Source organism: Phacochoerus africanus, chromosome 10, assembly GCF_016906955.1.
Source record: "Phacochoerus africanus isolate WHEZ1 chromosome 10, ROS_Pafr_v1, whole genome shotgun sequence".
Lineage (NCBI taxonomy): Eukaryota > Metazoa > Chordata > Mammalia > Artiodactyla > Suidae > Phacochoerus > Phacochoerus africanus.
In genome coordinates this window covers 24,740,841-24,812,929 of record NC_062553.1, presented here as the reverse complement: position 1 = coordinate 24,812,929, position 72,089 = coordinate 24,740,841, and positions in this window count along the sequence as shown.

Here is a 72,089-nt window from a genome sequence, read left to right as displayed (position 1 = left end):
TGATCATTTCTGCTGTACAACAAAGTGATTCAGTTACACATATACACACATCCATTCTTTTTCAGATTCGAACCCACTCCTCTGCGGTGACCTGAGCCACTGCAGTCGGATTCATAACTCACTGTGTCACAGTGGGAACTCCTCCTCCTTACTTTTTGAATGTTACATTGTAAGAAACGGAACTGTACTGGAATAATTTGTTTCATCTCTGAAATATTATGTTGAGTCTAGGGTAGCAAATTTTAAGAATGAACACCAATTGTTGACTTTAAAAAAAATTATTATAGTTGTTTTACAGTGTTCTATCAATTTCTGCTGTGTAGCAAAGTGACCCAGTTATCAATATATATATTCTTTTTCTCACATTATCCTCCATCATGTTCCACCACAAGTGATTAGATATAGCTAATTATTCATATACAATGACAAAATGAACTATTTATAATAGTTCAGTTATTTAGAAAATCTATTTGTGCTATGTGATTTCATAGAGAAAAATAGAAACAATTTTTGAATAAAATGCATGAACAATCTGACAGACAAGGAGGTTTTGGTACATATGCCATAGGACTTGACTAACAACTCATGCTGTCCAACTTTGAACAGATGGTTCTTGTGATAATGACATTCCTCTTATAGATATGAACACTGAGAGATTGAGTGACAGTGTATTCAGTGGTGACAAAGAAGGGGATTCATGCATTGAAAGTATTTTGTGTTAATGTGATTTTATGATCATGTGGAAGTTTACTGTGCAATTTTAGCATTCATTATAATATAAAGTACAAGCTATATAAAAATAAAATAACTTATATGATTTTAAGCGGCAGTTAAAAGATCCTGAGAGGATTTGGGGATGGGAAAATGAGATACTTACACAAAAAATTGTCTTTGAAAGTTTTAAAGCGTAATGGTAAAAGAAACAGCTGTGAATAAACTACAGTTTGTGAAGTTGAACGTTTGCAATTGCTGTAGGTTAAATGTTTTTCCCACCAAAATTCATAGTTGAAGCCTGGTCCATAAAGTGATGATATTCGGATGTGGGGCCTTTGGCTTTTTAAGTCATGAGGGCAGGATCCTCATGAACAGGAGTAGTGCCCTGTAAAATAGATCCCAGAGAGCTCCCTTGCCCACTTCCCCAAAGTGAGGTTATAGTGAGAAGATGGTTAGCAGACAAATTGATCTTGGACTTTCCAGCCTCCAGAACCATAAGAAAAAAATTCGTTTTTGTAAGCCACCTAGTATTCTGTTTTAGGAGTCTGAGTGAATTAAGGCACTATAGATGAAGCATGTACTCCTTCCCTACTAGAAATATACTTGATCTTAATTTCAGTACTTTCTTAATTATTCTTCCAACTTGGACTTTGTATGTACTTTGTACCATTCTTAGACCAGTCAGAAAAGGCCCTTGCCCTGGACACAACACTTAGAAAGTGCTACATTGTCACAGTTATATAAACAACACATTCTTTAACAAAGAATAAACCTTTTTTTTTTTCCCTCTCAGAACCCAGTGATGTCACAATAGAACCCATAACTCTATAAATATCTACTCTCCTACCTAGTCCTGTTCAAGTCTCCTGGAGGACCCTCCTCCACATCTCTTGTCTTAAATCCTAGGGGGGGAAAACACTGTACCTATTCTGATTGTCATGTGCCTCCACTTAAACAGAGGACAGACATGACCTCTGAGGTGAAGAGCTCTTGAATGATTGAAACACTTAGGTAAAGGAAAACACAATTTAATTAACGTGTCAGATAGCATAAATAGCATATATTCTTCTTGAAGGAAGTGTCATTTTCCAGAGTGCTGAACATTTTTTTTTCCTCTTTGAGTCAACTGGTTCAGTGATACATAGGAATTAATGTTGCATTCACATGAGATTTACTGCTTACAATATTAAACAGTTCTTTTTTTTGTAATGTTTTGCTTTTTTTTTTAATTTCTTTTGTAGATGGATTAATGAATAGATAGGTAGATAGATAAATAGAATTGTAGTTTCCTCAGTCCCCACGCCACCATTGCAAAGCATTGAAATAGAGGGCATTTTTACAAATTTATTCAAGCAAAAGTACGTTTTCAGAGAGAGAGAGAAAGGGAGTGCCCGCTCACAGGTAAAAAGAGGGCCTACCTCACTTTACAATTGTTTTTAATATACCCATGCTGGATGCCTTATTTGCATAGGGGACAGGTTATGTAGAGGTGGGGTGAGGAATGTGGGAAGGGTGCTTTCCTAGTAGGGAGTGAGCCATCCAGCTTGCTCATGGTGGAGAAGGGGTATTACAATGAGATATGACCAGAGGCTTTTAGGGTTTAATCTCCTTGAAGGGGACTTAAGCCTATACCATGATCTCATAGAGAAGTTGTGAAGATTCCATGCATATTATTTATTTGAAAAATATTTGGTACAGTGCTTAGCCAATAAGTGGCTGCTCACTATGTAGACACTATTATTACTTTTTAAGGTATTCAGTATTTTAAGTGCTTGTTTTGCAACACATTCAAGGGAACGATGGTATCCAAATACCAAAGGACCCCTTTGTAACTAATATCAGAACATAAAATCAGAGAATAGCATTGCATCATGGTACAAAGCATGTCTCAGTGCTTGTCATGGTATCATTGAATATGCTGATTTCAGTAAATATGCATTGGGTTTCAGGGGTTACTGTGGGATGATTGCTATGAGCTAAGTATGTGTGAGGAACTGAAGACAAGTGACAGCAGAGTTGAATTCTGCTGTCACTATGAATTCTGAAGACCTTCCCAGAAGTAAAGGCAACTTGCAACTTTTTCTTCCATGTACTCCAGTTGTCTATAGTCTCTTTCAGATTGGCAATATCAACTCCATATCTGGACAGCTCACGTTTAACCAGTGATTTGCTCTCTCTCCTGAGGAGCTGCCATTCTCTCTGACTCAGTGCTTGTTGGCCTTGTTGAAGGTATCTTTGAATTTGCTTTTGCCATACAAAAGTAAACCCTGTGGGGAGTGCTGCTGTGCTTTGCTCAGTGAGAAGTGAGAAGTTAGCAGGGTACTTTTTGTATCCCAAAATAAACAGCATGGTCTTAAAACAAGGCTACTAAACCATGCTATCTGAGTTTTTACTTCCAGAGAGATAAAGACAGGCACCTATTTATACACTGCATGGGTAGTACCTTATCCTGAGTAGGCCTTTTGCTTTATGGAATTGAAGATGATTTGAAGTAGATGGTGCCTGGTCTTGCTCTTTCTTTTGTTGGCCAGTGAGAGATGCCTGTGGTTAATTATACATAGCATGTGGTGAGATAACAGATCTTCTCGGTTTACTCTCTCTATGTATTAAGTATAACATTACTCAATTCAATTTCAAGATTTAATTTCAGAACTTTTGCTACTATCTTATTAATTAGAAAATGAAAAGACATATCATTGTCGTTGAGAACATTTCCTTTCTCCAACAAAATAATAATCTTTTGCTGATTTATACTTTCTTTTAAAGAAAGTACTTTTGATAGCTTTCAATAATAAATTATTAAACTTTTCCTAAACCATCCTGAACTTTCACTTTGAGGACCCCAGCAGTTTGGGGCACATTAATTATTGCAGGGAATCTCTTGTGTCTTATGAGATTTCGGCATCATTCTGTCGCTTGCTTTATGTTACTCACTAGATCCCAGTAGTCATCCAACTGCCTGGATGAGCTGAGACAACCAAATATGTCTCCAGACATGCCGCATTATCTCCTGTTGAGAATCACTGTGCTAAGATCTTACCCGTATTTTAAACTCTTACTCAATCATGAATTGAGGTGGTGTTTTTCAGAGGCCATATGATTTGTCATTTCACAAAGGATTATTTTGTTCATGGGAAAATGTCTTAATTTTGCTTTCTTTTAAAAAAATTAATGTAGCAAAAAACGTAAAATTTTGTCATTTTAACTAATGTAAGTGTACAATCATTGGCATTAGTAACTTTCAGAAAATTGTGCAATCATCACCACTGTCTATGCCTAAAAATTTTTGTCACCTCAAGTAGAAAGATTAGTCAGTACTTCCCATTCTTTCTTCCCTTCAGCCCCTGGTAAATTCTATCTCCTGCCTCTCTCTAGTAATTATATATAAATGGAATCAGATAATATGTGTCTTTCGGATCCAGTTTATTTCATTTGGCATAAAAACTTCAAGGTTCATCCATGTTTAGCATGTATCAGAACTACATTCTTCTTTATGGCTGAGAAATACTCCATTTTATGTATTAACATTTTGTTTATTCATTCATCTGTTCAGGAACAATTTTTTCTACCTTTACTATTATATGTAATTCTACAATGAACATTACTATGCAAGTATCTTTTTGAGTCCCTATTTTCAATTCCTTTGAATGTATACTTAGGAATGATATTGCTAGGTGCTATGACAGTTTTATGTTTAACTTTTTGATGTATTGCAAATAGTTTTTCCATGATGTAAGTAATCTTCATTTTCTGGCAGTGTCCTTTGATGCACTATCTAAAAATTTGATGAAGCTTAATAATCATTTTTTTTCCGTTGTTTCTTATATTGTGGTGTCATATTTAAAAATCCGCTGCCAAATCTAGGGTTAAGATTTACCTTTATTTTCTTCTAAGAGTTTTGTTGTTTTAGCTCTTATATGTACGTCTTTGACCCATTTTTAGTTAATTTTTGTACCTAAAGATGTTCTCAAAGGTAGGTTCTTGTCTCATCACAGAAATAATTCAGAGACAAGATAGAGAGGTCAAGAAAGTAAAGTGAGGGTTTATTTAAGTGATAGCATGCTCTCAAGGAGAGAGTGAATTAGGCTGAGTTGAGTATATGCACTGTTTCTTTGGCAAGCAGGTTATGGGGAGTGTAGAAATGAAGGCAGAATATTCATTAGGGAAGGAGGAGTTTTGGGGTCTTATTCCCTGATTTTCATCCCAACTCCACCTTTCCAAGGGGAGGAAGAATTTGTGTCTTTATTTAATCTTGATTGGAAGTGTCATGGTGTCAGTGCATGATGGGCACTTCTTATCTTGAAAGGCTAATTTTATTGCAATGAGGGTATTATAAATAAAAGTTTGCATTTGGATATGCTGAAGACTCCTCCCTTTTCCCGTATTTCTTTGTCTGCCTGTAGGACACATCATCCCAAAATATGTGGTTTCCTGTCAGTCTGGAGATTCCTGCTTTTCTTCCTTTGCTCAAGGACCCCCATTGTTTACAAGATTTATAAGGTGGTTTCCTGCCCTCCTGCCCATACCTCCCTCTCTGTGATCTATCTAGCTACCCACCTGCTTTAACAAAGTGATGTAGCGTTCAACTTCATTTTTTTTCCTTTGACTAGATCACCCTGGTGTTTTTAACTCTCAGAAGTTGTCCACACTAAGCCTCCAGCAATTTACCAGTTGCTGTTCATGGTGTCCTACCCCAGCCCTGGTTCCTAAAGCATTTTTTGCCCCTGAGTCTCTTCTCTTCTAAGTCAAGTCTCCAATATACCTCTGTCTCTCTAATGTTGGAAGGAACAGTTTGTCCTGTATTCTTACCTCTCTCGTGGACTCAAGAAGAGTTGATTTTCCAGTCTGTTAAGCCTTTTACCTGTAGTTAGAACAGAGTGACAACTTCTAAACCCCTCACTTAGGTAAAAGGCTCTGCTTGTTTTTTGCTATAGTGGAGGTGAAAACAAAAAGTTGCCTACTCAACTATTTTGCTCTTTCCCTCATTTTGAAAGCTACTTTTACAGACATGACTTCTGTGTTGTTAGTCCCTTCCCCACCCATTTACTCAGTAATTAAAAATGTTTTCCTTATGTAGTCTAGCTACTTCATTTTCCTGATGATAACACTCTTCTTATTCTTATAATGGTTCTCTTTTAAGTAATGAATAGCTCCCACTTCAATTCCCATTTTCTTTTAACTATTTTGTATTATTTATGACTTTCATCGGGATAAATAATGGGTTCCTGTACAATTTTCTTTTTATTTATTGAGCAGGAGATTTGATGGCATACTCAATCAATTTGGGCATATTTGTTTTGATTTTCATTTTGATGCTGATTTTTCCAAATATAATTAATTAATAAATCAATTATTTTCTGATTCAAGAAATCCACTTATGCCTTAGACTGTTTGATGGTGTCTCGCAAGTCATTAAAACTTGTTTACATTTTTTTCAGTTTTTCTTTCTTAGTGCTACGGTTTGGATAATGATATTTTAAATGTGCCTACTTCTTTTTCCATTGGGTTTTAAATAAAAAAACAAAAATATTAAGAAAACAAGGAGATCCTGCTGAATAGCATTGAGAACTTTGTCTAGATACTCATGTTGCAACAGAAGAAAGGGTGGGGGAAAAAATGTAATTGTAATGTGTACATGTAAGGATAACCTGACCCCCTTGCTGTACAGTGGGAAAATAAAAAAAAAATTATGAAAAAAAAAAAGAAAGAAAACATACATGGGGAGTTCCCGTAGTGGCGCAGTGGTTAACGAATCCAACTAGGAACCATGAGGTTGCGGGTTCAGTCCCTGCCCTTGCTCAGTGGGTTGACGATCTGGCGTTGCCGTGAGCTGTGGTGTAGGTTGCAGACGTGGCTTGGATCCCTTGTTGCTGTGGCTCTGGCGTAGGCCGGCGGCTACAGCTCTGATTAGACCCCTAGCCTGGGAACCTCCATATGCCGCGGGAGCGGCCCTAGAAAAGGCAAAAAGCCAAAAAAAAAAAAGGAAACATACATGGATGGTTTTGTATAGAACAAATTCATTTGCTTAAAAGCTATGTTACTATAGTTGACTATGATAATGTCACTGCATATTTATCTAATTTCATCTAAAAGTGTCATTCAGATAAAAGAAAGTAAGTATAATGACAAATTTTGGCAAACAAAAAAAATGTACAAAAGGTTTTCTTGATAGTTAATTGGTTTTAACTGGTAACCAAAAAAAGAAAAAGTACTATCACTGTTCCTTGAGGCTTGACTGCTAGTGGTTGACCCACTGCTACAACTTGCTGGTGAGATTCACTTGATGGACTGATCATCATAACATTTTGGCCCTGAATGGAATATGCTAGAACACAAAGGAAAACCGAAATAATTAAAGTATACTTTTCAAAGAAATGCTATATTTAAAACATTAATTTGACTAAATTAAATTCAGTTGTTTCCAATACCTTTTTTAAAAATTCAGATTTTGAGTTAATTATAGGATTTTTGTTTAATTCTCATAGTTTTACCATATCTTCTAAAACTTTTCATTCTTTCACATTTTCTTCTCCAGATTTGTTACATATGTATCACAATAATTTTTAAGAACTTGCCTATCTATTACAATGTCCTGGACTAGTTTTTGTTCCATTCACACTGACTGATTTTTTTTCTTTGTACTGTAAATTCATTTTTTAAACATGCCTTTTTAAAACTTTAGACTGTGTTTTCAAATACTCCTTCCTCAGTGTTGTCTTTCCCACTGGTACTTGAATATATGTTTGTTGATTTATTTTGTTTTTTAATTGTAGCAATATTTATTCCATAGGATTTTTTTTTCTTATGTGTTTATTGCTGAAACCATGGCTCATAGAACCTAACTAGACAAAAAGAAGACACCAATATGTCTTTGCTCAATAAATGAATTTATTTATTCATGAATAACTTTTATACAGTTTTAAAATGGATTGTTCCCATAAATACTTACCTCAGTCAATTTTTACTTGTGTCTGCAAATAAAGTCAAAGCTATAGAACCTTCCATTTTAAAACTCCTTCAATGCTTACTGAGATAGCTTAATTTAGAAAATTTAAGAAGGAATACTAAAATGAATAATTGTCAACAACTTCTAAATGTTTTCTAAGCCAAATAACTGAGTAGGAGTCCTCAGGGACCACCTTCATTAAAATTACTTAAAGAGAGAATGAGTGTCAAATAGATCATTAAAGATTCTCATGGGGAGCTAAGATGAAGTAATTTTTATGTCTTTGTACTTCATGGTCCTTAGAGACCAAAGAGTGTGCATATAAACTATATTAGTATCTGATAAATATTACTAATGATTATAAGTGAAATTCATATGTGTACCATGCATATAAAGAAAATATTTAGCAAAAAAATTAAAAATATATTTTCAATAAGCTATTTTAAAGGAAAATAAAGGTAAGAAATGGGAAAGTTTGAGAGAAGATTTTCTCTTTTTTTAACAGTCAATAAATTAATGTGGTGGTTAATTTTTTGTAGAGTAGGGAGTTACTTTTTTTCTTTCTTGGAAAAGAAAAGAATTATCAACAATAACTAACAAATCGGAGTAGATACATTTTTATATGATAATGTGAAAATTCATTTCAAACAAAAAGACAATAATCCAGTGCAACGAAACCATTGTAAATAATTTGCAGTGATTTGCAAATGTATTTTAAATTATAGAAACTTCCTAGAGTAAAATTATTTTTTTTAAATTTAGTTATATACCTCTAATTAATTACTAATCTGCTCTACCCGAATATGTATTTCTGTACATTCATTAGCCATTTTGTCTTGTTTTGTTTTGTTGTTGTTTATTATTGTGCCCATGGCATGTAGGAGTTTCCAGGCCAGGAATTGAACCCATGCCACAGTAGTGACCTGAACCACTGCACTGACAATGCCAGATCCTTAACCTGCTGCACCACAAGGGAACTCCTCAATTTGGGTTTTGAAGTCTTCTGAACCTTTGACTCAGTCCTAAAACTACATTACCCAGCTTTAGTAATACTGAATAATTTCCCTCAGTTGCTACAGCTGCTAAGAGCATTTCTTCGCCTTTTCACAAACTTTAACAAACTTTACCATTAAATGCATGATTTTTTAAAAAAGTGATGGCTAATGTATTTGAAGTTTTGTATATTTATTGAAATATGAAAAGATTTCAAAATTGATATTGATATCCAGCTTAAAATAATATATACAACTTTAATTTATTTAATTCTTACTTCAAAGTGAATTTTTATAGAGCAATCTGTTATGTATTTTGGTATATATTATTTAGATTATTTAATTTCCTCTAGAAAGAGACTTGTTTTTAAGCAACATACAAGATTATTTTTTTATTACTAAAATATGGATATCATTCCTTTTTAAAGTTTACTACTTAAAAGAGATTTATTAATATGTATTTTTCATTAATATACCATAGATATGTATATACATGCACACACACACACCCATGCCATATATATGTGTGTATATATAAGTGTCTATATATGTGTGTATCTGTCTGTCTGTGTATACATACTCAACACTTAACAGTATATGATACAAAACTGTCATTGAACTGGAAAATGTAGAAATTATAAAATAACAAATTAATGGAAATAACCTAACCCATGAATACATTGTCCCATCTGATTGGACCAGGAAATGTTTCCATATATTGTCTATAAAAGACTCTTAAAATGTTGTAATGAAAAAAATCTATTAAGGACTGGATTTCATGTTTTTTCCCAATAAATTCAATATAATTAATTCGCTATAATTCAGTACTATTTAAATTGAGGATGGAGACTTTTGCAATTCTGTGAACTGTTTGTAACCAGTTCATTAAGAGGACTATATATAAAGTGAGAGTAGACATTTAAAAACATTTGTAGCCATATAATATATATAATTTATGACATAACAATTCTGATTTCTAGGCATACACTCCAGAGATGTATACAAGAATTTTCACAGCAGCAATATTGTTCTAACTACAAACTGAGACCAGTTTAAGTATGCATTGGCCAATGAATAAATAAATTTTGGTATATTCATATTATTGAATTTCATCGCACAGTGAAAAATAAATGAAATGAAGTAAAGCAATGCAATTAACATGCATAAATTTCAGAAACATAGTCGTGAATGAAAAAGCAAGTAAGTGAAAATATCAACAGTATGATTCTAATCATATAAAGTTTGAAAACAGGAAACTGAATAATACTATGATTAATGACATGTATTTGTTAATATTTTTAAATATTCCTTTGCCTCAATTACATAATGGGAAAGCTAACACCTAACTTTTGGAGGAGTTATAAAGCTTAGTAAGATGATTTTCTTTAAAGCATTTACCATAATTCCTGCCACAAAGTATTATATTTTGACAAATTACATTAAGCATTTATAATACTGTGTTGACATTTACTTTTCAAATAATGAATATTTTTCATATGTTCATGTTTGTTTTATAAGAAAATAAGAGCCGGAGTTCCCGTCGTGGCACAGTGGTTAACGAATCCGACTAGGAACCATGAGGTTGCGGGTTCAATCCCTGGCCTTGCTCAGTGGGTTGACGATCCGGAGTTGCCTTGAGCTGTGGTGTAGGGTGCAGATGTGGCTCGGATCCTGCGTTGCTGTGGCTCTGGCGTAGGCCGGTGGCTACAGCTCTGATTTGACCCCTAGCCTGGGAACCTCCATATGCCGTGGGAGCGGCCCAAGAAATGGTAAAAAGACAAAAAAAAAAAAAAGAAAGAAAAGAAAAAAGAAAATAAGAGCCAATTCAAGTATGTCAAATAAATTCACTTCCAATCAAACATATTGGAATTATTCAGAGAGTTTTAGAAATTGATCCTTGGTTTCTATTTTGTCTGACAATGAAATATCTGTTCAGTACTAAAAAAATAGAGAACTATGCCTATAATAGTTTATTTAAATGAATTTCCTGAAACCCTCACAAAGCTTACAAGTGGTTTATGTAGAATACAACCCATCCTCATATTGCAACACTGTGATATTCACAGATTTTAGTTACCATAGTTTAGTTAAGATACACCAGTCCACCAATAACATGGTTCATATTGAATTTACCATTGGTATATTATTTGCTAGCAATTATGTGGGGTATAAACTTTACTGTATCAGTTTACAAATGAATCACTAACTACATAAATAATAGATGTGCATCGTGACCAGTAACAAATCATGTCTCTTCTTTCAAAGTCTCGAAGGATTTTTCCCTGTGCAGCCACTCTTCAGTTTATGCAGATAAAGAGCGTGTAGTTTTGCTGGTTTCATGTGTAACAAGGTAAATCCATTATAAAATGGATAATTCAGGTGATGGTTGACAAAGTTGAAAGTGTGGCAAATAAGTGGAAAAAAAATGATAACATGGAAGAGAAATTAGAACTAAAACATAAATGGAATTACAGAGAAAATACCTGGCCTTGGAAACATTGACAGAGAGGGCTTTCTAGAGACTCTGAAGGACTAGTGAAAGTAAACTTACAATATAAATGAGGAAAATGATTTTAACAAAAAAGATGAAGATGCATTAAGAAAAGTGACACCAGGAGTTCCCATCGTGGATCAGCAGTTAATGAACCGGACTAGCATCCATGAGGACATGGGTTCACTCCCTGGCCTTGCTCAGTGGGTTAAGGATCTGGCCTTGCCTTGAGCTGTGGTGTAGGTCGCAGATGTGGCAAGGATCCCACGTTGCTGTGGCTGTGGTATAGGCCTGTGGCTATAGCTCCAATTTGACCCCTAGCCTGGAAACCTCCATATGCCGTGAATGTGGCCCTAAAAAGACAAAAGACCCCCCCCTCAAAAAAAAAGAGAGAGAGAGAGAGAAAAGTCACAACAGCAAAACATTTCACATTAAAGTAACTGTCAGAGATAATTCACAACATTGGAAGTGCGAAGGATTATAATGTGGGTATCCAACTCAAGCTTAGAAAGTTATAAGACAATCTTCTAAGTCATTGAAAAAATAGTCACTTAATGTTAAAAGCTGTGTGAGTAGAAAAAAGCAATCACTGCTTAAGCAATCCTTAACATGTATTTTTCAAAGAAATAGAATACTTTAATGTTTTAAATAACAATATAAGATAAATGTTTTTCTATTTTTAACATCCCTTTACATTTATAACAGATATTAAAAGATATTTTAACATTTTTATGGATTATGAAATAATTTTCTATACTGATTAATTAGATCATTTTCCATAATTTTAGTTTCAGTCATTTTATCAGTCCCACACTATTGTACAAAACAGCTGCATATGGATTAACCCTAAAGATTATCCTTAGCCCCAAACTTCTGCTTGTTTCTTCTTCTGTAAATTTTATTAAATATATTTTTAGTTGATTATGACAACATCACATGCTTAGATACACTGCTTTATCTTCAAATATCAAATAATACAACGCCTGTATTTCCAGATTTCTGATTTTTTTTCTTATGTTCCAGTGCATTTATTTTGCTCTAGTCATTGATTCTACTGTGATGCCAATTCTAAGACAGTTTATATAGTCTTCTGGTATAATTCGTATAGCTTAAGTAATGTTCACAAATGTTCAATTAGTTTCTGCAAAATCATATACTTATTAAAAATATTAGAGAGTTGCTTACAAATCCCTTAGAACATTCAAATAATAAAGAGAATTTAAAATAGTCTGAAAATTTATAAAATCCAAACATAAATTGCAAAGTTGCAGAAAAAAATGAACATATGTTTAAAGCATATTGCACTTATCTAACTGTGCATTTGTTAACCTAAATTGTTTTAAGAGAGGATGGTGCATTTTGTAAAAAATATGGCTAGAAATTTTGTATGGACACGTCAGACAAAAATAAAGCACAACTCAAGACTTCAAATAGTCAAATATTCATTGTAGTAAGACTAAGAATTGTCCTAACATTCCATATGATTTTAGCTTCCCTATTGGGAAACAATGTTTTATAGCAAAAAACTAATAAGTTCTATTTTAGATGATTATTTTACTCTTCTTTCCACTGGTAATGTGTTCTTTTAAAAAATATATAACAGCCGTATTTGAGCTATAATTAACATACTGTATAATTCACCTATTTAAAGTTTACCATCATTTTTTAAGACGGAATTTCTTTAAGAATTACAACCATCATCCCAATAAATTTTCATCACTCCATATACAAAACACCCCCCCCACCTTAGCAACCACTTCCCATTTACCACCAATTCCTCAAGCCATAGCAATCACTAGTCTACTTTCTATCTTTCTGAATTTTCCTATTCTATATATCAAAAGGAACTGGAAAATGGAAAAGTAGACAATGTGTGGTACTTTGTGGGTGATTTATTTCACTTAGAATGATGTTTCAGGTTCATCAATATTGTAGCATGTGTCAATACTTTATTCCTTTATATTGATGGATAACATGCCATGTTATGGATTTACCACATATTTATTTATCCTTAATTTATCAGTTGATAGATATGTAGGTGGTTTCCACTTTGGAGCTATTATGGATAATGTCATAAACATTCGTGTAGAAGTTATTGTGTGGATTTATGTTTCCACTACTCTTCAGTGTATACCTAGGATGAAATTGCTGGGACATATGGAAACCATATTTTCAAATTTTGGAGGAAATACTACACTATTTTCCAAAGGAGAGCCACTGTTTTATTTGTAGCAGCATATGAGAGTTCTGATTTCTCCCTATCCTCACAAACATTTGTGAATAGATGGGGTTTAACATTTTTTAATTATAGCTATCCTTGTGGGTGTGAAGCAGGACCTCATTTTATTCATAACTTCCATTCCATTCTTCCATTCCATTATTGACTAACAATGTGTATATATGTGTGTGTGTGTGTATATATATATATATATATTTTTTTTTTTTTCCCATTTTAGGGCCGCACCTGCAGCATATGGAAGTTCCCAGGCTAGAGGTCAAATCGGAGCTGCATCTGCTGGCCTACGCCGCAGCCACAGCAACACTGGATCCATGACACATCCATGACCTTTGCCACAGCTTGTGGCAACACCCAATCCTTAACCCACTGAGTAAGGCCAGGGATCCATCCAGCATCCTCATGGATACTAGTTGGATTCTTAAACTGCTGAACCACAACAGGAACTCTGATACTATATTTCTTCCTGAGTAACTTTTGGCAGCTTGTATCTTTCTAGGAATTTGACCATTTCATACGCTACATAATTTTATAACATAAAAGTATTCATAGTACTCCCTTAAAATACCCTTTACCTCTTAAGATTGTTATTTGTGTTATTATTATTATTTGTTTGTCTTTTGCCTTTTTAGGGCCACTCCCGCGGCACATGGAGGTTCCCCGGCTAGGGGTCTAATGGGAGCTGTAGCTGCCGGCCTACGCCACAGCCACGCCAGATCCAAGCTGTGTCTGTGACCTACACCACAGCTCACAGCAACACCGGATCCTTAACCCACTGAGCAAGGCCAGGGATCAAACCCACAACCTCGTGGTTCCTAGTTGGATTCATTTCTGCTGTGCCACGACGGGAACTCCACCCCTTAAGATATTATTAACAATGGATTCTCTTTCATTCTTGATTTTGGCAGTTTGAATCGTTTATATTTTTCTTGTTGATACTTGAATATTTGATGGAGCAGTCAATTACCTTGTCCGATTTTAGGGACTGGCATTGGTGAGACAGACTTTACTTGTAGGTGGGCATGAGAGTGACAGGTGGTCAGGGTGTGACAGTTTCAGTTCCAGGGAAGGCCTGGCTTCATAGTCTTCATGCCACTCCCTTAGCTGAGCTCCACCTTGGGGAAGATTGCAGGGATCCTCAAAGAACAAAGATTTCGAGGGCGTCTACTAAATGTTCTTCAGTAGTGAAGGATGCTGGAGGCCACGTAATTTCCTTTTCTCCACAGAGGATAATGTAGCTCACGTATCCCTGTAGTGATGTCATCTGACTTGTGGGTACCCTGCTGTGGTGGCAGCACAAACGTCTGATGTGCAGTTTCCTATAGAATAGCCATGGAGCCCATGTCTGGACTGTCAATGTTGCTGCAATGAAATATAGCTCCCAGGTCTGGGGCACTGGCTAGCCATCAGAGGCAGGAGCTCCAGGACTGAAATCAAGGAGCACATGAAGCAGCCACAGGGACGGTGGCTAGCCTGGAATATGTTAAGAGTGGCTTTGGAGCTGGGATCTGTAGTGCAAATGTAGGTCCAGATCAGCCATGACTCTTGGTTCTAGGGTATGTGTGGGGTTGTAAGAGGCTACTAACCTTTGTCCTGGTCTAGTTCAGCAGCATCTCTTTGGTGGCGGGTGGGGGTGAGGGTGGGAAGGTTCAGGAGTACAGCAATATTTCCCTCTCTGGAGGGTATGTAGTGGTGATGGTTATTACGGTTACCACAATGGCAAAACTGCTGGTTTCCCCTGTAAAGCAGGCGACGGGGGTCCATGCTGACAAACACTACTAGGTCCACCACTCTGAAAGCTGAGGGAAGACTGCTGCTCTCATGGCAGCTGTTGAGGTCTCCAATACCAAAGCCATCCAGAGTCCTCTGAAGAACAGGCAACGGGGGACCTTGAGGGTACCTGTTATGTGCCGGAAACTGATAGCCCTCATCCCTCTTATGTGTAACCCCTTCTCTAGACACCTCTGCTAAGCAGATCTCAGTGATATTTTATGTTTCGTTTTGTTTTTCCGCTGTATCGCTGTAGGTTCTTAAACTCTCGAGCCTTTCAGGGGCTGTTTTCCTTCATGGATACCTATCTAATTGGTTTTCGTCGGGGGACAAAGTCTGGTATCTCCTACTCCATCACCTTGCTAACATCACTCCTCTAAACATATTTTAAATAGTCCCTTCTGAAGTCGTTGTTGAAGCTGATATCTTGGCCTTTTTATGGGAAAGTTCCTGTTTCCTACTTTTGTTCCCCATGTGTGGATTATGCTTTCCTGTTTCTGTGTGCCATAATTTTTTTTTGCTTAAGATTACATGTTTTAGATAATAGAGCAACTTTTGTATAATGATTTCCTCTCGTCGTGTTGTTATTGTTGTTAAACAGTGTTGTTGAATGACTTGGCTGAATATCTCAGTGACGTCTGCTTCTCCATAGCATGAAGGCTCCAACATTGCTCCTCAGATGGCATATCCTTGCTGTGTGTGCTGGGATGACAGTGGTTTGGGTAGAGCACTCTTTGACCCATTGCACCTTTTCTTGTCTCTGTTAAACTCTTTGCCTATGTTGGTATCAGGCCTAGCTAAAATGGTTTATTAACTTCTGGAGGATTGCTCTATTGTCTTTGACAGTTTCATGAAGTGCAGTATTCTACCATCTGATTCAGGTAGATTCAGGCCCTTTTGCAGGGGCAGTTTTTTGAGGTCAACCTTTAAGTTTTGTTCTCATCCCATGAGTATTCCTCTTAGTTATCTATTTCTAGTTCTCTCTGGTAAATTAGCCAGTTTATGGTTTAATTTGTTGCTCTCAAGGTACCAGCCAAATCGCTACTGTTTTGAAGAGTGCTGTAGTCTTGAACTTTCTCACACTCAATTCCAAATAAAGTCAGTTCTTTTGGGGAAAATTTTGAGTACCCAGTAGTTATGGCCGACTACTGTTACTGGTCAAAATCCAGCATACTTCTCTGGAACAGCAGGCAAAGACAGTTAGTGCAGGTAGTTGTTTGAGACTACCAAATTGACAGGAGTTGATGACAACTATTTGCATTTTACATACCATACATAATATCCCATTGACATGAAACATGCATCTTATTGGGGGATGGAAGCAGGATACAAAAAGTGTATAAATATAGGAGTTCCCATCGTGGCGCAGTGGTTAACGAATCCGACTAGGAACCATGAGGTTGTGGGTTCGGTCCCTGCCCTTGCTCAGTGGGTTAACGATCCGGCATTGCCGTGAACTGTGGTGTGGGTTGCAGACGCGGCTCGGATCCCACGTTGCTGTGCCTCTGGCGTAGGCCGGTGGCTACAGCTCCGATTGGACCCCTAGCCTGGGAACCTCCATATGCCGCGGGAGTGGCCCAAGAAATAGCAACAACAACAACAACAAAAAAGACAAAAGACAAAAAAAAAAGTGTATAAATATGTATGCTATGATATTTTAAATTCTGTAGGATTTTATGTGGAGAGGTACTGTGAAGGAAAATAAAATGTGACTAAATATCAGTTTGTGATTGGCCTGGGGTAGTGATAGTTGTGTTTTAGACATGGTACAGGGGAGATTTCCTGAGAAGATGATATTGGAGCAAAAGTGTACGTAAACTATGTGAAGAGGTGAGGAGATATGTGCTCTCGATGAAAAAAGCAGATGCAAAAATATTGAGCAGAAAAATTGATGAGTTTAGATTTTTCTAAGAACAGCAAAACATTGTCATTTGAAAAGAGTGAATGAGGAGAGGTTGTTTAGACCCAGAACTACCAGTGATGCTAAGAAGTCTAGGTGTCATATTCAATGTCATGAAGAAGCCATTGAAAGGTTCTAAGCAAGGCCTTGACGCTATTTGATTTATAAAGATGATGGAATAGACATATTTAGATTAGTAAATATCTCTTTGAATTTCAAGACGGATATAGCATTGATAAAATACAGTCTTAAGGGGTAAAGGTAAGTAACAAAACAACACTTGCATTGTGAAAGGTAATTGACGCAGCCACCATGGAGAACAGAATGGAGGTTCCTCAAAAAATCAAAAATATAACTACTATATGACCTAGCAATTCCACTTCTGGGTATTTTTCTGAAAAAAAGAAAAATACTAATTCACAAATATATATATATATATATATATATATATACACACACACATATATATATACCCCTGTGTTCACTGTACCATTATTTACAATAGCCAAGATATGGGATCAACCTAAGTGTCCATCAATAGATGAGACAAATATTTGGTATACACAACACATACACAATGGTATGTTAGTCATAAAAAAGAATGAAATCTTGCCATTTGTGACAACATGGGTGGACCTAGAAATATTCTAAGTGAGATAAGTCAGACAGAGAATGACAAATAACATGATTTCAGTTATGTGCGAAATCCCAACATATAAATAAATAAAGGAAAAAATACACAAGACAGAACAGGGTCACAGATACAGAGAGCAAACAGGTGTTTGCCAGAGGGGAGAGAATTTAGGGGGGGTGAGTGAAATCAGTAGGAAAATTAAGTACAAACTTCTAATTATAAAAGAAATGTCATGGGGATTAAAGGCACAGCATGAGGAATACAGTCAATTCTGTCGTACTACCTTTGTGTGATAACAGATGGTAACTAGACATGTCACAGTATTCGTTTTATAATGTATAGAAATATTGAGTCACTATATTGTGCACCTGGAACTAACATAGTGTTTAGGTCGATTATACTTCTGTTAAAAAAGATAGACAGTAGGGGGAAAGGCATCAACATGCTAAGGGTGGTTATCTCAGGAGGATGGGGATTAGGACTGATTGGTACATTTTACTTTATACTTTTATGTATTTCTCATTTTCTGCAATGAACATGTATTGCTCATAAAATTAGAACGAAAACAACAAATGTTATTTTAAAATGGGGGAAAAAAAAGCTTGTGTGTACATAGATCATGGTCAGAAAAATTAAGTAAACCTAGCTAGCAAACCCTTGAAGAAATCACCATTCAAAGTAGAGAATGCCGTATTGGCTTTTTCCTAGCTTTTCTGCTAGAAGACTTTTTGCTTTTTTTTTTTTTTGCTTTTTAGGGCTGCACCCATGGCATATGAAGCTTCCCAGGCTAGGGGTCTAATTGGAGCTGTAGCTTCTGGCCTATGCCACTGCGACAGCAATGCAGGATCCAAGCCTCATCTGTGATCTATAACACAGCTCATGGCAATGCTGGATCTTTAACCCACTGAGCGAGGCCAGGGATCAAACCTGCAAACTTAATTTCTGCCACTCAGCTGTTGTTTGGGTCTTTATTTGTTGCAATTACTCTTTCTGTGACAATACACAGAAAGATTACCGGCTCTTTTCCCCAATATCTTTTCTTACTACCCTCCATGCCACCCCTGTTCTAATTTCCTACTGTAAAAATCTCCTCAGTTTCTTAAGAAAGACATGTGGCCATGTCGTGAATATAAACAGTGATGGATTTAAATCACCACCCACTTTAAAAAAGTCACTTCTTTAATTTTAATGCCACATATATTGTATTTCAGAAGTTTAAATACAAATTTTCAGGGCAGAATATTTCAGAGGTCATAGTATAAAAATACAAAGAGATAAACAAACTAAAACACAGCTGTAGGGCCTGATATTTAAACAAAATTATCACACTCCTAACATGGAAGTTCAGTGTCAGTATTATTCTGTGGTTGAGTTTCGATGCTGTTTAATAAATAGGCTTTTGTTCCAGTCAGCCAATATTAAAATATTGAAACCAATTAATGTATACCATATATGAAATAAGTATATTTATTTTTTACCTTATCAGTTTACCCATTAAAGATGTTGAAAGACAAAATATAAAATCCTCAGAATGGAACCAGTATTTCAAAAGCATAGCTTTCTATTAATTATGACAGCTCACCCTTCCTTAATATCTAGCACATCCCCAAATCAACATATTAAAGTAATAAAATGAAATTTTAAGAAATAAGCTACATTAGTCAAAAATGTATATTGAGCCAAACAGTCCCTGGAAAGCAGAGGTTTGGCAAATTTTGAAAATACATTAATTCCCTCAAGCTGTGGGCAATAAATTAACTACTGCATAGAAACATATTGGCCTGAGTATGCTAGCATATGCTCCAGAAATGCCTAATTTACCTTCAGAAAGAAGTTTTTAGTGTCTCAGGTTAATTATGTATTTTTTCAATGTAAAATTAGAAATTTTAAAAAATATGAAAAAATAAGTATGATTACTTCCATTTTATAAAAGTTCAGAGAAGTTAAGGGATTTACCCAGAGAAACAACATGAATAAAAATCCACCTCTCTTTCTCATACTTACTGTAGTATATTATTTCTAATGTGATTGCTTAATTTTAACAAATTGTATAATTAAATGAAAAGGCAGACCATTGTGTGTAGATATGGATTTTTCCCATAAAAATATGTATAGGCCATTATACACAAAATATATCTTGAAATTTTAAGGAATTAATGAACTTCCAAAAACACACAAAGGGCCCCTATGTTCTCTGGATAGGATTTGAGTAAGGCTAACAGAGATCTAAGAGCTGAATTGCAGAGCCTCTCAAGCTATTCTCTGGCTTTAACTCACCACGTTACACAGAAGGATGGCATAACAAATAACACCTTTAAATTTGTTATTGAATTGAGCAGATGATATTTATGTTTGTATAGTGCCCAATATTGAAGGTGCTGTGCATGTCTTAACTCATCTAATGTCCTCAACAATCTATAAAATAGATTGTTTCTATAACCCCAAAGTGGAGGAAATTGAGTCTCAGAGAGGTGATGTAACCAACTGTGTTACATAGCTAGGAAAGTAAAGGCTGGATGTGAAGCCAGCTAGTCTGCTGCCAGTCTTTGCTTTGAGTCATTATCTTGATAGGAATGATATGGGGCATAATTTTCACTTCTTAAGAACGCAATTGCTCTCATTTTGGGGGAACAATAATTTCATGAAATTATTTTCATACTTAGAAAGGTTGATAGAAAAATATTACGCATGTAAAATCTAAATTATGGATTATCAATATACTTTGTAGACACAAGATCTTTATAATTGTTTCAAATTAATTGATGAATCTTCTATGTTTTTTCTTGTTTATGATTATTTTAAAGAGGCAATACTTTTTCCTTTATAAAAGTTGGTTTGCAAAAAAAAGGAGTTCCTGTCATGGCATAGCAGACACAAATCCGACTAGGAACGGTGAGGTTGCGGGTTTGAACCCTGGCCTCTCTTAGTGGGTTCAGAATCTGGCATTGCCGTGAGCTGTAGTGTAGGTCGCAGGTGTGGCTTGAATCTGATGTTGCTGTGGCAGTGGTATAGGCTGGCAGCTGTAGCTCCGATTGGACCCCTAGCCTGGGAACCCCCATATGCTGTGGGTGCAGCCCTTAAAAAAAAAAAAAAGTGGTTTGCATGGTTTCAGAAGAATATATAAGTCTAAGACGGAGACTTCTAAAGTTCTGAGGACATTGGAGAGAACTTAAAACATGAGAGAAAAATACTGCCTTTCCAGTCACCAGAAATGTGGTAGGTAAGGGAAATAGGGGGAGACTTACCCTGTTATTTGAAAAGGTGGCCTCATATATCCTGGGTACTTTCTGCTTTCCTGGAAATTGCCGGTCTCTACCTCCCTGCCTTATTAATATTCTGAAATCATATATTATATCATGAGTTAGAAGCTATAGGCTGTGTATCTAGCATTCAAATATTATTATTCCACAGGATTAGTGTGATTGTGAAACATCCATCTTACTACATAATTTTATATCCAGAATTTAATGGCTCACATTTGACAAATGAGACATATGTTTTGATCTTTCGACAGTAACTCTTATAAACTGTCCTACCACATAGCAGTTACAGTGGCCCTATTATTTTGAAATGAGTTACCCATAGTTGTTTGTACAGGGTTGAAGTACCTTTGAACATTTTCATTACATGGTTGTTTATCATTTTTGTGGTAAGAATATATATATAAAATGAAATTTACCGTCTTAACCATTTTAGTTGTGTAGTTCAATGGTATTAAGTGCCCACATGTTGTGTGTTCATCACCACCATCAATCATCATAAATATTCTTATCTTGTAAAACTGAAATCGTACTAATTATACAATAAAATTCATTTCCCTCTCCTACCAGCCAATGGCAACCATTCCATTTTCTGTGTGTGTAATTTTGACTACTATATATGCTTATATATAGTGTATATATATGGTATATATTATATAGTATAGTATATATATATATAAGTACATACTTATATACTTATATATATACTATATATACTTATATACTACTATATATACTTATATATACTTATATACTTCATATAAATGGAATGATAAAGTATTTTGCTCGTTATGACTGGCTTATTTTACTTACCACGCTATCCTCAAGGTCCATGTTATAGCGTATGTGACAATTCCCTTCCCTTTATAAGCTGAATGATATACCATTGTATGTATAAAGCACATTTTACTTATTCTTTCCTTCAACAGTGGACACTGGGTTCCTTCCATATTTTGGCTATTGCAATAATGCTGCTCAGATGTATTGTATAAATATTTGAGACTCTGCTTTTAGTTATTTTGGGTATATACTCAGGAGTGACATTGCTGTGTTGTATGGTAATTCTATCTTTAGTTTCTTTAGGAACTGTCGTACTGTTTTCCACATGGTTTTATCATTTAATAATCCCACCAGTAGTGCCCAAATGTTGCAGTGTCTCCACATGTTTATCAAAATTTGTTATTTTTTTAATACTAGCCATCTAATGGGTGTGATATAGTTTTCAGTGTGTTAATTTGCATTTGCCTCATGATTAGTGATGTTGAGCATCTTTTCATAAGTTTATCGGCCATTTGCATATCTTTTTAAAATCTTTTATTTAAGTGTATATTTTTTTCTACTCTACAGCATAGTGACTCAGTTACACTTACATGTATACATTATTTTTTCTCATATTACTTGTTCCATCATAAGTGGCTTGAGAGTTCTCAGTGCTACACAGCAGCATTCCATTGCTAATCCATCCTGAAGGAAACATTCTACATCTGTTTACCCCAAGCTCCTGGACCCTCCCACTCCCTCCCTTCCCTCTTGGCAACATAAATCTATTCTCCAAGTCCATGATTTCCTTTTCTGTGGAAAGTTTCCTTTGTGCCGTATATTATATTCCAGATATAAGTGATATCATATGGTATTTGTCTTTCTGACTTATTTACTCAGTATGAGATCTCTAGTTCCATCCATGTTGCTGCAAATGGCATTATTTTGTTCTTTTTTATGGCTGAGTAGTATTCCATTGTGTATATATATCACATCTTCCTAATCCAATCATCATATTTTGTTCTTTTTTATGGCTGAGCAGTATTCCATTGTGTATATATACCACATCTTCCTAATCCAATCATCTGTCAGTAGACATTTGGGTTGATTCCATGTCTTGGCTATTGTGAATAGTGCTGCAATAAACATGCTGGTGCATGTGTCTTTTTTAAGGGGAGTTTTGTCTGGATATATGCCAAAGAGTGGAATTGCTGGGTCATATGGTAGTTCTATGCATTGTTTTCTAAGGTACCTCCATTCTGTTCTCCATAGTGGTTGTAACAGCTTACATTCTCACCAGCAGTGCAGGAGGGTTCCCTTTTCTCCACACCCCCTCCAGCACTTGTTATTTGTGGACTTCTTAATGATGGCCATTCTGATTGGTGTGAGGTGGTATCTCATGGTAGTTTTGATTTGCATTTCTCTAATAATCAGGGATGTTGAGCATTTTTTCATGTGCTTGTTGGCCGTCTCTATATCTTTCTTGGAGAAATGTCTATTCAGGTCTTTTGCCCATTTTTCAATTGGGTTGTTGGCTTTTTTGCTGTTGACATTTGTGTATCTTCATTATGGAATTGTCTATTCAAGTCCTTTGCCCAATTTTGAATTGAGGTTTTTTTTTTGAGTTGTTTGTTTTTATTTGTTGAGTTTTAGTAGTTCTCTATGTATTAAGTTATTAATATTTTATTAGATATATAATTTGCAAATTTTTTTCTCATTCAGTAATTTGTCTTTTTACTGTTTTATTGTCTTTTGTCTTTTGAAAAATTTGTTTTTCATTTTCATGAAGTTTAAATCATCTGTTTTTTTTTCTTTTGTTACCTGCACATTTGTGTCATACCCAGAAATCATTGCCAAACTCAATGCTGTAAAAATTTTGCCCATGTTTTCTCCTAAGAGTTTTATAATTGCAGGTCTTATGTTTAAGTCTGATCCACTTTAAGTTGATTTCTGTACATGATGTTAGTAAGGGCCTAAATTCATTCTTTTTTATCTGAAACCCAGTTTTCCCAGCACCGTTTTGGTCCAAATCTGTCTTTATGCCAGTACCATGATGTTTATATTATTGAGGTTTTGTAGTAAGTTTAAAATGAGGTAGTAACAGCCTCTGGGCTTTTTCTTTTTTTTTTTTTTTGTCTTTTGTCTTTTTTTTGTTGTTGTTGTTGTTGCTATTTCTTGGGCCGCTCCCACGGCATATGGAGGTTCCCAGGCTAGGGGTTGAATCGGAGCTGTAGCCACCGGCCTACGCCAGAGCCACAGCAACGCGGGATCCGAGCCGAGTCTGCGACCTACACCACAGCTAACAGCAACGCCAGATCGTTAACCCAGTGAGCAAGGGCAGGGACCGAACCTGCAACCTCATGGTTCCTAGTCGGATTCGTTAACCACTGCGCCACGACGGGAACTCCGCTTTTTCTTTTTTTATCAAGAGTTTTTTTTCTTTTGTCTATTGGAGTTTCCCTGCGATTCCATATGAAATGTATGGTAGGTTTTTCATTTTTGTAAAAAGGTTGGGATTTTAATAATTATTGCCTTGAATCTGGATTTCTTTGGGTAGCACTGATATGTTAACACTATTAAATTTTCCAATAAATGAATTTGGATGTGTTTCTATTTGTCTTTAATTTTTTAGTAAAGTTTTATAGTTTTTTTCTTCCAGTATAATCAATATATAATTGACATAAAGCACTGTATAAGTTTAAGGTGTAGAGCATAATGCTTTACCTTAAATACATCTTGAAATGATTATCATAAGTTTAGTGAAAACCCATCATCCCATATAGATACAAAATAAAAGAAAAAGAAAAAATAATTTTCCTTATGATGATAACTTAGGATTTACTCTTTTAACAACTTCCACATGCAATGTACAGCATTAATTATAAAGTGTTAAGAAGTGTTAATTATATTAATCATGTGATACATTATATCCTTAGTACTTATTTACCATTTATCTTGTAACTGGAAGTTTGTACTTTTTGACCACCTTCATTCACTTCCTCCTCCCCCATTCCCCACCTCTGGTTATCTAATCTCTTTTTTTTTATGAGCTTGTTGTTTTTTGAAGTATAATTTACATATAACATTATGTTAGTTCCTGGTGCACAACATAGTGATTCAATATTTCAACACATTACAAAATGATCACCACTGTAAATATAGTTACCACCTGTCATCATTCAAAGTTATTACAATATTATTTACTCTGTTCCCCAAAATTCACTTATTTATTTTGTATCTGGGAGTTTGTATTTCTTATTCCACTTTTACTGTTTCTCTCATCCTCCCATCCTTCTTCCTTCTAGCAACAATCTGTTCTATGTACCTGTGACTCTGTTTCTGTGTTGTTATGCATGTTCATTTATTTTGCTCTAAAATTCCACATTTAAGTGAAATTATACAATATTTATCTTTCTCTGTCTGCCTTATTTCATTTATTCATTGTGTGTGTGTGTGTTAGTTTAAGCTGATAGTTACTTACGCTTAAATGTATTCTAAAAGCATTACATTTTGACTCCCCCTCCCTTCACCAGGGTTTGTATTTTTGACATCATAATTTGTATCTTTTTATTTTGTATACAATTAACTACTTGTGTGGTTATAGTTGATTTAACTATTTTTGTCTTTTAACCTTTCTGTTAGCCTTTTAAGTGGACGATCCACTGCTTTTATGATATATTTGCCCTTGTCAGTGAGGTTTTTTTCTTTATGTATTTTCTTATTTCTTTTAGTGTTTTTTTTTTTTTCTGCTTAAAGAAAACCCTTTGCTATTTCTTGTAAGGCCAGTTTAGTGGTGATAAACTCCTTTAGTTTTTGTTTGTCTGAGAAAATCTTATCTCTCCTCAATTATGAATGATAGCCTTGCTGGGTAGAGGATTCTTGGTTGTAAGTTTCATTTTGTTTTTTTCTTTCAGCGCTTTAAATATATCATGACACTCCCTTCTGGCCTGAAAATTTTCTACTGAAAAATCAGCAGGTAGCCTTAGTGCACACTACACTGGGGTCACTTTGGTAAGGTAGCTGAAGCCAGATTGGGCATGGAGTAGGCTTCCCAGGATGGACAGTTCTGGGACTGCATTGGTGCGGTGGCTGAAGATGGAGCAGACATCCCATGATGGTCCCAGGATGCATGCTCCAGGGCTAGAGTGCCAGGATTGTGCTCCCACTCATGCTGTTGAGGTGTAGGGAGAAGGCAAAATGGTCCTCTCTAGTGCCCCAATCCCTAGAGAGAAATCCAGCAGTCCCCCACACATTTGACAGATACTCTAGTTAATAAAAGGATTTCATATATATATATATGAAATTATATTATATGTATATGTAACATAAGTACCCTTTAAATTGCTGTTCTTCTGCTGTGGCCCTAAGTGAACACATCTGCAGTTCAACCCCCCCAATATTATCCCTTTCTACTATAGGTTGCTGGGCCAGGGGTGTCCCCAATATGGTGCCCCCATCTCTTCTACCAACTTTACTGTAGTTCTTCTGTCATTTGTTGTGAAGAAGCTGTTTGATCATCCCCCAGTTCTCTCTTAAGAGGAATTGCCCTATATATAGAGGTATGTTTGATGTTTCTATGGGAGAAGGTGAGTTCAGGGTCTTTTCACACTGCCATCTTGAACCCCTCTCCCAATGTAAGTGGGCTGTTGATTTTCTGTAGTGAAAATTCCTTTCTTATTTCTTCTATATATTTTATAGCTCTTTTCTTATGGTTGCCATGGAGATTACATTTAACATCCTAAAGTTATAACATTCTAATTTGAACTTAAACCAGCTTTACTTCAATAATATATAAAAACTCTGCTCTTATACAGCTCTATCTTCATCCTTTCTTTTGGTCATTGATGCCACAAAATTATATCTTTATATATTGTGTGCTCTGGAACATAAGGAAATTATCTTTTTTTTTTTTTTTTTTGCTATTTCTTGGGCTGCTTCCACGGCATATGGAGGTTCCCAGGCTAGGGGTCGAATTGGAGCTGTAGCCGCCAACCTACGCCAGAGCCACAGCAACGCGGGATTCGAGCCGCATCTGCAACCTACACCACAGCTCACGGCAACATCGGATCGTTAACCCACTGAGCAAGGGCAGGGACCGAACCGCAACCTCATGGGTCCTAGTCGTATTCGTTAACCACTGCACCACGACGGGAACTCCGCAAATAATCATTTTAAATGCATCAGTCTCTTAAGTTATGTAGAAAATAAAATGTGGAGTTACAAACCAGAGTTATATAAAACTAGCTTTAAACTAATAATTAAAAAAATACTTTGTCTCTTAAATCATACAGAAAATAAAATTAAAGCTAAAACTAAGCTTAGGTGTTTAATTTTATGTGTCTATTTGACTAGCTTAGGTAGGGGTGGGCACAGTGTGTCTGTGAGGATGTTTGAGAAAGAGATTAGCCTTTGATTCAGACTGACTTAATAGAGTGACTTACTGTATATATATATATATATATATATATATATATATATATATATATATAATATATATATATGTGTGTGTATATATATATATATATATATATGTGTGTATGACTTACTGTGTGGGTATATATGTGTGTGTGTGTGTGTATGACTGAGCCACTTTGCTTACAGCAGAAGTTGGTGCAACATTGTAAATAAACTCTATTTTAATAAAAAATTTAAATAAAATTAATCTTTAATTTTAGGAACTGTTCTAATTTCCCCTTAATATCTATTAATAATATTATGTTATGACTAAATATAAATATATAAATAATGCAGAGTAATTCTTATAATATTGGTGCCCTCATCATTAGTTCAACTTATCTGATGAATCTTTTTAAACATGGAGAAAAACAACAGTGTTATTTTATCAACATTGTCCTCAAGAAATAGGAATGTACACACCTATAGATCTTTAGTAGCCTCAGTATTGCAGCAAATAAATGGACAATATTATTTCTTTCAAGCACTGCCAGATGCAAGGGTACATTTTTAAAATTTGATCTGTACCGTGTTGCTTGTATATTGTTTTAAATCAGCATATTCCAAATAAGTTTTATGATATTCTGCTGATGTGTTTTGGCAAAACTTGGCTCTCAATCCTACAACATCTGCTAAGAGAAATTGAGTAGTTAATGATAACATTAGGAGGAATATAATCTTAGGACCGAGTTCAGCTGAGAAAAGACTATTTGTGTGAGCTGAGTTGCCAGGTATCAGAGTAGTCAGTTAAACCAAACAAGCCAAAAATGAAGTCAAGCCTTTAATCACTGACTGCAGTGGTATAAGCCAGAGGGTAAAACTGGAAAAGCCATCCACATCCCCTGGTCCATTTTCCCCCATAAAACAGTGTACTGGGGGAGGATCAGTTATATTAGAATAGATGTGTGGGTCACCTCACTGTTGAGGGAGCCCAAAAGAAAAGTGGACACTTGCATTGGAGAGGAGGTAGGGGAGAAAGGGCCAGGAGTGGAAAAGTACTGGATACTGAATCCAAACGGTAAAAGGTATCTTCAGGGAGTTCTTGTCTTGGCTCATCACTAAGGAGCCCAACTACATCCATGAGGACACAGGTTTGATCCCTTGCCTCACTCAGTGGGTAAGGATCCGGCAATGCCATGAGCTGTGGTGTTGGTCACAGACACAGCTTGTATCCTGCGTTGCTGTGGCTGTGGCATAGGCTAGCAGCTGCATCTCCAATTTGACCCCTACTCTGGGAACTTCTATATGCTGCAGGTGTGACCCTAAGAAGACAAAAATAAAAATGAAAGATGTCTTGAATGTTTTCCTTCCTTTCTCCTTCCCAAGGAGTCTTCAGCAGAAGCACGTGAAGAATACCTCTTGCCAAGGCCTCAGAAGAAAGAGACCTAGGAAGGTGCTTGGATTACATGTGCAAATACCAGAAAGGGTGTGATTGGCTAATGTGTATCCCTGACCACAACTTTTTCAGAAACTTTAGTGCACTGGCTATGCACCAAGTCTGCCTTCTTACTTCAGGATCTTAGTCCTTGGTGGTACTCCGTTAGGTTAAAGCTGTTTCCAGTATTTAAGATTATTATGCAGAGGTACCAAGGACAGCCCTAGTGAGTTTCTTGGGATATACACATAGTCCACCTTGTTCCCACTGAGTAGCAATAACCAAATTTCCTCTTTATAAGCAGAATATACCACATTAGTCAGTATAATGTTTTCCTCTGTTGTCTGTTCAGCAGCACTAAGAGATGAAAATAACCAGGACTAGTTTCATCTTTCGTATTTATGAAATCATGGGTGTGTCTTCTGGTGGAAGCATGCCTCTGTTCAGCTTTGTGATCTCCACACGTATGAACCAAAGTCCTGAGGAAGGGAAGTGAAAATTTCTTCTCTGGTTATTACATACAATCATGAGAGGTATCTCTCACAACTTTACCCAAGTCATGAACCCATTATTAATAGTTATGGGGACAAAGCCTCAAATATTGGCTGCCATTCTCATGTACATATTACCTGCTGTAGAAGTGCACCTCCACCTCACAAAATGATGTTTCCCATGATGTATTCTTTGGTACCTCATTCAACAATTTTATAAAGCCAACTAACTGTGGGTGATAGAACAAGTGGTATTGCCAGTGATTTCGTGGGATTTATGTTATACTGTAGGATGTGTGAATTATTCCAGTGTATAGAAATGATACTGTATAGGATGTCATGCAGTGGATATATTACAAGTTCTTAAGAATGGGCTGGGCAGAGAAAGAAAATCTGTAACTGGAATATGTATCTGTCCATACAGGGAGAAATTGAACACCCTGCCTAATAAAAAGTATAAACTTTAGTATACCTGTTACCTGCTAGCAGGTCTTCCAGGGAATTATGCCATTTTTAGGCTCAAAGTTAGCGTTTGGTAAAGGCACATATTCTCAGTAGTGATAGCAGCAGACTAGACTCGGTGAGAGAAATTTCATATTCTTGAATCTGTGCTTAGACTCATTCTCTGACATCTGAAGAACTGTCTCCAGCAGTTTATTATGTTCTCCATTAGAGTGATTCTTTCTGGTGGGCATTTGTGAGAGATTAAAATATTTCTACACCCTGGCCCATTCTGAGAGATCCATGTGAATTCCCTTTGTCACTGAACTCTTGTCCTTACTGAGTTCCTGCTTAGCGAGTCGTTCAGTTACCCACGGCCTATGAATCTTTAGATTTCATCCTCAGTTGTCTTTTTCCCACAAAGTGGACACTGATATGTAACACCATATCGATGTTACATATCACCTTTTCTGCCTACTAAGAAAATTTACCCCCACTGAAAATAATGTACAGATCTTTGTGGGGTAAAGATTGATAAGCAATTAGAGTATTATTCATTCTTATTTATAATTATTTAAGCAAGGAATAAATCTAGCATCCAACTCAAGAAATCTGCAAAAGAACAGCGAAAGAAATATGACTAAAAAGGAAATAATAGAAAATTAAACAAACATAATTATTGAAAATATTTGCAAAGGATGATGCACTATCTATAAAATTAAAGAGAATCAATGAAAAAATATATAGATCTGATGAGAGATGTTCTTAATTAGGCATGGTAAAAAAAAATACACATGAGCACAAAAGAGACCCACACAAAAAAACAGTCATACAGAAAACAAAGAGTTTGTATAGCAACAATTTATGTGGCTTAAATGCATACCTTTTGGAGTTGGAAAGCAAGTGTTCATTCTCAGCACTCCTATTTTAGAGTATTTATTTTACTATAAAAGAGGAGATAATAAAATTCATACAAATCTCCAAATACTTGTGGTGAAATACATGGAACAATCATTTTAACATAACATATACTAAGTACTTATTTATTATAAGTTAATTAAGACCAAAAAGCTAACATAAAGTAACAAAACAATTTAAAATACATCCGAAGGTGTTCATGTTAATACTGTAATATATCAGTTATATTTATGAGTGTATTTAATACAATTCCACTCAAACTCCTATTTTTTTCTCTTAGGTTTCCTAAAAAGTAAGTAAATGTCTTCTTTATACTTTAGCAAAATAAAATTACATTTCTATCAAATAAATAAATTAGTCTAAAGATAAATAATGTTAAAATGTTGTATACATAGGATATCTGCCATTTTTATTTTGTAAGATATCAGATACTGTAAGGTATCTCTATAAAAAATATAGTTAACCCTTGAACAACATGGAAATTAGAGGTGCCCAGCCCCACGCAATGCAAAATCCACATACAATTTTCCAGTCAGACCTCCATATATGAGATTGCACAGCCCTGGATTCATGCAACCACAGATCATATAGGACCTTATTATGTATTTAACAGAAATAATCCAAAAATAAGTGCACCCACATAGTTTAAACCTTTGTTGTTCATGAATCAACTGTATATATAAAATTAAGTTTTATAAGATATGAGTAATTTTACCACATAAAACTATAATATTTTTCTTATATTAAAAATTAAAATCCCTTAGAGAGGTAAAAAGATAAAAAGTAACCCTCCCCGAAATTTGAATCATATATATCTCCTAAACTAATAAATAATTAACATGGAACCAGTATTTTACCACAGTATAAGGTTGACAAGATAAATAAAATAGGACGAACAACATTTAAAATAAAATGGGCACTCAGGAGAGAAGAAATAAGTCCAAATTAAAAACATGCAAAATTGTTCTCGTTTTTAGTGGGAAAAACTACGAATAAACATAAATGAAAAATGAGCTATATTTATTGCCAATGAATAGGTGAAGATTTAACATTATAAACTTTTAATCTTTAAAATTAGACATAGTGTATGTTAGGCTTATAAATTGGCATATTTCCAAAGGGAATCTTTCATTATGAATCAAAGTCTTTAAAATGTGTTACAAAGCAAGTCTATATCTAGGAATTTACTGTATGGAAACTACAAAGGATATTAACACAGATTTAGCTAATAGAATACTCAGTGCATAGTTGAAAATATTGCAAGACAGGAGTCACTAACAGCTAATGATCATATAGTTTAGATAAGGAAAATTTTCCATAGGAAAGTAGAGAAAACGATGTAATACATATTGAATATGCATTCATGTATATCCTTTGTATTTACTATGAAGTTCAAATTCATTATTCTGTGTGTGTGTGTGTGTGTGTATGTGTATATATATATATACAAAGATACATATATACACAAATATATATGCACATATATATACAAAGATGTAAATGTATATACACAAAGATATACATAGAAATTAGTAAAATTAAACAACTTATATCTTTAATACTATAAAACATATATTTTTATATTAAAAAAGAACCAAGAAAACATTTAAATTGTTCCTGTGTAAAGAGAAAGTTAAAATTAGGAAAAAACCAAGAATCATAAAGAATTCGTAGCATAGAATCAGATGGAATCTAGGTGTTGATGAATTAATGAAAATTATACATCAAATGCATGTTGGTGCACTATTGATTTACACTTTATTTTTGAAATTTTCTTCAATTAATCTGAAATACTTTAACTGAGGGAAGATAGCAGAATATGCAGTATTTCCAAAGAAATCTGCCAGTTTTACCAAAAACTGTCATTGGAACTGCTCATTGGATCAGATGTCTATATTCATTAACAAGAAACAAAAATAAATGCATTACATTTTTTCTAAAGAATTCAATAAAAATTAAAGAATCTTATATGCATATAAATATTTGTTTAAAAACAATTTAGAATTTCTCCTTTGTCTTATTTATATAGTGAACATTGGTAAGAGCATGAGATAGTTTTTAAATTTAGATAATTCTAAATTTAAGATCAAATATTAAGAATTCATTGCAAAGAACGTTATTAAAATATTGATCTAGGAAAATGTTGCCATTGTGATGTTATATGAAAAAGCAGTGTGTAATACAAACCATGGGCTATGTTAAAAATATATTTTATGTCTTACATGTATGTTAGTATAGTTAGGAAGCTCTCAAATTGTTACTCTCTGTTGTGAGAATACAGATGATGCTTATTTTTTAGTGCAACATTACAACCACTTTATAGATGTGATCTTTCACCATTGTTTAAAATAATTCATGACAAGATAACTGAAGGGTGGCCAAAAAATGTTTAGCTATGTCAGACCAATGTAATAGATGCCCACATGATTCTTATAGAATTTATATAGCATATACATGAAAATCCAGATTATTACTGTAAAGGAATGATATTTATAATAGGAAAAAAATCTATGTAATAGAAAATAATGTGTCAAATAATCACTGTTTTAATTATGTGAAGGGCACTGAAAACAGAGAGGTGACTTTGCCTAAGAATTGATTCTGGAGTTTATACACTGGAGTAAAATTTCCATAACCATCTTAGTCTCATTTATAATACAGATTATAAAGAACTGTAGAATTGTAAAATAGAAAAGATTCTTGATGGGGTCAAATCTACCCCGGAGTTTTTTGTTTTTATTTTTGCTTTTAAATAAGAAATTTGAAACTCCAAAATACATAATAACCTTTCCACAAACTGAAATTTGACCTTACAAAGGAAATTAACGGAAAAAAAAGCTATGTTCTTTGCAACTGATGGACTTTGTGATGAATAAAGCCTAGAAAAATCAGTACCAACTAAGAGCTAAGTTAATGCTCACTGAGCACCAATCACAATATGAAACATTGTACATGGATTAGTTTATTCCTCACAATTACTCTAAGTTCTATTTTATCTTTATCATAAAATTGAGGAAAAAGAAACCTAGAGAAGTTAAGTAATTTGCTCATATTTTTACAAGTTGTAAACGATAGATCCAGATTTTAATCTAAAGCTCCTGCTCCTAAAGTAATATATTTTTCTCTATAAAGTAAGATTTTCTTTAGTAAATGACTGTATGAGCAAATTAAGTTTACAATTTCATGCCAGTTAACATAGGTACAACACATCTTTTTATAATCCGTAATTATAGAATTTTGATGTGATTTGAAAGGCTTCTCATGTAATAATTAAAAAGGTCTCAGGATGTTCCTCTGTAAAATCTGAACATTAAAATTTATACTATGTCGTTTTTACTTTCATCCTTTTCTTTTTCTAGATCGAAGTTAAATAAGAGTGAACTTTAAGTTCTACCTTCTGATTAAACAGAGCCCAAATGCCAACTCTAAAACAAGGACACTGCCAAAAATGTCTTAATGGCTTTTTCATTCAGACATTTCAGAGCTCCCACTAAAATATAAAGAAAAAGAATCCCGTTAAAATCATTCTCTTGTACAAAACAACTTTTAGAGAAGAAACACCCACTGTTTGGAGAGACATCAGAATATGTCTCTCAGGGTACATTAAAAAACAAAACAAAACAAATTAAAACCCCCACACAACATATTCTCTAGGTTCAGAATAAGTTCAGATAAATGAATGTCTGTCATTGAAAGAGCTTCCTAGTGTTGAGCCTAGCTGTTTAGGAGACTGTTCAGGGAGATCAAGCTGTGCTACACATTGGGAGCCTTGCCAAATGAATGACATTTCCTGAGGATATAGATGGAATGTTAAGGAGTTGCCTCGTCCTTCCTAAACAGTTGGGTTAAAGGGTATTTAAACAGAAAAAGACACAGTCAACCTGCTGGGGATACTATAGAGAAAAGCCAACAAATCTTTAAATCTAACTGAGCTAAAAATAAGCTGTATGGCAAGAAATAACAAATTACCAATTATTATATGTTTTGACTTTTGGTCTTTTTCATTTGAAAGGAATCTAAATATTCTCTATCTTTTAGAAATTTATAGTTTAGAAAAGCATGTGAGTAAATATTTTAAATGGCAAAAGGGGTTACTGGATTTGATCTTATTCCCACCAAAAATATATAGAAATGCAACAGAGACAAAAATAATTTCAATTCTAATAATAAAACAACATGGGAGGAAACTCAAGTGACAACAGTGTATTACAGCTGTGATATCTGAAGTGAAAGCTGAAATGTCATGACGATGAGGCAGGAGAAATTATCTCAAGCACCATCAGGCAGAGTCCCAGTTGGAATCTTTGCATAAAATTGAGAGTCTGTAAGGAATTATTTACTGAGTACCAGAGGGTAGAGTAGAAAAAAAAAAAGCCAAAATATTAGAAGTCTTAGAGGTTTAGAATCATCTAAATATGAAGAAAGATATTAATCTTCACACAGAGGATGCAGGCTGAGTCTAAAGCAAGATATTTAAAAAATAAAATTCATATTATCAAACACAAAGATAACAGTAACTAGATATAACAAATGGACTGTGTACAAAACATTCGAATTAGATTGAGATTGTCAGCAGAAGTCTCAACAAAAAAATTGAAGAAAATATTAGTTAAACTAGAATTCTATACCCAGATCAGTTATCATATAGGAGTGAGAGTAATGCACAGAGATCATGAAGAATGGGTATCACTTATGAGCTCTCACCAAATGAATTCCAAAAAAAATATAAATCCAGGAGGAATGGTTGAGATACATGTAGCAAGCTTAGCAAAAATTGGTAAATTTTTGATAAATACAATTAATCATTGAGTAAATAAAAAGTTTGATATAAAGTTAAAAACATAATGAACTTCAAATTCCAGATAACATAGCTGGAAGGAAGGAAATTTTGTTGAAGAATTTTGAAATGCATATGAAGTTTTTCAAGGGGAAATAAGAGATATTGATTAAATCATTATTTGGGAAATCAAATACATATATTAAAATTAAGAGATTACTATTAAGTATTTTAGAATTTGGCATCTTTCAAAAAGTAGATAACAAATAGTTGATCAATAAAGAAAAGGAATGAAAAATAGAAATATGCAGTAAAAAAAATTTTAAAATAGGACATTGGAAATGGGATAACAAAATAAACCCATTGTGGTTCAGTGGAAAAGAATCTGACTAGCATCCATGAGCACGCATGCTTGATCCCTGGTCTTGCACAGTGGATTAAGGATCCAGAGCTGTGGTGTAGGTCGCAGATGTAGTTCAGATCCTGAGTTGCTGTGGCTGTGGTGTAGGCCAGCAACTATAGCTCTGATTTGATCCCTAGCCTAGAACTTCTATATGTTGTAGGTGTGGCCCTAAAAAGACAAAAAAAAAAAATAGAGCCCAAACAAAACAAAACAAAGCAAGACTATCTAGAAATAACAAAAATACATAAAACTTTTTGGAGAGAATTATAACATTCTTTTGAAATAAACACAAGTGAACCTAAATGAATGGAAAACTGTATTTTTCAAGGCCATCAGTACTATAATGATGGCAATCCCATAGTAATCCAAATAATTTCATAAAGAAATTGACAAAATATTCCTAAAATTTATAGGTATTAGTAAATGGTCAAGAAAGCTACAGTGATTTTGAAAAAGGAGGAGCAAGAACACAATTTTAAGGAAGTTTCTCCTGTGGCTCAGTAGGTTAAGAAGTCAGCAAGTGTCCAAGAGGATGTGGGTTCAACCCCTGGCCTTATTCAGTGGGTTAAGGATCAGGGGTATGTCACAGATGTGGCTCACATCTGGAGTTGCTGTGGCTATGGCATAGGCTAGCTGCTACAGCTCCAATTCAACCCCTAACCTGGGAACTCCCATATGCCACAGGCGCATTGAACTCAATTTTTTTCAAAAATGTGCAGACTACAGGAAAAGAGTTCTCAAATTGATGGTAGTTTAATATTTAAACTAGATGTATTAAGATTTTGTACTTTCCTCTATTAAATATTTTATAATTTAAAATCAAAATATTTCAAAATTGTCATTTTTAATTGTTTCACTCCTTTATAGGTAATTACAGTGAGGCTGTACATTAGGAAATGTAAAAAATAAATAAACTTATCAAATAAAGCTATTTAATGAGACAAATATATGAAGTACTTCATTTGAGGAGACAACTGGAATCATATTTGGGAAAGCCAATGCAAAGGTTTCAAAGGCATCATATTCTTAACAATAATTTATATTTTTCTTCCCTTTTAAAAAATCTTAAAAAGAAAACAATGCATTACCAAATCAGGAATTAAAGACCTATTCCACATGTGTAAATGAAAACATACTTTGGGTTTTTAAAATTTTTTATTATTTTTTTTTTACTTTTTTCTTTTTAGGGCTGCATGTGTGGCATATGGAAGTTCCCAGGTTAGGGGTCAAATTGGAGCTTCAGCTGCCGGCCTACACCACAGCCACAGCAACACCAGATCTGAGCCACATCTGCCACCTACACCACAGCCTGCCGAAATGGTGGATCCTTAACCCACTAGGCAAGGCCAGGGATAGAATCTACATCTTCATGGATATTAGTCTGGTTCTTAACCCACTGAGCCACAATGGGAGCTCCAGGTTTGGGGGGATTAATATTAAAATATTGGATATTTCACTGAAAATATTAAGAGGAAAATTGTCCTTATTATCCAAATCTCTCAGAAGCCAACCCCTAAATCTGTCTGTATTTTTGCATGATTTATGTTCTCCGGGTCATATTGATGTTTATATTTCTTAGTCTTTGAGTGCTACTATCAATTAAAAATCACCTAATCCTTTTCATAGTTTTTTGGAATTCCTTTCTGGTATAGGTATTTTCTTGGCATAGGATGTTGGTTACCAGTGTTCCTCAGAGCCTTGGTTAGAGCTTTGTATCCAAACCTCTTCTCTTCCCATAAGTCATTCGACCAGATTTTGTTTAGGCCAAACTCTTTCAACTCTGAGAGAATGAGTCACACATATCCAAATACAGGATCTCTCTACTCCGACATGAAATGCTAATTATGATGATGCAGTGGTGTTCAGGACATTGGGGGATTCTCACTTGGAATTGTCCTTAGAACTCTGTCTAGTCTCTTGATTATATGTAGTGTTGGCAATGTTTTCAAAATTTATTCTTCAAATATCTTTAATCTTGAGCCTATTATAATCTAGACTTTCCTTTGAGAACACATTTTGTTTTATGAAACAAACAAGCAAAATCTCTTCCAACCTGTTATTGAAAATATAACAAAAACACTGCTCACCTTAATGGGGATGGAACTACATGGAACTTTTAGGAAGAAACAGAGCATAAACTGGGGTTATAATCATAGTAATGTCATGGATATAATTTAAAACCACCAAAAATTTTATTGGTTATGTAATTATACAGTTGATATCATTTTTAAGTAGTTTGAGAAACTGAACAAAAGTGGGCTTAGAAATGTAAAATTCATTAATTATTTCAATAACAATATTTGTTGGGAGCTTACAATTTGCCAGGTTCTCACCTTTTTTAGAAAAATTAGATTATAAATTTACAGCCAACTTTAATTTTCTCATCTTTCGAAGAGACAAACATCAAAAATCTGTTGAGCATTTAGAAAACACAAACTATAAAATTTCCATCAATAAACATTTTAAAAGTTATATAAAATACTTACATTTGCAAATACATGCATAAATGAAATGACTTTAAAAATCTCTGAAGTAATTTTCACTACCAAGCCCTTGAATTTAGAATCAACTTTTAATGGACATCAACTCAACATAAATTCTCATTTTGAAAAATAACCTGTCAATTATTTTGTCATTCCTGTGGTACACTGTGTTTATGTCAACTAAATCACAGTAAAGAATTATGTATATGAGCAATCATTCTGTCATTCGTTAAGTTGTCACTTTGAAACTACATTATTGAAGCATAGTTAGGTTTTGCAATTTAAGCAAAGGCTAACCTAAGAATGTGTCCACTGATTGTTAGAGAGATTCAGAATCTTGCCATAGGATCAAAGCTAAGCAAGGGACTTCAACTTCAAATATGGAGAAGTACCTCTCATCCTAGTATTGTTCCTGGCCAAATACTCTCTATCTATATGTGTGCACACATGTATCATAGTTTGTACATACTAAAGAGATTGTGCTAAGCCTTTTTATTTTCAGCTGATTCTATCAAGATCAACAATGTATATGGCATCTAGTAATTCCACAGAAAGCGTATAAAAGTGTAACTTGTAATTTGACAGAACTGAGCTTGTGTTGTTACAAGCTTGGTAATTACACTGCCTAATTCAATATTCCTCAAGTAGTAATACCTTAATAAAGCCAGAGATTTGAAAGTATTTGATTTATAGATTATGTAAATGAAAGATATTACATAGCTGTCCAGAATTCTATTAAGTATGGTTTGATGTATGCTTCAAATAAATTTCTCCTATAAAAAAAATAAATTGGGCAGTAGACTAAAAGCACATTTACTAAAGAGAATCAACTCTTTTTTTTAATGCAGTATTTTCTTTTAAGCTACTTTGCTTTTTCATAATGTTTGTCAAGGACTAAATTGACATTAAATATTTGCAAGGTCAAAAGAGTAAGAGGATCTGTTTGAACCTGTCTTTCTAGCAAGGATTTAGTGAAATAGATTGGACTTGAACAGCTGGTCCTAAAAGATAAAGATCGTTGGGGTCATTTAGAAGAAGGAGAGAGGGCATTTGTGATCGATCTTACCAGTTGTTAAAAACTTTTTCAGTCTTAATGTTTATCTACCTTGAGTTAGTGATAAAAGACAAGAGATGCAAAAGCAAAATAATTCTATAAATATAGTGATACCTATCACTTTATCTGTAGGTTTAAGTTGTGGTCAGTTCCACAACTGAGTCAAGTACATTTTCAGCTGAAAGTCATCTTCATATGTATGTATGACCAATTCTATTGCTAAATCCAAGAATAAAGATTGTTTGCCTGTATCTTAACACACATATGCACACACATATATTCTACATACATCTGTGTACACACATGTGCACATATCTATATCACGCAAAAATGTATATGATATTATACACGCATGAACAGATATATATGTATTATGTATATATATACAAGGGTTAATAGGAGTATAGGAAGTACAATTGTTCTCATCTTTAGAAGGAGGTGAGCTCCATGTCTTTCTTTTCTACCATGTCGATTGGAGCCCCACAATTGCTCTTATCTTGCTTTTACTTTGTAGGACTCAGGAAATGTTTTGACAAGTAGAATTTGAATTCATGCATTTAAATACAGAACAACTGATATCCAGTGTTTGTTTAAATCCAATAAAGAGTTCTTCCTTGAAATTAATTATACTTTTATTGTATATATTTGACCTCTAAAATGCCCTCGGCTATATTGTATCTGAAGCTATGCTTAGAATAGACTGTCAGTTTTCTACAAATGGATGAGTGGTAGATGAGGGTTGTTAATGAATGATTGATGTGTACATGAATTGCTCTTTTCCCACAATCTCATGAAGAATTTATCAACACACTCTGACTTTTGTGAATACCTGTCCGCTTTGTAGATGGTCCTCCCTTGAGGTCTCTACAGGTAGTTGTTGTCTTCATCTCAAGGTGTCTTTGTGGCCTGACACATTGGTATGCATAGCATAGGATAGCAATAATTTATCTATTCAATTGATGGCACTTCCAAATTTGAGAAGATTATGACCTGGTGATCTGCATCCATTTGATAGGGTGTCTATGCCAACTCTGTAAAACCAGTGCTTTTGCTGTCCTTACTTTTTTCCAGTTTATTTGATCTTTATTTTGCAAATGATCCTGATTTGCTTCAGCATTCCTTTTTCCCCTTTTTGGGAAGTGTACATCTGCTTCTGACATCTGTCTTCTATCTCCCTTTGTAAATTGTGAAGTGATGCCAACTCCTTTTATCAACAAATTACCCTTAGAAGCATTTAGAGGCTATAATGATTCTTTGATTTTCTTTGATTCTTTATGAATTTGCAAAATGACTCGATGCTTATATTAGCTTTGTTTGTCCTTTCTTTTTCCATATTTAATATTTATAGTTGGCAGGCCCAGATGGTGTACTTTGTTATGTCCTGAAATGTTGCTATTTTTTTCATTCCTTAATTACAGTAATGTCAGTCTGTAGCATCCCCAGCCTCCATCTCTAGTTGACATTGTAGACTTCACATTTGTTGTATTATTTATTGAACTGACTCTATATTTGACACTGTGAAATACGCAGTTATCTTTTCCTAACCTTGCTGCTTTTTTGTGTTTGTCTAAATTGACCATTTGCCTTTGCTCTTAGATGATATCCTCAATTCATTGTGTTTTTTAAAGTTTTGCAGATATTTTAGATATTGATATATTCTCATAGATAAGACAGTGAGGAATGAGAAAAGAAAAACAACTCGAGATTCATGGTAGCAAAATATGCAAACCGATTTTTAAAAAATATGCAAACTGATTTTTAAAAAATTCTTGTGTGTCTCTAAAAGTGTCATTCTTATAGTTTGATAGAGAAAAATTATATATCTTTTTATATTTTATAAATTCTGTATCTTTTAAAATGCAGTATATATTAATGTACTATATTAATATATATTAATAGTACTCATTCATATAATTAAAAGTACCATTGATTTTTTTCTCTTAAACTTAGTTTTCTTTATTAGACTTTGATCCAGATCATCTTTATGCTCAGATAAGCAGTGACAAAGTTCCACAACTCATTTTCCTCAGCAGCTTCAGTAAAATGTGTAAGAACTTCACATGTCAATCTCTTAAGGTCTTGCTTTTGAATTACATACTAGACTTCCATAATCATTTTTTACTATCCAATTCTGTTTAAATTTTAGAAATGCTAGTTTATAGATTATAATATGAAGTATTTTCTTCTAATTTTAATTTTCCATATAAAGAACTACTTAGAAAACATCCTTTTTTTCACTTACGTAGATTTTTTTTATCATATTTGAGCATTCTCTCAAAAGTCCCCTGAGATAGACCTAGAAATAGAAACCTCCTATGCAGACAACAGTCCTGCTCTGGGCAAGGAATTTAGTACTTTGCCCTTGGATTCACCATCAAACAAGATTACATAGATTTCTCAACTACTACACCTGACAGTGTCAGCCACCTTTTAAAAAAGTATTTGTAGCATCACTAGAGACTGCTTTTCTCATAGCTCGGTGAAAGCCCTAAACACATATCAGAGGGATGTTAGGTGACCTTTTGTCTTTCATGTCTATTTTATCATGGTTTTTCCAATTTAAACTTAGAACAAAGGATACAGCATTCTAAAATACTGCATTAGAGGGTGGCTGGAACGATGGAAAATTTCCAAATTGGCGTTTAACTTTATTATTTAATTGGAAATATGTAAATACAAAATACATTTTTTACTAAAAATGCTTAAATAAACAATACATATTATTGAACACTTATCCTATGCTAGGCAAAAATTACAAATAGCTACCCTATGGCCATATTTCAGTATACATCTATGTACATTGCCGTTGCCTGCATTATATTTATAATGGTACACACATTCACATACTTAAGGTATGTCACATGAAAGAAAGAAATTAGGGTTAATCAGAAAGTTTGCTTTAACAAAAACATGAGAGCTTTTTTGGTGTGTTTCATGATAACAACTGACTATCTATAAGCAGCGCCTCCTCAGGCTCATCTTCCTATTTTGTCCCCCCTGTGCCCCATATTCTGTCAAATTCTGCGGTAAAATAAAGCATTTATCCTTGATATCATCACTTAATTTATTAGCATATAATATTTGAAAAAATAAAGCTAATAATAAAATATACACACAGATATGCTAATTTTCAAGAATTTTCTGTTCAGTCCATGCCTCCCTTTCCAGAACAGGTCTTCCAGTTTTGGATCCCCTGCGTTGCAGTTGCAGTAAAAGCACTAGGCAGCTTGGACAGGATCTCGCAATGTCTGAGAAGCAGTTCCATCTGTTCAACAGTCTTCTTTGTGCTTTATTGCCAATCTATCTCACAAGTAGAGATTTTCCTTTGTTAGTCAAATCATAGTTTTCATAACCGTATTCTCATGTTTTAAATTGTTTTACTCTATGGGCTAGGATTTATGTGGTTTTCTTGCACAGAGCAAAGTATTCCAGAAGTGGTTTTGAAATATTGGTTTATTTGGTTGATTGGTTGTTTTTGCAAGATATTGACACAGAAGAGCCTTACACTAAGAATATCCATCCCCAAGATACTTAGATGTCTTGACACTCAAGAAGTACTGTGATGGCCATTCTGACTGGTGTGAGGTGGTATCTCATGGTAGTTTTGATTTGCATTTCTTTAATCATCAGAAATGTTGAGCATTTTTTAATGTGCTTATTGGCCATCTGTATATCTTCCTTGGAGAAATGTCTGTTCAGGCCTTTTGCCCATTTTTCCATTGGGTTGTTGGCTTTTTTGCTGTTGAGTTGTATAAGTTGCTCGTATATTTTAGATTGAGCCCTTGTCAGTTGCATCATTTGAAACGATTTTCTCCCATTCTGTAAGTTGTCTTTGTGCTTTCTCTTTTGTTTCCTTTTCCACGCAAAAGCTTGTCAGTTTGATTTTTGGTTTTATTTCTGTTGTTTTGGGAGACTGACCTGAGAAAACATTTGTAAGGTTGATTTCAGAGAATGTTTTGCCTATGTTCTCTTCTAGGAGTTTGATGGTATCTTGTCTTACATTTAAGTCTTTAAGCCATTTTGAGTTTATTTTTGTGCATGGTGTGAGGGTGTGTTCTAGTTTCATCAATTTGCATGCAACTGTCCAGGTTTCCCAGCAATACTTTTGAATTAGGAAGATGTGGTATATATGCACAGTGGAATACTACTCAGCCATAAAAAGGAACAAAATAATGCCATTTGCAGCAACATGGATGAAACTAGACACTCTCATACTGAGTGAAGTAAGTCAGAAATAGAAAGACAAATACTATATGATATCACTTATATCTGGAATCTAATATATGGCACAAATGAACCTTTCCACAGAAAAGAAAGTCATGGACTTGGAGGATAGACGTGTGGTTGCCAAGGGGGATGGGGAGGGAGTGGGATGATTGGGAGCTTGGGGTTAATAGACGCAAACTATTGCTTTTGAAATGGATTAGCAATGAGATCCTGGTGTGTAGCACTGGGAACTATGTCTAGTCACTTATGATGGAGCATGATAATGTGAGAAAAAGGAATATGTACATGTATGTGTAACTGGGTCAACATGCTGTACGGTAGGAAAAAATTCTATTGGGGAAATAACAATAAAAAATCTTTAAAAAGAAAAGAAAAAATAAAATAAAAAATGAAGTACTGTGAAATGATGTGCTGTGAAGAAATGTAAAGCGTTCAGAAAAGCAAACTCTCTCTCACACATGCCCCACAACCAACCTCTATGTCCTTTTCCATTTATCCTGCTATATCTGGGCTACTAACTTTTTTGAGTCTGGCCTTTGTAGGCATTTTATTCTATAGTTCCTTATAGGTCTCTGAGCATTAAAAACCAAAAAAAAAGTGAGTAAGACCTAGTCCAAATTTCTACAAATTCTCAGACAAGAGAATGAAATAGATGTAAAAACAGACATTTGTGAGATATTATAAAATAGTGAAAAATACAAACTGACCATATTCACTTACCCAGCAAGATTACCAGACCCAGGTGACTGCTACGTAAAGTAAGAAGGATCAGATTTCATCTGACTGAAATTGAATGAGACCCCCATGCAAAAGTGCCATGCTGAGTCCCTCTAGTTTTTACAGCCCACTGAATCACTAATATAATAAAATCAATGTTTTAAACTACTACACATGAGGTAGTAAGAACATATAGAATCTATAAAAGCAAGTAATTAAACTGTGTGAGCATTATAAAGTGGGAGTGAAAAAAATCATTCGCCTTTGTATTTCACAGGTTATGTTTGGACACATTAAAGCAGCATTCGGTCTCTTTCTTCATCATTACCCGTACTATTTATCTTTTACTTCCTTTCTCCTTTATATTTCTCATAACATTTTTTCTATCTTTTTTTTTTTACATTTAGCAACCAAGAATTTGTTCATGTTTCATTGTTGAAATTTTATTTGGTATATATATATATATATATATATATATATATGTATATGTATTTTTTTTTGTCTTTTTTTCCCTTCCAATCTTATTGCCTTCCAGATCAACCACGTGCCTCACTTGGGAAGTCATAACATTTCATTCTCACCTTCAGTTACCATGTTACTTGGTAACTATGCATTTACTCTAAACTGTATCCTACTCTGTGCGCCAGTGTAATTCTAAATTCTGAAACTTATCTAATAGGTGATTTGTGAATTAAATGGGTTAGGAAAAATGCTTAACAGAGAAAGGAAAGGAGGCCAGAAAGTACAATGAAGTAAGATCAGATCATTAGCACACAGTTCTCCACGAAGCGTCTCTTACTACCTACTTTTCTAGTCTCGACTTATTGTCAGATGCTTCTTTGATCATGTCTAGACTTTCCTGATTTACTGTGGTGTTTATAACCTCCATTCGTAGTAGAATATCTTTTCTTGAAAATTATTGTATTTTTTAAGACCAATGATATATTTATTGCTTTCCATCATTCGAATGTATACTACACTCTCAGATCAGTATAATTTTTCATGTCAAGGAAGAATTCCCAACTCTGAGAAACCACTCCCAATCCTTTGAAAAACACTCTTGGAGGAAATATGATCACTCTTTTTTCTCTTAAGAATAAATTATTACATATCATTTTGATGACTCTTTTGTCTTAAGAATAAATCATTACATATTTTTCCCATCTTTTTTTGGGGGGTGGGGGACTGCACCTGTGGAATATGGACATTCCCAGACTAGGGGTTGAGTCAGAGCTACAGCTGCTGGCCTATACCACAACTACAGCAATGCTGGATCCAAGCCATGTCTGCAGACTACACAATAGCTCACAGCAATGCCGGATCCCCAACCCACTGAGCAATACCGGGGATTGAACCCACATCCTCATGAATACTATTTGGATTCATTTCTGCTACATGATGGGAACTCCCCATTTTTTCCCATCTCATATTTTTGTGCAGGCTTTCAGGTAATTCAGTTTCAAGTAATAAGTTTCAGGATCCATGCATTTGGAAAATATAGTTTTGTATTTTTTTCTTTCTAAGGCTGCACCCGCAGCATATGGAAATTCCCAGGCTATGGGTTGAATTGGAGCTGCAGCTGCCACAGTCACAGCAACATTAGATCCAAACTGCCTCTGTGACCTACACTGCAACTTGTGGCAACATCATCCTTAACCCACTGAGTGAGGCCAGGAATCAAATCTGCATCCTCACAGACACGGTGGGTTTCTTAACCTACTGAGCCACAATGAGAACTCTACAAAACATAGCTTTGTATAAGATGTCTATATTCTTTGTATATAATGATGCTAGATAAAATCACTTGCCATCTGGATGGGAAACGTCCCTTATCTGAAAGTGACATACTAATATTGAGCTGGAGGAGGAGAAGAATGAAGAGGAAGTGCTAAAACTAACAAAAACTGACTATGCACTAGGCACAGGTGTTCAGGGCTTTGCTGTTTTAGATCACTTAATCCAACAAGAACCCTATTTGTATGTTAATGTGTGGACCATGCCTGACACGTATTAGGTATTAAATGAGTGTGAGATTCCTCGTTCTCTCTTGGATTGAATGATATAACTTATTTGGATTTTCTTATATATCAGGGGTAAAGACAAATCTCAATGTATACTCCTGACATTTAAAGTTATTTATGGAGTTCTCTTGTGGTGTAGCAGATGAAGGCTGGTGTTGTCACTGCAATGGCTTGGGTTGCTGTTGTGATGCGGGTCCTATCCCTGCCCCATGAACTTTCACATGCTGCAGGTGCAGCCAAAAAAAATTATTTATATTGAGAATATTTTTTCCTCTTTTCTTGTTTTCTGTAATTCATATTGTTTACAATAATTTTTCACTCTTACTCCTCTCCAATCTCAACCGATGCATTTTTTCTGAAATATTAAAAATCACAATATTACACACATTAATTTAGAATAGAAGGACTTTTCTCACTTTAACTTTCCAATAATGTTTAAGAGGGTGGTAGGGTGATTTTTATCAGGCTTGTTCAATCCTTAAGTCATTTATCAGGCTTGGAAAACCATATTAATTCTGTAGCTCTTCCAGTAATACAGTAACATCTACTCTGTTTCCATTGAGTTAATTTCATTAAAATAAACACCACTTGCCTGAAGTCAGGAAAATTTTTACTTGAATTTCAATACTTTTACATCTTTTCCACCTCTGAGTTTTTAATAGACTGCTAAAATTCAATATAATATATAAAGAAATTAAACTCCAAGCTCAATACCAGTGTTCAGGTTTTACAGGGTCTTCAGTTTTAATACCACATTTGATCAGTTTAACAAGGGTTAAATCAAAGATCACTATTTTTATTTTTTATTTATTTATCTTTTTTGGGGGCCACACCTAAAACATATGGAGGTTCCCAGGCTATGGGTTGAATTGGAACTGCAGCTACTGGCTTATGCCACAGCCACAGCAACACCAGATCTGTGCTGGGTCTGTGACCTACAACACAGCTCATGGAAATGCTGGATTCTTAACCCACTGCATGGGCCAGGGATCAAACCCATGTCCTCATGGATACTAGTTGGGCTCATTACCACTGAGCCGCAATGGGAACTCCAAAGATTACTATTTTTTCTTTTAATTTTTAAATCATTTTTATTTTTTCTATCATAGTTGGTTCACAGTGTTCTGTCAATTTCTCCTGCACAGCATAGTGACCCACTTACACACACACACACACATATATATATATACATTCTTTTTCTCACATTATCCTCCATCATGTTCCATCATTAGTGACTAGATATAGTTCCCTGTGCTATACAGCAGGATCTCATTGCTTATCTATTTCTTAAATGTTTTTATTAAGACATCCCTTCCATAATTTTATTTGTAAACTTACTAATAACTTTAGAGGAATGCTGAGTAACACTAAAAAGTGATTAAGATTTTTTTTTCAGAAAAGTGTTATAGAATAAACAGTTTCTATTTTAATATATAGAAAATTCAGTCTATGATCAATAAATTTTCTAACACTGCCATTTCTATCTCTCTATAGAAAACTAATAAAATACCTAACATTAAGTATATAAATACATCATAGAAAATGCTTCTGTTATATTAATGTCATAATTTTCCCTTTCCTATGATATATAAAATATTTCTCATTTGCCTAAATTGCTCCACATTTGACTTAAACACATACACATCAAAGTAGAGGTAAGCTTTACTGTTTATACAATTTATTCAACAATCAAACCAATATAGTTTTCACATTAAAAATGAACAACACAGGGAGTTCCTGTTGTGGCACAGTGGAAATGAATCTGACTAGTATCCATGAGGGTTTGGGTTTGAGCCCTGGCCTTGCTTAGTGGGTTGAGGATCCAGCGTTGCTGTGAGCTGTGACATAGGTTGCAGATTCGGCTCTAATCCCATGTTGCTGTGGCTTTTGGTATACGCTGGAACCTGTAGCTCTGATTCAACCCCTAGCCTGGGAACTTCTAATGACATCGGTGTGGCCCTAAAAAGCAAACAAGCAAACAAAAACACTATAAAACCAATAAAATAAATATTGAAACTTTTATTAATGTACTATTTTTTGTTTGTTTTTTGTTTAAATAATATAGTTACACCTGCAACCTGTGGAAGTTCCCGGGCCAGGGATTGGATACGAGTCATAGCGGTGATCTATGCTGCAGCTGTGCCAATGCCAAATCCTTTAACCTGCTGCTGATGGGCTGGAGATTAAACCATGACTTTACAGAGACCCAGTCCACTGAGGTGGGATTCTTAGTCCACTCACCTTGGCAGGAACTCCTCAATGTACTATATTCCTGAATTGAATTACTACTCAAAATATGGATACAGTAATGACTGCTGTGGCCTAGATTCATTTAACCTGGTCATGAAAATACTGCCATGTGTGAAGTGCTGGCTTAATTATTGTTCACTTCTGTTCAGATTATTAAAAAACAAACAAACAAAAAAAAAAACCCCTCAATTTTACCAAGGTTCCAAGACAGTATTTGGGTTTCACCTGACAGTTATCCTTTGTGCAATAGTAAGGATAACTTTGTCTCATTATTTCATGATAATATAAGTAATATGCCTTGGCTAGAGATTTTAAACAAAAGGAAAACACTTAAAAAGTGATTAGAAAACCACACATACACACAGAGCAATGAAAATCCACTGTATATTTGATGGTAGTTAGCCAGATATTCAAAGATAATATACAGTGATATGTGTGAGAAGCACATAAATGTAACTCATTAAAATCTTTGAAAAGTAAAATACATATTCAAGGATCTCTGGACTCCAGGGCAACCTCTGTGTACCTCCAGGTACCTATGAACCTAGAGAAACATGTATATCATCATCTTGTTACTTCTAATATTTGTTAACCATGGTGAAATTTGAGTTTACTTATCATTTTGAAAAAGAAGTATTGGAAACTCATGATTATTGAATGAAATCATAATGAGATAAAATATACTCTGAATTTATATGTCACGAAAATGTTCCTCATGATGTCTGAAATTCGAGAGGATATAAAAAGTCTGAAAATTATCATTGACTAGATAATCAACTTTTGAAGTAAATCATTGTAATGGAAATGCTTAAAGACACAGCACTGAGACAAAAAGAGGTAGTAAACTCTGTTATAAGCACTTCGGCTTTGTATTGTATTTACTTCCATGTCTCTCTCATTCTTAGTTTGTTGACTGCCTAGCCTGAATTTTCTGACACAGCCCCAATTTCAAAAAAATATGTTCTGAAACAACATGTCTCAGCTGTATTTCTTACACTAGGGTGTTTCAAATATCTTTTATCACAACATCTTTTAGCAAAAAAAAAGTAAATTTTCTTTCAACAAGGCATTTTAAAATTTGTATTCATTCCAATACCACTATGACAAATGATCTCTCAAAGTCCTTAGGAAAAATCTAACCCAATAATTAAAAGATTGTTTCAACCTGAATGTGGAAATTTCTAAGATTCAAACAGTTCACCAAGGTCCTGGGTTGGGTTCAGAGGACAGAAATGTAAGATGCAAACGGCTGAGGAAAAGAAAGCATGCCTGCCAAAAATGTCATCAAATAAATGATCCTCTAAATCTTCCAGTACGCAGAATTTTTAATTTTATTTTTATTTTTATTTATTTATTTATTTATTTTTATTTTTATTTTTTTGTCTTTTTGCCTTTTCTAGGGCCGCTCCTGCGGCATATGGAGGTTCCCAGGCTAGGGGTCTAATCGGAGCTGTAGCCACCAGCCTAGACCACAGCCAGAGCAAGGCGGGATCCAAGCCGCATCTGCGACCTACACCGCAGCTCACGGCAATGCCAGATCCTTAACCCACTGAGCAAGGTCAAGGATCACACCCACAACCCCATGGTTCCTAATCGGATTCGGTAACCATTGTGCCACGACGACGGGAACTCCAGAATTTTTTATTTTAAATACTAACTCTATTAGCCACAGTTCTTAAACATAAAGCTTGACTTAATCAAATTAACAATGACTAAGTTAATAAGTTATGTGTAGCTATATTGACAGATATTATACAGTTATATATCTGTAAATATATGTTTATAAACATGCGCATATGTACATATATGTATATGTAAATTGGAGTTAATTTTGTTGAGTTGATTATATAAATGAATAAATGTGTATTTATATATTTTAATTTAAATTTTTATATCATTAATATCCATTTTAACAAAAATATACATAAAAGCTGACTGATAATAATGAATCAGACTTTTCTTTAAAGAGATATGTTAAAGGATATACTGAATTAAATTTTAAGTTCTCATTTGAAGACAAATACTCCTCTTATAAGTTACCTTATTTCTTATCTCCATAAAGGAAGATAAAGATTTTAACTGATAATGACTTCTGCTAAGAATGATATGCAAAATATTAGTCAACTATCAGGACTTTGGGCACTGAAAAATCAAGACTACCTTTGTAAACAACAATGTGAGCCAACCAGTGAGTACAGATTAATATCAAACCTGCCTAACACTGGAAATATAAACAAAGACACATATATTGCTGGTGTAAAGCAAGTGAGCCATGAAAACAGAGGAAATTGCAAGGTTATGCTAAGTAGGTCTCAAGTTGGAAGACAGAATAAACTTTGTCATTTGTTTATTTCCCATGGCCATTGCTGGCTAAGAATTGATTAGAAGATTACAAAGAATGAACAGCAAAGAGTGGTCAAGTATATTTAAACCTGCTTTACCATATAGGAGTTGTTCGAACTTATGCAAGTTCCTCAACCTGTTTCCTCATTTGCAAAACAGGGAAAATAAGTTCTTTCCTGAGGACTTGTTTGGAAGTTTTAATTAATAACTGTATCTTTGAAAAATACTGAGAATGGAGCCTAGCACTTAATACATGCCAGATACTATTATTTCTGGTGACAATCATAATTCTATGAACTGTGTCTGATAATTTTCTATTAATTAGTGGTCTGAAATTGAGAAATAAAGTTAAAGTGAGATCTTTTTCTTAAAATCTTTAAGTTAGACTTGATTTTAACAAGCTCAGAGTAAAGTTACCTTGTAAATATAACTAAATTATGTTTATTTTGCATACTGAATCTAAAGATATGCACAGTAAATTAAGCTCTTACATTATAAAAACAATAATCTTTGCCATAAATATTTCACTGCCCACTTATATCATAAAGGTAACATATTCTGCCTTCATAACTCTTCCGTAATATGAGACCAGGGAATACCCATTTAAGGTGGAAGTATAAACCAGGTGTTTCTGCTTGATGCCATATTTACGATAAAATATTTCTAAAGACAAAAGATTTATGGCCACTTTTCTGAGGCTATTTATTCTTTATATAAAATTGCATGATCAGCTATGGATAATTTGTATGATGTAGTACAAGTTTTATGCTATGAAAGTGTGTATTTCAGAAATGAAATATATACATGTATAGGGTTTCATTGACCTTGACTTCATTCCTTTTTGGAAGAAAATAATCACCTCCATGTTTCCAAGAAGAGTTAATACAATGAGGCAGAAGCAGTACTATCGAGGAGGAATTAGATTTCAGATTATATTAATCACTATCTACATCCTCTCAACTTTGTGACATAGAAATCAAGGACAAAAAATTAAGGCCAAGGATTGAAACAGAAACATTGTGCAAAAGTGATGACGTACAGTTTCCGAAAACTGTTGTTATAATTCACTTTAAATCAAACGATTTGTATATGTTTGAACTATAGGATATTTATCTCTTTAAAAAAATAATAAAAGGAGTTTAGTTCAGGAAAAAAAAAAACTAGGCAACATAGTCATTATTTGCAATTATATTCCAAAATTAGCTGACTTTTCAATAGCATTATTGTGAAATAAATATATTATCTGAGGAAATAAATGAATTTAAATACACTTTCCTGTTTGGATTAGCTTCTGCCAATAAAACAAGCACGGTGTTTGCTACTGTGTAACATAGTTTAATGGAAACCCCAAAGTAACAAAGCAGTATTGTTACATTAAGCATGAATGATCATTTTGTGACTTAGAGGCATTTGTCACTTTAAGCTTTATTATCTTAGAATATGTGAAAATTACAGAATAGTTTTCATTATTAACAAACAAGCATCCATGATTTTTGTAAAAATAACCTTTTGACAATTTCTGAAATGCTCTTCCTCAAACTATTAATACTAGTTTTTTAGTAGAACATACTCAGGAGACAGTAGATCTGAATTTATAAACAAAACATTATCCATAATGAGCATACTTTCCACCTTTACTCTGTGGGGAGACTACACCTAAATTGGGATTTCAGGTGCTAATAACAAATATTTCATCAAAGTGTGTTAAAAGAACTCAAATTATTACTGATTTTAGTATGAAATAAAACATAAATGTTAACCACTGGATGCAATATTATAAGGAAATAATGAAGGCTTTGTTTTTCTACTTCATATTCAACGTTGGTTCTCTTTATTACTTTCCCTTGTTGTAAAAAATATGACCTCAACGCTAAAGAGGTGACATTATGAATAATTAGAACTTTATTTTAAATATAGTAAAATTTCTACTACATTAAACCTAATTTTATTTTCATTTTTACTTATTTTATTTATTTTCTCTCTCTTTCTGTGTCTTCCATTCTGTTGCTTTGTTTCCACTGCAGTTTATTGCAAAGAGATTAGCTTCCCTCTCTGTTTATTATTTTCAAAATAAAATGACAACTTTCTTCAAGTTTTAATGACATAAGTTTAGGTCTTGATATTATGTTCTCTGTAAATGAAAATATTACATTATCACAACAAAATTATAACAGCAGTAGAAAATATTTCTGAAAATAATTTAAATCATTAATTCCATTTTATCTTTTATTCTTACTAAAAGGAAAATAGGACTATAGGATTTTAACCACAAAAGCACAGCTTGCTATGTTTCAGTTAGTGCCTAGAGAAATAGTCACTATCTGTCTATTCTGAGAAGGAAACTTATAGGGGGGTGAGCATTTTTTAAAAGCCATTTTAAATAGCTGTGATTTTTTTTTATGTATTAGATATGCAGGAATTGTTACACATTTTCACAGAGACATACAGGCATATATAAGCCATATTCCCAAACGGTCTTTTTTAAATAATTAACCTGATCATTTTTTGCGCAACTGAGAATATGGAGAAATAAAGATTCTAAAATCCAATGTGAATTCCTTATGTATAACTTACAAGCTTGTTACCCAGGTGACGATGTCATCTATACTTGGTAGAGCAATTTAGATTCACTGTAATTTGTATAGCAGTGTCAATTTATTTGTTTGATATTCAAATGTGATACTATGCTCAGCTTGAAATACTATTTTTATATTTTCCCATCAGCCATTTCTGGATGTGACTTCATATTCTTGTACATAAGATTTAATTCTCCATTATTTACTTTTAAATGAATAATTCATGTAGTTCAAAATTCTACTCACAAAACATAACCATATATGCATACAACTATTTATTTATGGTTATACATAGAATATAGTTTTATATATTTATCAAATATGAAAATAAAGATGAATAAAGTCATTCATCTTTGACATATAAAAGACCACTAAATATAGTGTCAACAATAAAATGGTCTTCAATATATATATAAACCCTGAAAGCAATAACCTCTTTTTGCCCTTTTCACTGCCTTTACAAGTCTGGAACATCTGGGGATTCAATTGAAGAGCTAAGAAAGCTTTGAAAAATTCTGTTCTTACCAACACCTGATTTTTGACCTTGAGGTTCTCATCTGTTCTCTTTACATGAATTCTGTAACACATTCAGAGTATATTCCTAATATAATACTATCTTTGACATTTCCTAGTAAAAATAATAGTAAAAAATTAGTTTCTTAAAAGTTAAATATCATATTTCCGAAATATCTGCTAACACTGAAATAGTGGAAGCCATTAAAATAACGTAACATGTTAGTCTTTTAGTTAATTTCTACCAGTAAAGTGTCATGTGTTTGTAAGTTATTTTATGATAATACATTTACATAGAAATAAATATGTTCGAAGAAGAAATTCTAAAAAGAAAAATAGGAATTTGTGAACAGACTTGTGGTCGCTAAGGGGGAGGGGAAGGGAGCAGGATGGACTGGGAGTCTGAGGTTAATAGAGGCAGACTTTGGAATGAATGGGCAATGAGATCCTGCTGTATAGCACTGGGAACTATGTCTAATCACTTCTGATGAATCTATACATGTATGAGTAACCGGGTCAACATGCTGTATGGTAGAAAATTAACAGAACACTGTAAACCAGATATAATGAAAAAATAAAAAATTTAAAAAGAAGAAAAATAGGAATTTTTTATCAAAAGCATAACTACCTAAGTGTGTAATCTTTATTTTTGATAGTATTTCCTTCCACAAATGGCCAAGCTTCCAAAATAAAAAGCAAAATAAAATATTCAGTGACGTGAGCACAAGTGTCAATTATGCTTTTACAGATAATTGGTTTTAAAAGGTTGTAAATTTAGAAAAAAGCTTAAAAAATAGTTTATCAATGAGTTAATTTCCCAAATAGAATCACACATTTTCTCTGCCTTAATTTATTTAAGTTACTGGTTTCTATTTTTTACTAATTTCCTTAAATTTGATCTTAATTCAGCAAGAGAAAGCCCAATAAATTCTTTTCCTGAACTGTCTTCTTAGTTTGCATCCGTTTTCTTACATAATATTGCAGTCTGAAAGTTCCCTGAGGACAAGATTTCAGTCTTAATCAACTTATATTTTCAATGATAGATTCTCCAATGAATGGATATTACATAACTATTTAATATGACCTAATCATACAAAATATATTCAACCTGAGGTTCTTTGCCTTCTGCATCAAGCTGCTCTGACTATTATGTATTAAGAGGCATCATTAATCACCCAGTGGTTGCCTGGATACATGCTACACACACTGTCACACAAAAAGAATACTTTTAGACATATTCCTTTTCAGTTCCTCTGCTTTTAGCTGCCTTAGTTAAAATTTCATAAAAAAATAAGCCTTTCAAGCATTTATTTGAGTAAATGAAAAACTATGTAGAGTTCAAGAGTATCCCTGTATTCTTATAGATTCCATTCTAAAGAAAAAATTCTCAATCAGGTATTTCTTCTGATTTCACGAGAACTTCAACACTTGCTGTTATGAAGTGATTTTCATTCCAAAATGTCTCTTTGTATGTTTTCTCTAATAGGCAAGTTTCTTATTAATGGAGACCAGACATTCCAATATTAATTTTGAATATATTTATAGCTACTTTAAACTCTCTCTTGACATGCAAACCTATATGACTCTCACATTCTATCCAGTATCTCCAAGAAGGGTAACAAGGAGATCGAACTTTGTCCTAATAAAACTCTCTAAAATCTAGAACATTTTGTTACAAATGAAATAATGTTGATAAAGTAATGAAAAGAAGTCTTAATAAGTAACCTGATGTGTTTGCTTTTGGACATCTAAAGGTACCTGCAAATTTTCCTTTGGAAATGCCCAACAGACTTTGGGAAATATGAGTGTTTTTTATGCTTCTGTTTAGTGAATTTCTCTGTATTATTGTGCAATAAAAAGATTCTCACATTTTATTCTCAATCCAATATGTCTAGAATATACAGCTCCCCCATGTCTTTTCCTCAATTTTGCCCTTTCAGGCTCCAAAGCATTTTCCACAGTCCACAGGACCAGGTTGATAATCAGAAGCTATCCCCAAGTTCTGCCCAGCAGAAAGATCCCCCCTCACCACTGTCATCCAGGTTTACTCTTAAGTGGGAATGCAGTGTAGAAAATACATTTTTAGTATGACCTACATACATGTCTGACCCATTCATGAAACAAGCTTGGCCTTTTTCTATCTCTGTCACCTGCTTATAGGGAGTCCTTTATAAGGCCATAAGTGAGCTGAAAATCGAGTCTGAACCAACCGTTCATGCTGCTTACTTGTGCTATTTGAATCTGCTCAAGCCCTACCTTATACTCACCATGTCCATTTTATAACAAGTTGCTTCTAGTGTTATCAAATGTGTGACTTATTGTGTCTTACATCCCCAGCCTCAAGACTGGCAATTTTAGCTGAATGAAATTGAAGTCATCTGCCTGCTCTTCAATTCCTGTGGGGGTTCAGGAGATAAATATCTCTGGAAACACCTCCAAGGAATTTCCTCTCCTCTGGAATCTCCTGCACTTTACATTTCTGATTAAGTAATCCTGACCTGCCATTTCCCCTTAATTGGTTTATCAATGAGACTTAGCAACAGCCAGCTAGTTCCACAGTCTTTAGAGTTACTATTTCTTCCATATCACTCAAAAGCCAGAATCATTGCCCCAGCTGTTACACTTCCATCTCAGTCCACTAGGGATGAAAGTCTTAGCAGATACAGTGATATAGTATTCTGTTTAACTTCAAAAATTTCACAAATTTAAATCCTTCTAAGTGAGGTAATGACTGTGCCCTAAATTAAGTAATAACATGGGTTTCTGTTTTGTGTTTGCTTTTGCTTGTTAGTTTTTAAGCCCTCAGAGAATTGAGAGAATAAACACATTCACCTGTCACTTAGGGCTGATGATTTCATTCGGACATCTGTGTTTTTCTGTTCAGTTACAACTTTCTCAATGGTTATCAGGAAGAAATTTGAATATAAAACCTCCTTTCACATTATTATTGCAAACTGAAAAAGTTTAATCTACTACATGTGTAAACAAATAGGAAAATCGGAAGTCTGGGACAAAATTTTAACTATAGTTAATTGTTTATGGGAGTAAAATATTTCTAGAAATAATTGAATAGTTCATGTGATTTCTGTACTTAAATCTTTATATAAAAGTACCTTTCCATGGTAGTAAAAGCCACAGATTTAATATTTCGAATTTCTTGTGTTTTTTTCTCACCAACCTGACGTAATACAACAGTTCATTTCTCATAAAAATAAATTCATGAAAAATAAAAGACTTATTATTAAAATAAGGATTTTAAGTCTGAGGGATGTATTATTACTGGTACTTCAGCCTCAATGCAACATCACCAAAGTGATGTGCTATCCTGATAAATCATTTCAGAGATACCATTGTGATGATATACTATGACTCACATATACATCATCATAGTCATCATGATGCTTTATTAGTATCATATATCACCAAAATGATGAGACTTTGATGCTATGGAATTTCTCAGTAAAACAGTGATGACCAAAGCCATATCTCTTAGAGAAATGCCTCTGTAACTTTATTCCTGAGAAGTTTATTAATATGCCATCTGCCTTTTCCAACCTCTCTCAAAAATATAATTTCAAAAATAGGAAAAATGTTTGATTCTTTTAAGACACAAAAAATGGATTTGGCAATGCAGCATATATAGGGTTTTCTTATTCTCCACAGCAATTAATCTGAACTTTCCCCATTCATTCTAAATTGAGCTATTTTCCTGATCTTTCAAAGACAATGGATTTGCTTGTCTCCTTATATCAGTAAGTTGAAAGGAACCTGTCACAGGCCATGTTATTGTAAAGAGAATGAAAATGCATTGGCTGAAACCATGTAGAAATTTGTTTCTTCGGCTGTAGTGTGGAGGTACATGAGTATTCTAGGATAAGAGGTTCTGCTACATGATGTAATTTTGCATCCAGGTTACTTGTAATGGTCCCTGTTATTCTCTAGGGTACGTTCTTCATTTTCATGATTAAAACTGCCTCACTACCAAAATGTATGCTTTGCAGCCACAGGAAAGAAGAAAAGAGTACAAGGCGAGGCACTTCCTTTGAAAAAAATTGATGCAGAATTCCGCATCACCAGGGAATAGCCTACATGAAGTGATATAAATATATAGGACATGCTTTTCCTGCAAATTTTATATATTTCTATTGCTTACATGATATAATTTAGGTATCATATTCCTTAGGTAGATATCAAGTCATTAAGTATGTTTATCAACAACAGAATAGTATTTAAAAGTATTACCAGAATCCAAGATACATATTTATTACCAAGTTAGTAAATATCATCTTTATCTTAAAATTGTTCACTGCTACCTCATCATATTCATCATTACATGCCATATGTACAAATGACATGTCATAAGAGACTGTAATTAAATAAATACTTTACTAGAGAAATGATATTGCTTTAATCGTTTATGGCAGTATTATTCTTTTCCTCCTCCCTGCTGTCATAGCACCTTGAAATAACTCTATGATTATATTTAATCCATAGTTTTATAAATGTTTACCCTATTGCCTTCTAGAATGTAATGTAGTCTTTCAGAGTAGGTACTTTGTCTTGAGTGTTGCTATGATTTGCTCACAGTATAGTGCCTGGCATGAAAGGGATTCTCAATATTTGTTTCAAAGGATGTAGTTATCAGAATGTTGTCAATATTGACATTTAAAAACAAAATTAGTAAATAATTCCTTTACCACAGTGATTCAACATATGTTATCCATTTAAAATATATGCAAAGAGATGCTTCCTTAACAGTAGGCAATTTTACATTATTCTTTTTCTTTTTAAGATTATATTTCCATTTGACTTAATTTTTCTAGTTCAATGTTTTGTTGTTGTTGTTGTTGTTATTGTTGTTGTCTTTTCTTTTTCTAGAGCCACACCCAGGCATATGGAGGTTCCCAGGCCAGGGGTCCCATCGGAGCTGTAGCTGCCAGCCTATACCACAGGCACAGCAATGCCGAATCCCTAACCCACTGAGTGAGACCAGGGATTGAAAGAACCCACAACCTTATGGTTCCTAGTCGGATTCATTAACCACAGAGCCACAACAGGAACTCCAAGTTTAATATATTTTTGTGTAAGAAAATTTTGATTGTTGACAGTCATAGTTTTGCGGTAAAAATAGACATATATTGATATTATAGATAAATCAAATAAAGCCACAAAGAATAAAAACAAAAAATAATTTATATTAAATTATAAATAATATAATGAAATAAAATGTATAATTATTAGACAATAATATACAACATATTGAAACAAATTTTTTGAAATTCATGTGTTATTACAACTTTTAAAAAAAGTGAGATAGGGTTTGTAATCAATTCTGCTACTGATTTTCATTTTTTAAGGATGTGGGTCTTATAAAGAAAAGTTGAATTCTTTATACTCCTCCCAGATTATAATTCAGACAAAAATAGTGGCATATTAAAACAATATAAAAACTGAAATTTCTATTAATTTTTTATTAAATACAGAATATTCAAAATCAATTGATCTACAAAAATATTTGTATCTTCTCAGAACTATAAACTTTGTTAATTTTACATAATAAATATATATCTTGGATTCTGGTAATACTTTTAAATGGGTTAATAATATGCCCATGGATGGAACTAGAGACTCTCATACTAAGTTAAGTAAGTCAGAAAGAAAAAGGCAAATACCACATGATATCATTTATATCTGGAATCTAATATACAGCACTAATGAACCTTTCCACAGAAAAGAAGCTCATGGACTTGGAGGATAGACGTGTGGTTGCCAAGGCCAGGGGGAGTGGGATGGACTGGAAGTCTGGGGTTAATAGACGTAAATTTGCATTTTGAATGGATAAGCAGTGAGATTCTGCTGTATAGCACAGGGAACTATATCCAATCACCTGCAATGGACCATGATGGAGGATAATGTGAGAAAAAGAATATATATATGTATATGTATGACTGGGTCACTTTGCTGTAGGGTAGAAACTGATAGGACACTGTAAATCACCTATAATGGAAAAAGTAAAAATCATAAAATAAATTAAAAAGAGAATCTGGCTTTGTGGAAAGTTACTGCCTTAGGTCTCCGATGCTGCTTAGATCTGGAGTTGCTGTGGCTGTGGCAAGGGCTGGCAGCTGCAGCTTGTATTCGACCCCTGGCTTGGTAACTTCTATACGCCAAGGTGTGGCCCTAAAAATAAACAAACAAACAAACAAACAAATTTAAAGATCATGTGTAAATATTCATTATAACTCCATTAACTTCACTGGACATCAGGGTCAGTTTCTTTCTATGAAGTTAGTGAGAGATTAAGGTCTATATTATTTTAAATAAATAGCTTTAGCAAGTAGCATTTGATTTTATATTTTTGTTATTAGAAGTTAAAATATATTAAACATTTAGAAATAAAATGAAAATAAGTGGTAATTAGATTAAACATTTCATGATTTGTGCAAATAGTTTGGAAGTACTTTTGTAAATAATAAATATACTACATATAAAAGAAAGTGTATAAACTGTATAAACTTTTTACCCTTGATTTATATCCAAGATAACTCTAAAAATATGATAGTTTTGAAAATAATCAGTTATACTTAATTTATAAAAATTTGCCATTTGAAGGTATTTTCTGTTTTAACAGTTGTAACTGAGACTATCTAAGAAGAGTTTATGTTTAAATTTGTGGAAAGAAATAGCACTTGATTTTTTTTTTTAAATCAGTGCCTTCTTTGCTTTGCTCTCACAATCCTCTCTCATAAGGGCCATATATTACTTGAAAATATTTATGAAGTGGAAGATATAAAATCTCCCATTGCCCATTTCCTGTATAAGATCAAATTTAACCATATATACCAACAAGGCAAAATACCCTATTTTAATACCATACTTATATACAGAAGTCCCATAAATATATTCCCATTGAAAATATTTCCTGTTATCCTTTTATTTGGCTCCCTGAAAGTTTTTATACTTGTAGTAGTATACCATAATAAGATTGGTGTCAGGTGAGAATGCCTTTGATTTATATAGTGGGAGAAGTAATTTTGCAAAAGAGAAGATGGAAAAGGAATGCCAGCGCACATTAAATATGGTACAGACTGACTAGATGTGACTTCTTTAAAACCATTAGTGCACTCTTCACTTTGGAAAGTTTTTGGTGTAGCCCACAGGGATATGCCTATCTGTTTGAAGACTAAAGTTTTAGGTAACCTGTATTTAACTTGATGTTAATAGGGTTTCTTTGTTTTGGATTTTAATGAATAATTCATTAACAATTTATCTATATTGATTGATTAATTTAACATGAATGCAATTATTTATTTTTAGATTTTTTTTTTCAAAATGTAGAAAACAAGCTTGATATATACTTGAGCCTAGGACAAAGTATATTGATCTTGGCAAGAGAATGGTTGGGGCAGAGTAAGAAGATGAAATAGTAGTACCTACTACAACTACTGATTAGTTATTTACCATTTGACAGTTCATCAAAATGCCATTGGTTTTCTTTTCTTTTCTTTTCTTTTCTTTTTTAGGGCTACACCTGCAGCATATGGGAGTCCCCAGGCTAGGGGTTTAAATGGAGCTGCAGCTGCTGGCCTACAGCACAGCCACAGCAACGTGGGATCCAAACCGCATCTGTGACCTACACCATGGCTCATGGCAATGCCAGATCCTTAACCCACTGAGTGAGGCCAGGGATCAAATCCAAGTCATCATGGATACTAATAGAGTTCTTAACAGGAAAGCCTGACATTAGTTTTCTTTCTTCTTTTTTTGCCTGTGCCCTGGCTTATGCAGAAGTTCCCAGGCCAAATCCAGGCATCACCACTGGTTTTCTTAAACTCTATTATGGCTGGATGTCTTTTCTCTAGGTGTGATAGGGAAAGAGTAAAATAAAAAAAAATTAAAAAAAGGGTGGGAAATGCATCAAAAATGTGTGCTGGAAGAGTAATTTTTCCTTAAACCTCTAATTTTAAAAACCTTTAGTTGTCTTTACAAAGTTAATGAGTGAAAACAGTGTCTTAAAATGAAGATATGATCTTAAAAAGCCCTTTTCTTCACTGTAATAAGGATACTTTAAATTCTGTTTTAAATTTTTAGCTTATTTAAATTTTTGCACCAATCAGGGTTAAGATTAAAAAGTATAGGAAATATGTCCTACATTTTATAACAGCTATTATCAAAGTAAAAAATTCTGATGTCTCCTCTAACATGGTATGCAATCTAGGAAAAAAATATTTTTTTCATCTTTTAAAGTTTTATTGAAGTATAGTTGCTTTACATTGTTGTGGTAATTTCTGCTCTATAACAAAGTGATTCAGCTATACATCCATTCTTTTTCAGATTCTTTTCCCACATAGATTATCACAGAATATTAGGTAGAATTCCTTATGCTTCACAGCAGGTGCCTGTTGGCCAGTCATTCCATATGCCACAGTATGCATATGAAAAATATATTTTAAATAGCAACTTTTAAAACTGTATGTGATGATGGCATAAAAAATTCCATATACATTGTGATATGTTTATATGTGTGTATGTAGTTTTGGCGTGGCTTACATATTATTGTCATGAAATATTTAGGGCAGTACATGCGCTAACTTGTCTACAAAGCCAAGCTAAATTCTTGAAAACTGTGCCAAATGGGTTATATCTTAAAACAAACAAACAAAAAAACCCTTATTTCACATGTGTATAGATAGGGGGTTCTCTCTAATGTAAAACATGTAGAAATCAATATTTAACCAAACTAAAGATTATCCCAATTTGTTCACTGATTTAGGCCAGTTAAAATCCATTGACCATTTGGATTGACACTGTACTCATTGTAATTCTGATTTAAAAACAGATTATTCATATGGAAATCATGTGTTGGCCAACCTTATACAATATCCATAGACTTCACTCAAAGTTCAGGATACAACTATCTGTTTGTTGAATCTATACTGTGTCAATTTTTGATATCATGGCTTCATATATGCTAATGCTTTTGAAATATGTGCATTGAAATATTTACAGTTACATTGTAAAATCTCTTGACTATAACATGTGCTATGCTATCAATATGGTAATCAAAATATACAGGTGGCCTGACATAATGAACTGGACTAGACTGTCAAACCACATTTCACACTAGAGAGATTCAGTGGCAATTTAAAAATTGGCCAACTAGTCTTATGCTGAATGCTAACTACATTTTGAAATTTATTTCTGTATATTAAGAGTTAGAATTATAGCAAATAAATGTTTGGTCAGGTATAAATATGTTGTAGTACAAAATGATTTTCTTCTTTCAGCCATTTTAAATTATAAACCTACACAAAAATGATTAAAATGGTTTGCAATTTAAATTGATCTCTGAGTGAATTTGTTAGGCAGACAAAAAAAAAGGATTACAATAGACATGTTCAAAATAGCTACATAATAGCAAGACCCTAAAACATAAGTGATATTATTGTTTCTTTTCTATCAAAAAAGCAGGGTAATGTGAAATATTGGAATTTTATTTCCAAGTATAGTAAGTGTAGTTAACTACACTTATGTTGTCAACTGCCTCCTGTTGACAGTATAATTTTATTTGCTTCGTGAAATAACATAAATTTACTATAGCTCTTTTTTTATGACACACACAGAAAAAAAAATTGACACATTTACTCAAGATCAACCAGAATTATTTTAATCTATCAAAATTGATGAGAGCCCTTCACTGCCAAAGTTGCTACTGAGTTTTATAATTCATTGCAGAGAATCTGCCACCCCTACTACAATAAAAGGATAGAAGACTCATAATAAGAGAAGAAAGCTAGATTAATACTTGTAATTATCATTGAATTATTTAGCCTGTGATAGAATTGTTATCAGTGTCATTTGACCTCTCTCATTTTACTAAACACGACTGTGAGTAATTTCTCTACCTAATATCTCTCCGTACTGCCTGACTAGCAGGAAATACTCTTGGAAATATTTATTACCCACATACATAAAATGCTGTATTGTAGTCTTTTGATTCAGTGCATGCTACTACAGGATCCTTTACTTCTTTGAGGATTTGAGAATCAAGGGATTATATGTTTCCTGTATTCTCTCCAGTACAATTTTAAAATTTATTATACTCTTAAGAGTCCACAAGCATTATTATCTCTACCATATCAAACCAGCAACTGCACTTTGACTTTCACAACAAAATAGAAATATAAGAACACATGAGTTTGGATCATTTTTCTGTTTGTCCATCCAAACTGTAAAATCCTACTTTTTATGTTAATATACCTCAAAGTTTTGGAATAATAAAAATGCTATATACCTAGACACCTGGCTGAGTATTCCCAGGAAGAATATACAACTCATTTATTAGATTGTTATGTGACCTTACACAGATCCATGCTGTAATGATCTTAGCATTTTTAATCGATAGCAATTGTTAACTCTCAGTAAAAATCAAATATAAAATTTTCTCCCTTTTTTGTTTTTGCTTCTTCAATTTAGAGCTTATTCACGGCCTTCTGATAATTAAAGGTCTCTTTTGTGAGAATTTGGGCAGAAGTGGCTTTACATCACTTTCAGACCTTGATAGCTCTTTGGGCCCAGTTTCCCCAGGAAAACAAAGATGAAGACAAGGATGTGAGTGGAGAGAGTTTATTTGGTCAATTATCCAAGGTAGAATAAGGGAGAGACTGAGGGAGTGAGTCAGAAGAAGCACATTCATCATGAAGGTACTTGGTTGATGTAATTGCTGTGGATGGGGAAGGCTTGTTTTCATTGCAAATTCCTGAGAAATTTCTCAAACTTGTCCCCAAGAAGATCTGAAGGCTAGCACATTTATCCGTGGTTTATATATCCTCTTCACTTCTCTCCAAGGATAGTAACCATGCTGCACTTGAGGGCATTGCTTAAGTTCAGCTTGAGCAAATTCATGTGGACTGTGTTGGAGAAATGCTAAGATAAAAGATAAGACATGAGATGCTGTCAGTGTTAAGTATAATTTTCCATGGAACTGGCCACCACAAGTGTGGCTAAATTCAGAGGTTTGGATTGACATCAGAAGTATTTGAGGAGGAATCATTTTAAGTTAATCACTGTATTTTTTTTTAATCTTTTTTTTTTTTTAAATGACCATACCTGGAGTGTATGGAGGTTCCCAGGATAGGGGACAAATTGGAGCTGTAGCCACTGGCCTACACCACAGCCACAACAATGCCAGATTTGAGCCATGTCTGCAACCTACACCACAGCTCACAGCAACATCGGATCCTCTAATCCACTGAGAGAGGCCAGGGATCAAACTCATGACCTAATGGATACTAGTCAGGTTTGTTACCACTGAGCCACTACGGGAACTCCAATCACTGTGTTTCAAATGTTCCAAGATTTTAAGAGATAAAACTTTTGTTATAAATCTATAAATATAGGAGTTCCCACTGTTCAAGGTTCAATCCTTGACCTTGCTCAGTGAGATAAGGATCTGGCATTGTGGTGAGCTGCAGCCTAGGTCACAGACATGGCTCGGATCTGGAGTTGCTGTGGCTGTGACACAGGCCAGCAGCTACACCTCTGATTCAAACCCCTAGCTTGGGAACTTCCACATGCTGCTGGTGCGGCCTTAAAAAGATAAATAAATAAATAAATAAATAAATAAATCTGTCGATATAACAGGGAAACACATTTTATTCAAATATTTTATAGCGAATGTGCAAACAATGCATCAATTGAATTAGTATTTAAAATTAGAAATATGTCAAATGGTGAGAAAACAATGGGTAAGAGGAATTGACACGTTTGAGGAAAATGAGAATTGAACTATGCAGTGGTTATTGGAGTTTTAGGCAGAGAAAGAACAAAATCTTAGCTCATAAGAAGGAGATAAACATAAGATAAATCATGACATGATATAGGATCTAGGAAAATCCAGAAATGGGATAAAGGAGAGGGGATAGTGCATCAAGTAATCTGGGGTAGAGGGAGTCAGGAGAGGATTGCTTGGTAAATTTCAGGTAGCGCAATTAAATGCACTGATTTCTCTTCCTTAGCTTATGCAGGGAATAGAGTATTCTTCCTTTTGCCTTTCAGGACATCAGAGGTTTATTATTTCAGGCTGAGAGCCTGGAAACCTCAGAACTCAAGGCTCAATCACACTTGAGAGTATTTTAGTTAGGATTTACATTTTGCTGCATATAACATAGACTGACCATAGTGGTTTAACCTAATTTTCTCATTTAACAAGAAGAGTGGAAGGAAGGATTTCTGGTGTTTGTTCAGAGTCTTAAAGTAGTCAAATATAATGTTGAAGATTTTCATGGCATTTTAGTAGTGCTGCAACGATGGCTGCTGGAGTTTCAACTATTAAGCACACACTTCTGGCAAAAAAGATAGAGGTATTAGAGCATTATATTTTTATTGACTAATACTGTGTCTACTGTGTCATATGGTTATAATTTAATCAAAAAGGAGGCAGGAGAACATTTGGCTTTTTTTGTGCTTGCCTGTTGTCAATCCTCAGTGGGTTCTGAAATTAAGGAAAAAGGGTAATGAACACGGGGTTGGCCACTATCAACATTTGCCAGTCTCTCTTTGGACAGCCAACATCACTACACTCCCTTCTTCCCATTAAAAGAACATATTTACAACATACACTATGCCTTTTCAAGTTATTATACCAAGATAAAAATTACAATGAATTTTAATTTACTCCATATGGACAAAATACACTTCCTTGTGATCTTGTGACTTATATCATAGGACATAATTTACCTGACACCTGTACACCCAGGTATGATTATGGAAGAAACACAGGGAAAATATTACAATATTTATTCAGAAATGGGAACATCAGAAATTCCTATGAATTGCTGGTTGAAATAATTTTCAAATCATACCGAACCCTGCTCATTAACCAGAATATACAGCAGCCCTAGCTCTGCCTGCTGAGAAATTCTCTGTTATACTCGAATACACAGATGAAGTGTATATTAGAGAGGATTCATTTTCTTGAGGTGACAATTTTCCACAAACACATTACTATTGGAAAGATTTGGGGGCATAATTGCTTTAAGAATTTGCTTATCAGGTGTTAGTGTTTAATTACATTGGAGGGGGCTTTGATTTCTACAAAAATTAGTAGAATTCCATCTTATTTTCCTTAGCTAATTTCCATGTGCTAACAGTCAGGGCCAGTGATCTTGTCCAGTAAAAGTCTTAAATCTTCATGGATACCACTCCTCTTTTTTTTTTTTTTTTAACCAGGAGCCTTACGTTATACTCATGTTACTTTCAGGCAATTGAAAAATTAAGCTATAATGGTTCTGTAACACCTTTGAGATCAGCTTATTTTAATGTGCAAGAACCATTTTATTTTCCATGTCCTCCAATTCCTGTCCAAGTTCATCATTTTCTTTTTATATAGTGCAAAAAGCAGAAAGATATACCAAACACACGCCTAATATTCTACATTTTTCCTGCCATACTCCTCCCAAAGGGTTAGTTAGCATCAGTATATTATCAAGGCCGGGTCCTATGAATGAACTTGGTGATGGTTGCAACTGCTTCTTTTGGTTATGCTAAGGTATATCTTGTTCTCCAAAAAGTTAAATACATAATTATCATGCAAGTATAAAATACTCAAGCATCAAGGATTTTTATTAACAAATAAATTAATGAAAGAACCAGTTATATGTTAAGATTAATTCACATGAGAATTTGAATTACCGAAATTATATTCTCTAAAGGAATTCACTTGTACTCTTATTAAAAAAATCATCTGCGTTACTGTCAATTTACCACATATCTCTCTTTGACTTTTCCTCTACCAGACTGTAAACAATTTTGTCAGTGGCGAGATAATAGACAGTGCAACTTGTATAGAATCAGATAGTTACCAGAGATTCTGCTAGGCAATGCCCAGGACTCCACTGAGAGGACACCTAGAGATTTATTTTGCCCAAGGATTGGAATTTTTTTTCTCGTAGTTCTTACCCATTTTCCAACCCTAGTCCTTCAATTTATCCTTTGAACCTATGAGCAATCTGATATCTGACTGATAGGTTAATTCTGTGAATGGTTCCCAGATTAATTTGCCAGAACTTTACCTCTTATTGATGTCTAAGAACTTGAACTGGTTAAAGAGATTTTTTTTTTAACATCTTCAAAACTCTCTGTTATCATCTCTATATTGTAAATAATTCATAAGGCCAGCCTTCTGACAAAAAGATACAATAGCTGATTACTAGCAGAGGAAACACATTTGAATATGTCGAACATGAAAAATGGTAAAGCATTGGAATTGGGTGTTAAAATATTAAATTTTATATGTAAATATTTTTACTTAACTTCTAATAATGGAAATCCTTTATAATTAGGTGAGGTACTTCCCATGAACCACATGCTTCTCTAACTTCATTGCCAATTAAATTAATCTTCATCAAAAAATTGTAATTATATTGGGAGACTTCATTCCACATTTCCAGATGAAATACCTGAAGTTTAGGAAACTATCTCTCTTTGAGCCCCACATACAACATCTGACACATACAGAGGAATATACTATCCCCACCTGGGCAGATAATTAATATTACTAAGTGATATTCCTTACTATTCAGAGTTTGTAAATTCAGATTCTTTTAAAATATATACCTTTTTTTTGTATAAAGGTAGACTATAATGAAAAAGAAACTGACATATCAGTGCTACCAACTAGTGACTATATGTGCTAGTGACTATACATCACTTTATGTCTGTACATTGAGATAAAATGTATCATTGAGAAAAAAAATCCCATAATGCTGGAATCTAAAGAAAATTCTAAGATTTTGATGCTTGACAGTATTAATAAAAGTTTGATATTGGTATTCCTAAATTAGGTTAGAATATTTATTTATAACACTGAAAATTTACAACCTCTCTTTCTGTGCTCGCTGATGTTTGGTTGCTTAACCTTTGCATTTTCAATAGGAGACACTCTGCCAGTATATTATGTACATATTCAGGAATGTTGATGTATATTTTGGCTCCTGCGTTTTTTCAGCTTTTTAAGTAAATTCCTTAAAAAACAATATGATTTGTAGGCCTTCAACAGAAAAATTTCACACTACATGGAGAGTATGAGCTAAAATTCTACTTTCAGGAAGATAGAACAATAGAAATATCTATTTGTCTTCTTATTTGGGCAAAGGGATACTTAGAGTTAGCTCTGTAATATATTTAAGTACAATACAGTTTGCAGCTATGTTTAAGTATTCTGTCTCTGATGTCAACACTTGGCTCAAGCTCTTATCAGCACTGTTATTTACTACAAATTATCAAACCTTTCTAAGTCTCCATATCCTCATCACTAAAATAATGAAGAATGACAGTTTCTAAATCAGAGAATTGCCAAAGTTAAAGAAGATGATGAATGCAAAGGACTAAGTATAATATATAGTAAGGTATTAATAAGTGACCATACCACCATTTTATAAAACAATATTCCCGGGAGATAGTATTGTTTTGGCACTATGTAACAACACTGACTTCTTTCACCTAGCCAATACTTATATCAGTCTTTATCCCTCCCCTGCTTCATACTTTTTTAATACCAGTAAAGATATTAGTTTATCTCCTTAGAGGTCATGAGGATGAGCTTGCAATAGGTCTTATTGGTTTTCACCAGCAATATGACCACCCAGAGCAAGGGAAAAAAAACAAAAACAAAAAATATGATTTCAGTCTTATCACATAAAATTAAATATGTGGATTATTTTGAATTTTTTTTTTGTCTTTTTGTCTTTCTAGAGCCACACCTGCGGCATATGGAGCTTCCCAGGCTGGGGATCCAGTCAAAGCTGTAACTGCTGGCCACAGCCACAGCCACAGCAATGCCAGGTCCGAGCCACATCTGTGACCTACACCACAGCTCACGGTAACACTGATCCTTAACCCACTGAGCAAGGCCAGGGATCGAACCCACAACCTCATGGTTTCTAGTTGGATTCATTTCCACTGTGCCATGATGGGAACTCCTGAATGATCTTTTTTATCTTATATGATGATAATAAATATGGGATGATTTACTGGAATACTGTTATTATCATACTCTAGCTCCATGTACTTAGAACTGTAAAATAGAATACTGAATGTGGCATTCCTGAGAACTCCCCTCAGTCTGAAATCACAGTGTACTGATCTGGGAGGCAAAGCAAATTTGGGATTATGAGCATAAGAATTTAAGAAGCCTTGTGAGAAGTATAGTGGTCAGACTACTAGGTAATTCCCTTTATTGAGACAGAAAAATGCCCTGATGGAGGTTCTAGGTAATTGGATTCCAGGGAGAGGTCAAGGTGAATAATGAAGTCAGGAAATTTAGGAAGCCAGAAGTAATAATTTTGAGTGCCACAGGGTATATGCATCTCAGTTGATGAATACACTATGAAGCATGCATCTTTAGAAATAACAAAACCCTTTTCAAGATCATCTACTTTATTTTCTTATTTCTACAAATCCCCAAAACAAATGAGCTAACTTCTCCATATTTTAACACAATGGTGGTTGCCAAGGAATGGAAGAGTGAGTAGAGCCATCAATATGTATGACGTTAAAAAGTATGTCAGGGCAGTGGCTATCACCAGGAAGCAATGCATGGATCAAGCAGCTGTGTAGGGGAAGTAGTGAAATAAGTAACTCATCCAAGACTAACAAGAAAAGACAGACATAGCAGTTCTAGAACATACTTAGCACCCAATGATCTGCTTGATCCAAAGACAAGCATTGACAATTAGTGTCCTATTTATGATTTGACTGGTAGGGTCTGTATCATATGTTCACTATTGTTCTATTGCTTAAAAGACTGCAGTTGTACTTGGATGTGTGTCCTGTGACCACGTACTATTTTCAGACTATGTATTTCCCCATCTGCCTCCTGTTTGGTTTTGTTTCCCTTTTTTATGTTGATTGCTTTTGTTTATTTTTGTGATGTTTCATAAACTGATATATCCGAACAACTGTAAACCCACTATTAAAATGTCATTATTACATATTGTATTTACTTGTGCTTTCCTCTTTGGAATCCAGTTTAGTCTCACCATATCATCAATTCGGAAAAGCATTTGCCATCATTCCTCTTTAAAAATTTCTCCTCTTAGGCTGTTGTGATGGTCATCAGCAGTAGCTTCTCAGAAGGCTTTGTCAAAAGAGTTGAAAAATTGGAAAACTGTGAATGAAGCTGTTTGCTAAATATAAAGGAAAGGGTATTGAAGCCTAGTTCACATTCTTACTTCCACTTCTAAGCTTTTAAATATGTGACCTTGGAAAACTTTCTTCTAGCAGAAATGCCTGTATAATTCTCATTTTAAGGGAATGATTTATTTTTATAATTTTCTATCACCATGCTGTAGAGGTATTCAATTTCAGTTAAATTCTAATATTTTAAAGTAATCAAAATTGTAGTCCACATTCAATTTTAGGAGCATCTGTTTTACAAAGTTGCATAATATCGAAACTATATGATCTTTCTGTAATGCTTACCCTTTTTTTTCTATCATTTCTGTCATCAGTATCATGAATGGCTGTAAAATAATAGGCAATGAGAATAAAGAGGGACCAGGTAGTCATGGTTCTTGCTAAAGTTAAGAATCCAGTAAAAGAGTCAAACAATTAACTCATATAGCAACCATTTATCTCATGTCTGGTTTGAGTTGAGTGCTAAGATATTGGGAATAAAATCAATGATGAGACAAACTAAATCCCAGCCTTGGTGGAGAATCACTTAATGGGAGAGGCAAATAAATAGGAGATTAATAGGAGAAGCCAGCTAAAAACTTGCAGTGTGTGTGTGTGTGTGTGTGTGTGTGTGTGTGTGTAATAGTGATGATACTTTGAAATAAATACAACAGATTAAAAGGATAGCAGCGATTGAGAAGAGATCTTTTAATATCACTGGTCAAAAAAGATCTCTCTGAGGAAGTCAGCTTTGAAGAGCTTTCTAAATGACATCAGATAAGAAACCACACAAATATCTCAGGAATGGGTGATTGTTTCAGGCATGAAAAATTATAAAGGCTCTAAAGTCACAATACAGGCTGAAAGTTTCTAGAAAAAGGAAAGTTCTAATTAGGAACAAACAAAAAATGTCTAACGGGGGTTCCAGAGAAAAGGGAAGGTCCCCTGTGGAACTGACACTTAATGTAAACTTTAAATGATAAGTAGGATGTAGTTTATAGTCTCTGAACTCAAGAACCTCACATTCCACAAGACCAACACATAAAATACATAAGCAAATGCACATGCAACAAACATTAACAAAAAATACAATATACCACAATGGTGATAATGATACATAGGGAATGACAGACCATAAACGGGGTGTAGTAAACTTAGATTATATGGAA